The sequence below is a fragment of the Acomys russatus genome, chromosome 11 (genome assembly GCF_903995435.1).
Source record: "Acomys russatus chromosome 11, mAcoRus1.1, whole genome shotgun sequence".
Taxonomy (NCBI): Eukaryota; Metazoa; Chordata; class Mammalia; order Rodentia; family Muridae; genus Acomys; species Acomys russatus.
This window is the reverse complement of record NC_067147.1, coordinates 57,538,948-57,608,612: the sequence shown is the minus strand read 5'-3', so window position 1 is coordinate 57,608,612 and position 69,665 is coordinate 57,538,948. Positions and strand designations below refer to the sequence as shown.

Here is a 69,665-nt window from a genome sequence, read left to right as displayed (position 1 = left end):
ACAGGAATATGGGTGAGAGGTTACTTACAGAAGCAGAAATGACTCAAAGACGCTGGAAACCTGGAGCAACTACAACTTGGAGGTAGATCATCAGGTTAGTGTCCTTTCCACATATCTCAGTTGGTCTGAGCTTCTTGGGCTGTTGGGATGGTTAAAGAGTATCCCTGAGCAGTCCTTACTGATTAATAGTTAGGGAAAGGCAGGAGCTATTGAAGCTGGTGAGTTCCAGGGACTTCCTTTGAGTTGTTAACATCCTGAGCTTAAGGAACTTCCCTCAGTATGGACTGCCTCAACCTCCCCTTAGAACAGCCTGCTTCCTAACAAGTTTCCTTCCAACCGGACAGTTTTATATTGGAGGAAATTGGTACCCAACACCAGCAGGCTCAGGTCCTGTGAGGACAGGTGCTGATAGTTTCTAGGGATATCTGTACCCGTGATACCCAGGGTATTGCCCACGGTCCAGGATATTTGCCGTTCAATCCTTGATGCAGAAGCTGTGACTTCAGATCTGTTCTATTTGGTTTGAAGAACTATTCCTGCCTGGACAGCTGCCAAGCCTTTTCTTTTTCTTTCTTTGCTTTTCTCTTCTCCTCTCCTCTGCTCTCCTCTCCTCTTCTCTCTCTCTCTCTCTCTCTCTCTCTCTCTCTCTCTCTCTCTCTCTCTCTCTCAACACATCATTTTAACCCTTTTGATGATCTAATCTCTTTTTACTTAATATACTCAAAGTCCATTTCCAGTATACACAGAGCCTGGTCCAATCTTGCCCTAGTTCTGTGCACTAGGCTATTCTCTGCAACTATTTTCTTTTAGTTTGCATCTAGGACCTGCCTGTATAGCTGGCAAATGTGGACTGGTCCCAGGATTCAGGAAACAAAAAAAATATTAGTTTCTACAAAGGACACTATGAGACAACTGGTAAGGCATAAGTAAGTTTATGAATTACTGGGGTCATATTAACAATGTTAACTTGCTTGTTTTGATAATTAAGGGTAAGTAAGATTATCCTTATTTTTATGATACAAACACTTTCACGTTTTATCATAAAAAGGTGTTTTGCCCACAATCTCAAATTATTTATAATAAAAACAATGTATGCTTACATAGAAAAATGAACATAATACAAAATATTTTAAAAGATTGGCATGAATATATATAGCCAGGCATGATGGCATAACCCTTTATCCCAGCATTCAAGAGGCAGAAGCAGGTAGATCTCTGTGAGTTCAAGGCCAGCCTGGTATATATAGTGATTTCCAGGCCACCAGGGTTACATAGAGAGACCCTGTCACAGATAAACAAACAAGCAAAAACAGAAAGCAAAGGGTATGTGTGTGTAGAAGTAATTTGTATTATTCTTAGCATTTTCTTTTAACTGAAATAATTTCAAAATGAATTTTTAAATTTTATTTAGGTCTTTTTGTTTTGTCTTTTCAAGTCAGGGTTTCTCTGTGTAGCTCTGGCGGTCTAGCAGTCCTGTAGACCAGGCTGGCCTTGAACCAAAATAAAAAGGTTTAAGTGAGTTGAATCAAATGTATTTTGCCTTCCTCTTGTGTCTATTATTTGTTTGGCCTGGAATTCACTCTCCCTCTGTTGTGTGTTGTGGCTGTGCCTCTGGTCTCCCATTAAAGGTGTATACTTCTGTATGGTTTAATTTGTTTTGTGTTTTTGTGACTAGTTGTCAAGCCCTGACCTTGAACTCCCTGTGTAGATCAGGCTGGCCTTGAACTCAGAGATCTACCTTCCTCTGTCTCCTGAATGCTCAGGTTTAAGGCTTGTACCACTAAGCCTGGTGTGGATGGTTTTTGTTTTGTTCTGTTATTTATCTATTTATTTTTTTGTAACCCTAATCTTAAAAAAGATATCACTGAGAAGGAGAATGATAAAAACATGTGCTACATTGTCTCAGTTCTGTTACGACTATTAAGAGAGAAAAGCTCCTCAGCCAGGTGTGGTGACATAGCCTTTTATCCTAGCCTGATGGAGGCAGAGGTGGGCAGATTTCTGAATTCAAGGCAACCTGGTCTATCAACCTGGTCTATGTAGCAAGTTCCAGGACAGCCAGGGCTACACAGAGAAACCCATCTGGAAAAACCAAGGGGCAGGGTGGTGTGTGTGTGTGTGTAAATTAATTTTAATTGAAGTTGGATCCCAGCAAAAGTGAATATGTATGTCACATCTCCCTACCTTGAAAGGGTGTCTCAGTAAGAAGTGGGTTCTGACAGAACCGATGGCTGTTTATATAGTCAGCTCTCTCCTTTCTTGTGTGTACACTAAAGCCATCAAAGAATTCCTGTTTTGTTCATCCTTTTGTAAACTACAAAAGCATTGAACAGTTTGGAAATAATAAAAAAGATTTTTTTTTTTCCCTGCAAAATAAATTTTGGAAAGAGACCCTTGCCACTGTGCACAGATGGGACTCTGCCGTGCCTGGTATGTACCCGGCAGAGCTATTTTAATGAGGAAGTCACTTTCACATGGCACATCATCATTATGTATAATATATTTACATATATATAATATATAATTAAATGTCATCAACAAAGCAGGTTTCTGAGTCAAGCGAACACATTTAAACAGTGTTTGAAAGATCCTAGGCGAAAACATGAGTTCTTTTGTTTCATGCAAGAGTTTGCAGCCAGCGATTATGAAAATATGTCTTGCAGTGCTTTTCCAAGCCAAAGGCAGCAATATTTACTTTACTTGAAATAAAAAAAGAAGAAGAAAAGGAAAAGAAAATTCACTCCATGGACCTTATTAGAAAAGGAGTTTTATTGATGTGTCTGCTTGTCTGGAAGATTCTTTTAGCCACAGGAATGAGTGTAACCTTTCAATTCAGTGTTATGAAGTCACCATTATAGATGCATTCTCGCCAAGTGGTCGATATGGAAGGAGCTGGAGGACATGCCTTTTTATGTACAATTCTGGCATTTTCTTATAAAAGAAAATTCTAGAAATATTTGGAATACTTCAGAAATCTTTCAAGGCTGTTTCCACCTCTGTGGCTTCTAAGTTGAATCACAATCCATTTCTTTCTTACTCAAAATGACTCAGAGTTCTTAAAGATATTTATGCAACTGACGATGAATTCTTAATCTTCAGAGAAAAGAGATACAACTGGCCTACAAAGATCCTGCAGAAATACTGTATTTCTTAAGAGAGGATTATTCCAAATTTGATTAAAAAAAAACCTGCAAGCTTTAGTTCTACCTGTACAATGTTATTTTTGAATTTACCAATAAAAATGTCCCCATTTATGACAACTGAAACAAATTAAAAATGAACTGTCAGGGTTAGAGAGATGGCCCAGTAGGTAAGGACATTAGGCGTTGGGCTGCTCACAGCTACCTGTAACCCCAGCTCCATTAGGTTTGCATTTCCTTCTGGCCTTCATGATCACCTGTACCCACATGTGCACACACCCAGGCATACACATAAAAACAAAATATTTTCTTAAATACATTGCTGGACCCTGGTGGCTCACACTTTTAATCCCAGCACTTGAGAGACAGAGGCAGGTGGATGTTTGAGTTCAGGGCCAGCCTGGTCTACAGAGTGAGTGCCAGGACAGCCAAGGGTACACAGAGAGACATGAGAGAGAGAGAGAGAGAGAGAGAGAGAGAGAGAGAGAGAGAGAGAGAGAGAGAGAAATATTTTAAAAAATCTACAAAACATTCATGTCAAAATAATCTTACAATGAAAATTTCTTATTTTAAAAAATATTTATTATGTGTGTATATGTGTGTGTGTGTGTGTGTGTGTGTGTGTATGTACATGTACATGTGTCATGGTTCATATTTGTAGGCCAGAGGACAACTTAGAGAAATCAGGTCTGCCTTGCTAGTCTCCGAGACCTGGGGTGGAAGTCAGGGTTGCCAAGGCCCGGCCATCTCCAGGGTCCCAGCGGTGGCAGCAGCAGCCGGCTCACTGTTTTCATTCACAGACACGTTAAATTTTCCTCTCTGAGGGAGAGTTACAAGAGTGGAGTCGCTGGTCTTCAGAGTGAGTAAATAGTTGAGTGAGTTCTGACTGTGAGTGTACTCACGCCATCACCACGTCAATCAATGTATAAAATGTCCCCAGCTCCCAGACTTCCCCGCACTTCCCCTGGCTCAGAGCCAACCGCTGCCCGGACATCAGCAGCCGAATCCTTTCCATTGTTGCCGAGTGCTACATAAACCACACAGGCCGAACTGTCCCGTGCGCGGCTTATTTTACAGTCTTAAGTCTCTGAAGTGACAGTGGACAAAATTGAGAGCATGCATGGGGTGAACTACGCACTGACAAGCGTGCAGGCTCGCATTCCTCCCTGCTCTTGACTGTGGGTGTGATATGACAAGCTGCTTTGAGTCCCTGATGCCTCAGCTTCTCTGAGTTGAGGGGCTATAATCTTTGTGGGCTTAAGTAAGCCCTTTCTTCCCTAAGGTTCCCCCTCAACCAGGGTATTTTTTTTTTTTTTATCACAGTAACAGAAATGAAACTAAAGTATCATTTGGCCTTTAAGTTTTTATTATGGGCCCTCCCCCTAGACAGGGTTTCTCTGTGTAGCCTTGGCTGTCCTGGATGGCCTTTAAGTTTTTAAAAGGTACTTAAAAAGGAAACAAGTGTGAGTGTAGTTTTTGTTTTTTTTTTTTTTACAATGCTCTGCCTGCATTAGGCCTACAGGCCAGAAGAGGGTACCAGATCTCATTATAAATGGCTGTGAGCTACCATGTGGTTTCTGGGAATTGGATTCAGAACCTCAGGAAGAGCAGACAGTGCCCTTAATCACTGAGCCATCTTTCCAGCCCGGTTTGGTTTTTTTTGTTTGTTTGTTTTTTGTTTTTTGTTTGGTTGTTGTTTTGTTTTGATTTTTCAGTAGATACAGGATTAGTCAGTGTCTCTATTTTATCTTGGGTAAATTCAAGTAATTTGTGATTACTAAGGAATTTTGGTCCATGTCAGTTGGTGTATAGCAATTCTCAGAATGCCTTTATTAAAGTCTTAACATTTGCAGGGTCTGTATAGGTGTCCCCTATTTCATTCTGATATTGGTAATTTGTAACCTTTTGTTGTTGTTTGTTAATTTGGAAAGAAACATAGTACATTTACTGATCTTTTCAAAGAGCCAGCTTTTGTGGTTAAGCAGGGTCTCAGGTAGCCTAGGGTGGCCTGAAACTTGCCGATGTGAATTTGAATTTTTTTTGTTTTGTTTTGTTTTTTGAGACAGGGTTTCTCTGTGTAGCCTTGGCTGTCCTGGACTCGCTTTGTAGACCAGGCTGGCCTCGAACTCACAGCGATCCTCCTGCCTCTGCCTCCCGAGTGTGGGGATCACAGGTGTGTGCTCAGGATGACTGGGAAAAAAAAAAAGGTTTTCTATAAAAGTTTGGGGGATTGTAATATAGATACTTGATATAGATATTGAATTTATTTATTTTAAATTTTTTATATGTGTTGGTGTTTGCCTGCATCTATGTCTCAGTAAGGGTGTCACATCTTGGAGTTATAGACAGTTGTGAGCTGCCATGTGGGTACTGGGAATTGAACCCGGGTCCTCTGGAAGAACAATCAGTGCTCTTAACGGCTGAGACACCTCTCCAGCCCCCTTACATTGAATTTTAAAAATCAGTATCTTCTCTCTTCCAGTGGGTGTGGAGAGCTCACCTCCCTGCTCCTTCACCTTCCTCCCACCTAACAATGTTACATTTGCTTTCAACTATTAGGTATATTCTTAAGAACTTGATTGGGAGGCAGAGTCCAGGACAGCGAAGGCTACACAGGGAAGCCCTGTCTCGAAAAACCAAAAAAAAAAAAAAGTTGAAAGTATGAGGTACAATCTCCTGTATGTTTACTTATCTGAGGTGGTGATGATGATGATGGTGGTGGTGCTGGTGGTGGTAGTGGTGATTAAAGACAAGGTCTCACAAAGTAACTGTGGCTGGCACTGAATTTGATATGTAGACCAGGCTGGCCTTGAACTCACAGAGCTTCTTCTGCCTCTGCCTCCCAAGTGCTGGGATTAAAGGTGTGCGCCACTCCTCTCTTTTTAGGCAGAGTTTTATTCTGTGCCCAGGTTGGCCTGGAACTCAATATATAGTGCTGTGCTGCCTAAGACTTGAAACAACAGTCCAAGGCTACATAGCAAGACCCTGTATTAAAAAGATTTTTTTCCGCTGGGCGTGGCAGCAAATGCCTTTAATCCCAGCACCTGGGAGGCAGAGACAGGCTACACAGAGAAGCCCTGTCTCAAACAACAAACAACAAACAACAGCAACAAAAGAAATATAATGAAATCTGCTGTAGTAACCAAGGGACTGAATCTCAGCCAATCAAAGCAGCCAAATTCTCAGCCTACTGGAGGTTTCCAAACAAGCTGATGTAAAGCAACTTGTATGTGCCAATTGAGTAACTTGGTGTGACTAATTCAGCGTTCCCTGATGTTGATGGAGGCTTCCAGCCTGGAATTCTGTCTCACTGTAGAACCTTCCTCCCTCCCTCTCTTTCTTTTTTACGGTATTTTGAGATGGTCTCTTTAACGTTGGCTGTCCTGGAACTCACTCTGTAGACCAAGCTGACCTCAAATTTACAGAGATCCACCTGCCTCTGCTTCCTGAGTAGTGGAACTAAAGGCGTGCATCACTCCCGCCAGGCTAGAACTTTTTTTTTTTTTTTGGTTTTTCGAGACAGGGTTTCTCTGTGTAGCCTTGGCCATCCTGGACTCACTTTGTAGACCAGGCTGGCCTCGAACTCAGAGCGATCCACCTGCCTCTGCCTCCCGAGTGCTGGGATTAAAGGCGTGCGCCACCACGCCCGGCTTTGTTTTGATTTTTTGAGACAGGGTCTCACTGGTTGGAGTGGAATTCACTCTGTAGACCAGGCTGGCCTCGAACTCACAGAGATCCACCTGCCTCTGCCTGTTGAGTGCTGGGATTAAAGGCGTGCGCCACAACCGCCTGGCGATACACATAGTATAACAAAAGTTATATTTTATTATGTTAAGAGTCATCACACAAGGTTCACACTCTAAATTCCTAACTGTGGTCCTAAGCGTATCTCCCCAAGGCTGCTCACCTGTGTGACATACCTTAGATTGGTCCAGACCCTAACAGAAATCTCTGGATCAAAGGTCAGGATCCTGGGGTAGAGTCTCCAGGGCAGGGCAGATCAAAGTGGCACCTCTCCAGATGTGGAGAGCAGGGCATCGCTCTTGGTCCTTGCTTATACACTGTCCAATGGGGTCTGGGACTGTCTGGTTATCTTGAGTGAGTGACGTGACTGGGGGTTCTGGTTTTCAGGGGCAGCCTTCGGTGTAGTGGGGATTCTGACTAAGCTACTTTTAACATGCCTAAAAGGCTTTTTTACTATGATCATTACACTCAGACCTGAGGGTCATGGGGGGCGGTAAGTGGACATTAGCATCCTTGAGAGAAAGCAGGGAGAGGAACACTTAGAGACACTGTATTTAAGAAAGACATGACCAGGGGGTTGAGAAGAGTGAGGGGACAAGGCTGGGGGTCTTAGAGCCTCCCCCAGGGAACATTAGTGTTACCCTAAAAGCCGTGGAAAGGCACTGACAGGTTTTAATCTTGGATGGATTGCGATAGGATCACACATACTAAATGCAAAACAAAAAAAGCAAACAAAACCAACAACAACAAAAAACCCCTACAACACTTAGTTTTGAGGGAAGAGAGAGGTGTGTGTGATAGGACAGATGCTGATCGGACAAATAGAAGGGGAAGTTGAACACAAATCTCAAGTGTACTGTTGGCTTCAGGGAAATGAAGAAAAGGGAAAGCAGTCGGATCTCTGGTTGGATAAACAGTCGAGCCTAAAGCGCCAGCCACTTGGGAAAATGGCTACAGAGATGGCTCAGGGGTTAAGAGCACTCACTGCTCTTCCAGAGAACCTGGGTTCAATTCCCAGCAACCACAGCTATCTGCAACTTCAGTTCCAGGGGATCTGGCACCCTCCTCTGGCCTACACAGGCACTATATGCCTGTGGTGCACACACATAGATGCATGCAGGACACTCACACATAAAAATAAAATCCTTTTAAAAAGCAGTATTTTAGTCGGGTGGTGGTGGCGCACGCCTTTAATTCTAGCACTCTGGAGGCAGAGGCAGGAGGCAGGTCTCTGTGAGTTTGAGGCCAGCCTGGTCTACAGAGTGAGGAGTTCCAGGACAGCCAAGGCTACAAAATAAAAAAGCAACATTACGGGAGAATGCCCAACAAAGCTATATTAGTCTCAAAATGGAAAAGAGGATTTGAGATGACAGTCCATCTCTGTCCATATGGTCAAAGGCTACAGATGGCATTCTTTCTTTTTATCTGAGGCATTGGGAATCGAACCTAGGACCTGGTGTGTACCAGACAGTATTGACACTGAGCTATGCTATTGTTTTTAAAATTACATGTATTATCTGTAGGCCTGGCTAGTAATTAATCAAGACACAGACACTTGTTATATTTTAAAATAGCCTTAGTTAACCTGGGGCAGGGCAGATATCAATCCTCTAAATTGCCTCCCATAGTGGGGCAGGCATGGGATCCCTGTCTCAATCCCATGCCACCTGCTTCTAATAACTTCTATTAAGCTCCTCCCATCTATAATCTCAAAAACTTGCTCATGTTCTTCATCTGGGCCAAATTCTCCATCCACGCCGCCATGTGCTTCTCCAGCTAACCCATGGCGGCCTTCCTCTCTTCACTTCAGGTCTCCTCCTGGTGGCCGTCTTTTTTCTTCCCAGAATTCCTCTCTCTCTCTGTCTCTCTCTCTCTCTGTCTCTCTCTGTCTCTCTCTCTCAGCCCCACCTATCTCCTGCTCTACCCAGGTGGGATGGCTTTTTATTAAGCAAAAGGCAAGTCACAGAGACCCGTAAGCAGTAAGCAGTAATTAGCATCAAAATACATCAACCATCCCCCAACACTATGCCTGGTCCACTGTCCTTATTAAGTGTATCCTATGCAGTGTGAATAATGACCTTTGACCTCAGTCAGCTTACAGTATCTCTGACTTTGTTCTTTGTGTGTGTGTGTGTTTTGTTTTTGTGTTTTGTTCTTTTGAGACATGGTTTCTCTTGTGTAGCCTTGGCTGTCCTGGGCTCACTCTATAGACCAGGCTGGCCTTGACTTTGCTCTTTCTTTTTTGTTTGATTTTTGTTTTCCGAGACAGGATTTCATTATGATAGCCTTGGCTGTCCTGAAACTAGCTCTGTAGACCAGGCTAGCCTAGAATTCACAGAGATCTGCCTGCCTCTATTTCCTGAGTGCTGGGATTAAAGGCTTGCAGCTACACCACCTGCCTCTTAAGTATAGTTCATTGCTAAAAGCATCTTGGGTAAAAAGACCTTGGACCAGCCTAAAATTCCGATGGTAAACTGGGCTCTGGACCAGCCATAAATTCCTATACAATGCGACTCAGACTTAAAAGATAATTGCCTGACCGTTTCATCGCTCACTCTCTCTGCTTCTATAAGCAATGCTTGCTGTTGCAGATGTCTGTCTCTATGCATCACAGCTGCGGACCTGAGAGTGCTTCCAACTACTCTGCTTGGGACAGCCCAGCTGGTGGTACTAAAATAATAAAGACGTCATAAGATTTACCCAGCCATCTTGGGTTCATCATAACAGGTGAAGTAAACTGAGTTGAAATATTGATTGCACCTCCGTAGAGCAAGGAGAGGACACTAGGTTACCTCCCTGTCACCTCAACTCTTTCCCGGTCCACTCTTCCGCGCAGGCGCCTCGGGCCTTGACCCTGGCACGACCTAGGGGTCAAACCTAAACCCGGCGTGGGCGGGGCCGGCGGGCTCGTGACGTTATCAAGCGGCGCCGCCCGGAGGGCGGGATCCGAGCGCGACCGCGCAGCTAGGCTGCCTTGCGAGGAAACGAAAGTGAGGGAGAAGGTTGCAGTGGCCAGGCTCAGCCGCCACAGTGGAGGCCTGACCCCCTCGTCTCCGCTCGTCCGCAGCTCGCCCCATCCCCTTAGCGTGAGTGCCGGGGAGTGGGGTGGAGTGGGGTGCGAGCAGGCGGGCCAGCGGGCACAGCATCCTTCCCCTGTGGCGGCCGCTCTGCCCGCCTTCTGGTAGCTTCTCTCCGCTCCTGGCCCCATCGCTGCTGCTGGTCGCCGCGCACACAGTCTCAAACCTGACGTTTCCAAACCAGAAGCTCGGTCGGGGAGGTGGCGTTCCTTTCTCTCCCCTCTGCATTCGGGGGGCAGTGCGAACCCCAGGCCCGGGCTCGAAGGCCGCCGGGGGCTTTTGAACCCAGCAGCAGGTAGAAGCAGCTTCCCGTTCTGTGCGCTTGCAAGTGCCTGGTCACAGCGCGTCTGCCATTGTAGGCCACTCGATAGCTCCGTGGCCTTCCCCTTGCTGAGAAAATGAGAGAATTGCATTGGGCTCCCTGCAGGGCCCCGGCTCTGTGATGCCGGGGACTTTCGTATCTGCCGCCTTGCCTTCCACCGAGCAGTTTCCTTTTCTCGCACCTGCCCCCTTCGCAGTCCACCGTGAGTTCCCCTTGCTCCCAGTCTGTCCCTCACCCTCCCGGACGGCTTAAGAGTTAAGGAAGCCTCCTTTTGCGTCTTGTGGCCACAGGAAAGCTCACACGCCCCCTCCCCCGCCCCGCCCCGCCTTTTCAGGAGATCTAATGTCAAGTGAAATGTCGCTGCCTGAGGTCTTGCGTTATGTTTGCTCAGTATCCTGGGCTTTTTTGCTTTCCAGGATTGGGGGAGGGGCGCGGAGAGATCATAAACCCCCTTCAAATTCCATTACAATTTTGCTTTGGCTGCTGCTGCTCATTCTTTGCCTGCCAACAAATATTTTTAAATAAGTTGAACTGGCTCAAATTTTAATATCACAATACTGAGTAATCAGTTCACAGTGAAAGCATGATCTTAAAACCGCTAATGCCAATGACTTCTGCCCTAAAAGTCCATTCTTGTAGCCCAGTGTCCCCATTTCTCTTAAACTGTCAGTGTGCCTCTTTTCCGAATTCTCCGTATGAATACACTACTTTTCTTGAAGATCTTGTAATTACTTCATCCTGTCCTTTTTTAAAGAATATTTTGACTATTTTAAGTTTTGTGTACATGTATGTCGGTGCCTACATAGGCCAGAGATACCTGTTTCCCTGGAGCTAGAGTTGGGGCATTTGTGAGTTGTCCATTGTGGGTGCTGGGAATTGAATTCAAGACATGTCTCCAGCTCCCTGTCCTTCTAATATGTGTGCTCATAACCACTGTTATTTTTCCCTCGCAGAGCTGGGCTGGAGCCCAGGGCCTCACATGTGCAAGGCAAGGCTCCTTTGGTGTGCTACACCCTCAGGCCTCAGGCCCTCGGTGTTTGGCTGCAGATTGTCTCAGATTCCCAAGTGCTGACACAGAAGGAAATGCCAACCACACCCAGCCCTCCATTCCTTATTGTGGAGTTGTAGTCCTTTTTTTTTTTTTTTTTTTTTTTAAAGAAAGGTTTCTCTGTGTAGCCTTGGCTGTCCTGGATTTACTTTAGTAGACCACGCTGGCCTCGAACTCACAGAGATCCACCCATCTCTGCCTCCCTGAGTGCTGACAACCACTTTGCCTGGCTTGTATTCCTAGTCTTAAAGTTAGTGTCCAAAAATTTAAAAAGGAAAAAAAAATGTCTTTGTATGTCAGTGCTGTCTGTCTGTTGTCTCAAGGTCTTCTTTTATCTCCTCAGTTGTAGCCCAGCTGTTACCTCCATGCCTTACTCTACTTGTTTCATGTTTCAGAGCATGAAGTAAACCAAACCCGAGCATTTTTGTCATATATTATATACTATCTCAATTGTTCTTGAAAAAAAATCATTCCATGGGGTCCCTTGGAAATACTGGTGGCTAGTACTCAGCAGGCTCTTCATTTGTTCTAGCACACTGTCATGAAGAGCCAGTGTTACCCAAAGCATAGAAGAGTAAGTACTCGAAGGCCTGTTTTCTCCTGTGCCTTCTTGCGTTAATCTAGCTTTTTGGTATCTGACACCAGTGATCCTTGGAGTCTCTTGTCTGAGATTATCTTGTTTCCTAGTTAAACTAATCATTGCTACTGAACAGCGGAACTCGGCCGCCTCCTTCCTGGCCCTTGGCACTAGGAGGCGGCGGCGGCTCACGCTGGCACTAGGAGGTGACTACCCAGCCGGTGCTCGTTGTCTTTGGGATCCTTGCTTCATTCCCAGTCGTTCTAATCTAGATGCTGACTGACAGGATTTGTGGTTGCAGTAACAATGAAGAGGAGAACTGACCCAGAATGTACTGCCCCCCTCAAGAAACAGAAGCGAATTGGGGAGCTTGCCCGGCATTTGAGTTCCACGTCTGATGATGAACCTCTCTCTTCTGTCAGTCATGCAGCAAAAGGTATACTGGCCTATGTGATGTCAGGCCACTGGCCATCTGACCGTTTGAATGCTTAGTACTTGGATTGAGCAGAATATAGTTCATTGCCCTTGGGGCAAAGTTAGCAAATTTGACAGAAAGATGGTAGTTATATAGACTCTTCCATTCTGCCACTATTGTGGTAATGGCACACACCTTGAGTCCCACCCACCACTGGGGAGGGAGAGGCAGTGGATCTCTGAGTTTGAGGACAGCCTGGTTCACAAAGCAAGTATGGAACAGCTAGAGCTACACAGAGAAACCTTGTCTGGAAAAAAAGACAGAACAACAACAAACAAATAAACAAAAGTACTGTGTTTATAGTAACTCTGACAAGCCAACTTTGTCATTTTCCCCCCCTTTTTTTGTTTTTGTTTTTGTTTTTCAAGACAGGGTTTCTCTGTGTAGCCTTGGCTGGCCTGGACTAGTATTGTAGACCAGGCTGGCTTTGAACTCACAGAGATCCACCTGCCTCTGCCTTCTGAGTGCTGGGATTAAAGGCGTGTGTCACCACCACCCAGCCTCCTTTCTTTTTGAGATGGTTTCTCTATGTAGCCCTGGCTGTCCTGAACTTGCTTTGTAGACCAGGCTGGCTTCTGCCTTCCAAGTTCTGGGACCAAAGGTGTATGCCACCATGCCCTTCTTTCTTTCTTTCTCTCTTTCTTTGTTTCTTTCTTTCTTTCTTTTGAGATGGGTGTCACTGTGTAACTCTGGCTGTCCTAGAACTCGCTATGTAGACAAGGCTGGCCTTGAATTCAGAGATCCACCTGCCTTGGCCTCCCAAGTACTGAGATTAAACATGCACACCACTATACTCAGCTTCCATTCATTCCCCCTGCCCCCCTCTCTGCCCCCCCCAGACAGGATTTCTCTGTGTAGCCTCACAGAGATCCACCTGCCTCTGCCTCCCAAGTGCTGTGATTAGGCGTGCGCCACCACCGCCCAGGTCCATTCACTTCTAAGAGCTGCTCTAGCAAACTCTTGCTACCGTTCAGTAGAGCTCTCTTACACGTCTGGAGACTAGCAGTCTCCAACAGGTTGTCATCAGGGCTGCATGGTTCCTATGAAGGCTCTTGGGAAGGTTCCCCCGCCCCCCACCCCCCCTTACTTGCATATTGTCTAGTAGCTCACTGAATCCTTGTTACCATAAGGATCTAGTGGCAGTGTGCCTCTGGTTCTGCCTCTGCCTTCCTGTGTCTCTGTGTGCATTTCCCTATTGAGGATGTCAGTCTTGGTTTAGGACTTATGCCACTTTAGAGTTAACTTATTTTAACTTGATTACATCTGCAAAGACTATTTCAAAATAATAATCCTGTTTATAAGTGACAGGAATTTTGGAGGAGGAGAAGACTGTATTCAACACAGTACACTAGCAGGCTGGCATTTTGCATGCCCTGTGAGATAGATCCGTGGTAAAGTGGGTGTGATGCTTCTGTTGTGGGTGTTAGGAAGTGTAGTCTATTTTCCAGCTCATGGGAGGACAGTTACTCATTAGCTCTTCCAGTGAAGCTTGGCCAGAAAAAAAGCCAGGCAGGAAGCTTTGGTGCAGGTGTGGTCTGGGAAGAGACTCATGACCTTGCATGTGGAGGTATGGTACCTTCAGAGTCTCAGTGATATTGAGCACGGTCACAAATGCCTGGTTCCTGGCTATATGGGAGGCTGACACCTGAGAGACCACTTGTGCTGATGAACTTGAGACCAGCCCAGCAATGCCATGGGACCTGTTGAAAAAAATATTATAAAAAAGTCTGAGTGGATTTCAGGGTAGAAGAAAAAGTCTGCATATGACCTGGGTCACTAAATGGAAAGAAAATAAATCTGTGCTTTAGGTCCCCTTGGGAATGGAGGGGCCTATGGGGGACAAGGGCGGCTGTGTTTGGGAAATAAGTATCTAGTGCTAAGTGGGTCATTGGACATTCTCGATCAAGTAATATCTTTGACAAAAGTGAGAGGACAGCTCCTGGGTAAGGATGGTGAATACATAAAGTTGAAGCTCCTTTAAGAGAACTAGTCTGATTGACATTTTAAACTTTTTTGTTTGTTTTGATTTTTTTTCCCAAGACAGGGTTTCTCTGTGTAGCCTTGGTTGTCCTGGATTCACATTTTAGACCAGGCTGGCCTTGAACTCACAGGGATCCACCTGCCTCTGCCTCCCGAGTGCTGGGATTAAAAGCGTATACCACCACCACCTGGCTTGTTTTGATTTTTTGAGACAGGGTCTCTCTGTGTAGCCCTGGCTACCTGGAACTCACTCTGTAGACCAGGCTGGTCTCAAACTTAGAGATCCTCCTGCCTCTGCCTCCTTGAGTGCTAGGATCACAGGCATGTGCCACCTTGCCCGGCCCCAGCTGACATTTTAAACTTTAAAATGTGACTGTGAAGCCTGGCCTAATCCCTTAATTTTGCAAAATAGCTTTCACCTTTCTGGCAGTAGCTTCGTGACTCAGTAGGATTGACTATTACTGTTGTGTGTGGAGGTTTGGAGTTCTCAGTTTCTCATGTGTCTGACGACAGACCAGAAAACAAGGCAGGAGGCAAAGGCAAACCAACATAAGCCACATGTTTCCAGGCTAATTACTACAGGAAGAGGGCAACCTCACAGTGACAGAGAAACAGGGATCAGCCTGACTACTCAGTGGTTCCTGCTCCCTCTTCATGACTGGCATTGGTCAGATGCTTAGTACATAAGTACTGGATAGGATTCAAGAAAAAGTCGTGTCATCTGCCTAAGATTCTTTAAATACCTAATGTCTTTCCTTTGCCCATCTCCTCCGTCTTGCCAGCTGTGTTCTGTATCAGGCCCACTCAGGCATGTCCTGGACAGTGCACTCTGACAAGTTTGCTGTCCTTCAGAAACTTGTCTCTTGTGTTGCACATGGCAGCTTTCCTCTTGGGTGTTTCAATTTGCTCCAGCTGCTTATGCCTGCACACACTGTCCAGCTAGATGATTGAGACATGCCCTTTGGGGAAAATCAGAAGATAGGAAAATAGTAGTCACTTCCTGTCTGGACCTTGTGTTCTCTTCCTTTGTTGGATGGTGAGATGATTCATTAGCAGAACTATGTAATCAGTTTGTTTGTTTAACATTATTCACAAAGTAAGTAAGCAGTCAGCTCAGGAGCTTGACAGTTAGCCAGGGAAAAGAAGAAAGGGATGTCATCATGGGCGCCTTGGCATCACGTTCTTAGGAATGTGCAGTCAAGTAACCTTTTTGAAGTAGAAAGAGGTAGATGAGAGCATTTAGTTCTTTTTATTTCTCTCAGGAAGACTGGTGTAGACCCTACGACAATCCCCTTTTCTCTCAGGCTGTGCATGAAGTGTGGGCTCATGGCCCTCCTGTAGCAGCTTGGGTCAGACGTTGCAAAGCTCCTTCAGCAGCACCTTATTAAAAGCACCTTCCCTGGACCAGCTTTAACTCTTCCCTGCACAGGCTTTTGCCCTGAGATACAATCGCTTTCCTGTCAGTCCAGATTCATGACTTTAATCAAAAGCTCCCTTCCGGATCTGTTTCAGTTGCTCTAATAAGTTGCTATTTGTTTGGCATGAAGGAGAAATGGCATTTTAAAGCAAGAATGAGTGTATTCTCCAGAAATTGTTAGGTAGGATGTGATGTTTATTAAAACTAGTAATTTATTCTGTATCTATGTGCTGCTCACCTTTGCCAGGAGTGGTTGGAGCTGCCTCTTCTTGTGTTACCACTTTAATTTTTAACTTCAGCATGCTTCACCTACTGTTCTATTGCCACGTGGACAGTTTTGCCCATAGCTGGGAAGCCTGTCTTTTTAGGAAGTCAGTTTTCTTTAAAATGACTTAGTAATTACTTCTATCAGGTAGCAATATCCTAAGCAATGTTTGGGCTCTCTGTAGATCTTGGAAGGGATGCTCCTTGGGAGGCAGGTAGGAATGTCACCCAGCTTTGGTGAGTTCTTAATGAAACTACTGATCTTAATAGACTGACCTTATCAGTCGTGGTGACGTGTGTCATCAGCACTACATTCTCTGCCCAGTGTCTACTAAACTGTTACAGTCTTAAGGAGCAAAACCTCCCCTTCAGCTCTACTACAGCCATGGCAGTTCTCTATCTGAAAAGAGTAGCCCAAAGGCCCAGGCGATAAAAAGAAACAATGGCGCCTTTAATCCCAGCACTCGGGAGGCAGAGGCAGGTGGATCTATGTGAGTATGAGGCCAACCTGGTCAACAAAGAGAGTTCCAGGACAGCCAGGGATATTACACAGAGAGACCTTGTCTTGGAAAACCAACAAAACAAAACGAAACAAAAACGTCATCTCAAGACACGTCAGGCTAAGCATTGGCTTTATGTACATGGATAAAAGAAAAGTGAGGCTTGTTAGCTGCTTCAGCTGCCGTTGTCGTCGTCCTCCTCCTCCTCCTCCTCACTCTTTAAGAGGCTGGAGAGATGGCTCAGAGGTTAAGAGCACTTGCTGTTCTCCCAAAGGTCCTGAGTTCATTTCCCAGCAACCACATGGTGGCTCACAACCATCTATAATGAGATCTGGTGCCCTCTTCTGGCAGGCAGATGTACATGCAGGCAGAACACTATACATCATTAATAAATAAATCTTTAAAAAGTAAATAAATAAAAGAGTCTGCAAAGTACAGTGTCTGCAGTAGTCAGAGCCTTGGGAGGAGGGATGGAGTGGAAAGATCTTTGTGCTGGGGTCCCATGCTAGAGCTCTGCACCTAGTCTAGCACTGATTTGCCTGGTAAGTTTTCCACCCAAATTTGACTTTGCCTGTCATTTTCCCCCCAAAAATGTTATGAGAGAAAAAAGAAAGCACTACTTTGTCCCAGAGCAAAGGGTGAGGAGCCCTGCATGTTCCACCCTTAGGAGTAAAAGGAATAAGAGCTAACCCTGTATCACTACAGACTTCCCAGAAATGCCATGGGGCACATTTCCCATCCTGCCCTTTCAGTAGTGAGCAGTGAACGTTAAAGGGATGGAGGCAACTTAGAGCACTGTTGCCTTGGAGCACCATTCCTTAGCATGTGGCGCTCTGCTGCAGAGCTCTCATCCATGTGGGTGATGCTAGACTGCAGCCTGGGCAGGGTCTAGAATCACTTAGGAGGCCTTGCTCCTGGAACTGCTGCCTGGTGATTTGTTTGGAAAGGAACCAATCTCTTCTCAAAGCTTGGAATGGTAATTCTTTGTGGTGGTGTGGGTCTCCCCCCCCCCCTCGATTTCTGCAGGACAGTACAAAACAGAAAAGAAATATCGCCTCACCCTTCAGTTTCCATGGTTACTTATTGTTAATGTTCTGGCTCTTTCCTCCTGAGTAACACTCTCTGCCACTGTGACTTGTACTACATTGGTGGATATGAGCAAGATACTTCCTTATTAAGAACTGAGCAGCCATTTTATTAGGAAAGGGCAGATTTCATGGCTCTTAAACCAAAACTTCTCACTACGCAATTGGTATAGAAAACACAATTTTGAGTATATTTTGAATATTTTTGTCCATGCATTTACTGGCCTTTTCTTTCTTTTGAAAATTATTATATTCTTTTAAAATGCATTCATATCTTAGCAGTTAAAATCTGAAGTTCTCCAACAGTTGTTATTTCTTCATAGGAACTGTCCTGTTTGACTTAGCATGGCCTCTCATAGCCCAGGTTCTGAACCAAGAGCTGTCTGCCCTGACAAGCACTGTTTCTTTATCTCGTTTTAAAATAAGCTCTGAGGACCTGTGTGCAGTAGGCAGTGCTCCATCACTGGACTGTGTCAGCAGCCCTAGTTGGCTGACACAGTAAATGATGTCAGTGTGCTAAGCTCTGGTGTCTCGTGTGCCCTCTAGGGGATTTATTTATCTATCTATCTATCTATTTATTTATTTATTTATTTATGTTTTTCAAGACAGGGTCTCTCTCGTAGCTTTGGCTGTCCTGGATTCGCTTTGTAGACCAGGTTGGCCTGGAACTCACAGTGGTTCGCCTGTCTCTGCCTTCCGAGTGGTGGTCTTAAAGGTGTGCACCCAGCCTTTTCTCTCTCTTTTTTTTTTCTTGGTTTCCAGACAGGGTTTCTCTCTGTGGCCCTGGCTGTCCTGGAACTCACTGTGTAGACCAGGCTGGCCTGGAAAAAACTCAGAGATCTGCCTGCCTCTGCCTCCTGGGTGCTGGGATTACAGACGTGCACCTCCACCACCCAGCACTCCTTTTGCTCTTGGGCTTTGTTTTTCAGTGGTCTCTACTCCAGTTCCTGCCCTTACTCCCTTCTTGAAGGACAGTAAGCTCAAGATGAAATCAACCCTCTCCTCCTCAAGTTGATTTTTATCATGGTGTTTATCACAGCAATAGATACAGCAAACTAGAACCTGGTACCAGGTTCACAGGATATTGCTGTAACTGACCGGACCATGCTGTTTTGGATTCTGGAAAGTTTGGAACTTTGGGCAGGAAAATCCATTGAGTGCTCAGAGCTTACAGAGCTGTTGTGGGAACATGGAAGATAATGAATGCTGAGAGTAGTGCAGGTGATGGAGGCTTGGCTTGGGAGGTTTCAGAGGGAAGTCTGAGAGTTTCTTTCTTTTTTTTCTTTTTTTCGAGATAGAGATTCTTTGTGTAGCCTTGGCTGACCTGAACTCACTCTGTAGACCAGGCTGGCCTCGAACTCGCAAAGATCTGCCTGCATCTGTCTCCCGAGTGGTGGGCTTAAAGGTGTGAGCCACCACGCCTGGCTTTGAGAGTTTCTTAAAGACTATGGGGAGTTGGTTATTGCCGGGCGTGGTAGTGCACGCCTTTAATCCCAGCACTTGGGAGGCAGAGGCAGGCATATCTCTGTGAGTTCAAGGCTAGCAGCCTGGTCTACAAAGTGAGTCCAGAACAGCCAAGGCTACACAGAGAAACCCTGTCTCAAAAAACAAACAAACAAACAAAACAAAACAAAACAAAACAAAAACAAAAAAAAAAAAAAAGAAAGAAAGAAAGAAAAGAAAAGACTGTGGGGAGTTGGTTATTTGTGTGAAATCTGAATTAAGAATGTGTAGTTGTAGTTAGATATGACTGAATAATCAGTTGCAATTAAGAAGAGGTCAGCACCACCAAAGGGACGCTGCTTCCTCTGGGACAATTAATGCTGATTAGCTGGCGCTGAGCCTCGGCTGTGATTAGTGAGATCAGCAGCACGGAGGTGAGACCTTGGGGGAGTTACTCCTCTCTCAGGGTCAGCTCTAAGAGAGTTGTGCTCAAGAGGTGGCTGAGGCTGCAGTCCATTCTGGCCTTGAGAATGTGTGAACGTCTCAGACCTCTGTGGTCCTGGTGTTAGAGGCGGGAAAGGTTCATAGAGAGCAGCAGAGGCTTGGCAGAAGAAGCCATCAGAGACATGAGTACAAGGGGATGACCCCCAAGGACAGCAGCAGCTGTGAGTGGCGTGGTCGTGGGGTTCTGAGATGAGCTGCAGGCCCTGTGAATGGCAGAGCTGGAGAAGCAGAGCTGCCTAGGCCTATTGAAGCCACAGGATCATGGGTGCATCTCAGACATCAAGCGGAACTTTTTTTTTTGATTCATTAGCACATGGCAGAGTAAATGTGGGTACCCAAGTGAGTGCCCAGACTGAAGAGCATCCAGCCACCCTTTCTGGCTGCTGCTGAGCTAGAGCTTGTTTGGAGTCCTTTGACAGGTTGATGGACAGTGCAGAGGATGGCTTGGCCTGCTTAGGCTCCAGTCCCTCCGGAAGCATTTTCTTCTGCTGTCTGCTCTGTGCGTCCTGCTGGAGTTTCTGTCTTAATCCCTCATCTTCCTTTCCTCTTTTTTCTTTTGCCTTTCTGCATCTCTCCCCTTGCCCCTTTTTCTTTCCTCTTTTTCTCTTTCTGTAGCCAACTTCAGTGAAGACCTACACCTTTGCCTCTGAGTTTGAAGGACTGAATGCAAAGAAAACTAACTAACTATAAGTTAAGCAATCAGAATTTCAAAATTTAGGCTGGAAAGATGTCTCAGTAGGTAAAGGTGCTTGCTGCCAAGTCTGAAGACTTGAGTCAATCTCCAGAACCTACTGAACAGTAGCAGTGGCAGAAAAATAGCATGTTCACTATACACATTACATTTGACAGTGTGCTTCCCTATATACTATTTTATTTTATTTATTTTTTGAGACAGGGTTTCTCTTAGTCCTGGCTGTTCTGGACTCCCTTTGTAGACCAGGCTGGCCTCGAACTCACAGAGCTCTACCTTTCTTTGCCACTAGAGTGCTAGGATTTAAGGTATGTGCCACCATGCCTGGCTTACTATTTCAGGTTTTTTTGTTTTTTGTTTGTTTGTTTTTCAAGACAGGGTCTCTCTGTGTAGCCTTGGCTGTCCTAGACTTGCTTTGTAGACCAGGCTGGCCTCGAACTCACCTGCCTCTGCCTCCCGAGTGCTAGGATTAAAGGCGTGCGCCACCACGCCCAGTTTACTATTTCAGTTTTTAAGCAGCGTTATGAGGCAGGTTTTATCATCTCGGTTTGATGGTAGATCAAACTGAGAAGGTGAGGTAAGAAAATGATTATGTTTGAGTTCCTGCTGTATTATATGCCATTAGGAACGTTGGTGACAGCCAAGGCTATACAGCTGGTGAGAGTAGAGACTTGACCCTGGGCCACTGTGTGACCTCCGTTTTCTGCAGGACATGGACTAGATGTGTGTTGAAGAAGTAGAGTGTGAATGTGTGGAGGCAGTTTCATGATGCAGTCGCACATGCGTATTTCTCTTTTTTTTTCAGTGTCGGCTACGAGCCTTAGTGGATCTGACAGTGAGACTGAGGAGAAGCAGCCCGGCTCTGATGATTTCAAAGATGCCTTCAAAGCAGATTCCCTTGTGGAGGGAACATCTTCTCGCTATTCGATGTATAATAGTGTGTCCCAGAAGCTTATGGTACGTCATTCCTTAGAACGGATTTCTAAAGCTGCCACAGGAGAGAGAGAGAGAAAGAGGACAAGAGAGTATTGGTGTTGGGGGTGGGCCACAAGTTGGCACAGGCTAGGTTTTGAGTAGTTTTCCTCTTTCTGGCTGCCCCCCCCCCCTCCTCCCCGACACAGGGTTTCTCTGTGTACTCTGGCAGTCCTGGAACCCACTCTATGGGCTAGGCTGGCCTCACAGAGATCCGCCTGTCTCTGCCTCCTAACTGCTGGGATTAAAGGCGTATGCCACCACCACTCAGCATTTGGTTGTTGAAATTTAGTAGAGAAGAGCTGGGCCTTGTGGCACACGCCTTTAATCCCAGCACTCGGGAGGCAGAGGCAGGCGGATCACTGAGTTCCAGGCCAGCCTGGTCTACAAAGCAAGTCCAGGACAGCCAAGGCTACACAGAGAAACTCTGTTTCGAAAAAACCGAAAGTACAGCCTCCTATCAATAGATATGTCTGTCATATGGCATCATCTATGGAAAGTGCCAATGACTGCTGTCCTGCCCAGGAGTGGATCACAATTCAACATCCTCACTGACTGATGCTGTCCTACGCATGAGTGGACGCGCTCCATGACACGGTGTATGTCAGTAGTTGAAGAGGGTTCATGCTGTTTTTGCTCTAGTGAATGCTCCCAAAGGAAGCACTCAGTGCCCGTGATTCTGAGGTGTGGAAAATAAATGCTGGTAGCATGGTCTCGTGCATGTAAGGCCCAACTATCTATCTCAGCTTTCACAGCCACTTGCAGCTATCAAAATGAAAAGGGAAACTCACTCATTCTCCTCTTTAGAATTTAGTGGCTGTACAAAGTTTAGAGAAGCCCGTGTTTGCCTTCTGACTAGCTTCACCAACGTCACGGTTTGCTCCTGTAACTTTGTGGATTAGTTTAAGAATGAGATGCACCCTGGCTGAAGTCATAGGTCAGGGTTCTAATTTGAAGCATATAAGCTTTGGGTAAGTAGAAGATGGAAAGCTTATGATTATGGCACACGCCTTTAATCCCAGCACTTGGGAGGCAGAGGCAGGAGGATCGCTGTGAGTTTGAGGCCAGCCTGGTCTACAAAGTGAGTTCATGACAGCCAAGGCTACACAGAGAAACCCTGTCTCTGGAAAACAAAAAACAAAAAACAAAAAAACCAAAGAAAAAGAAAAATAGAAAGCTTATGACTCAGTTTCTGATCCAGAAAAAGGGCTTGTGGCTGTTGCACAGAACCCACCCAGTTCATAAGCTGCAGCAGCAGCCTCCAGGACGCAGCCTCCCCTGCTCCCCCAAATCCTCACTAGATCTCTGGGTGGAAGTTGTTTGATTTGGTAAGAATCTGTGGGGTGTGGGCCCCTGATCTTTGAGGTCTTACCCTTGTCTAGTACGCATATAGACAGGACATTTAAGAAGGCATATTTGTTCCAGAACTGTCCTCCCTCTCTTAGTTATATGATCCAGACTTTCAAGTTACTTTTCCCAACTGAATAGGTTCCTGTAAGCTCTCGTCCTCGCCGGGTAACATCACATGCCTGGGCAAAGGGTAAAAAAAAAGGTACTGCTTAAAGCTATTGTATCATAAATTAATTTCTTGTTATCAGCTCTACTCTGGATTTCTTTTTTACTTAGTCCGACAAAGTAGCTGCAAGGGGAAATTGTGCAAAAATTTCTAGTGAGATTAAGTATTCCGGGTGCTTTCAGTTATGGCTCCCAGTCCCCTCTCATTCATCTGAGTTCAGGTTGCCTTGTACCTCACCTGCAGACTAGACAGTTACTGTCCCACAGTGAGTTATTTATGCTTCTTTTCTTCATTAAGCTAAAAGGCCAACTTTAGACCTCACTCATCTATATTTTTCAAGTTTTATCACAACATATGGCCTGAGATAGGGATTAAATGTCTGTTGACTGAATTAATTGTGATTTGTTCTCTTTTCAGGCCAAGATGGGCTTCAGAGAAGGTGAAGGACTGGGTAAATACAGCCAGGGTCGGAAGGACATCGTGGAGGCCTCCAATCAGAAAGGTCGGCGTGGTTTGGGTCTGACGCTGCAGGGCTTTGATCAGGAGCTGAATGTGGATTGGCGAGATGAGCCAGAGGTAACTGATGAGGGTGCAGGAATCAGGAAAGCTATTGGTGTCTTTGTACGGGTGGCTCTCTGAAACCATATTTTAACAAATCAGTACGCTTGAGAGGCAGTTTGAGTAGGGTGGTTAGGCGGGTGCAAAATTAGCATCTTACTTGGAAGGTGTGCTGGCTACATTTATGTCAACCTGACACAAGCTAGAGCCATTTTAGAAGAGAGAATCTCAGTTGAGAGACTACCCCCCAGATTAGGCAAGCCTGTGGTGCATTATCTTGATAGATGATTGGTGTGGGGATGCCACGCCTGGGCTATATGAACACAGGCTGCTCCTGCCTCCAGGGTCTTGGCCTGCTTGAGTGCCTGCCCTGGCCTCAGTGATGGACTGTGATGTGGAAGTGAAAGCCAATACGCCTTTTCCTTCTCAAATGGCTTTTTGGTCATGGTGTTTCATCCCAGCGGTAGAAACTCTTAACTGAGACAGAATGAAAAGAACACTCCAGGCCGGGTGTGGTGGCGCACACCTTTAGTCCCAGCACTCGGGAGGCAGAGGTGTTAGATGTCTGTGAGTTCGAGGCCAGCCTGGACTGCAGAGCAAGTCCAGGACAGCCAAGGCTACACAGAGAAACCCTGTCTGCAAAAACACAAAACAAAACAAAACAAAACCCAAAAATACACTCGAGGCAGTATACAGAGATAATCAGTTTGATTCTGTGGTTTTCTAAGACAACCATTAGTAGATAGACTGTGCTAGGAGGAAGACTGATAGCTAACTGGAACATTCCTAGTGGACTGTTAAACTTCACACGCTAGGGAATTCTCTCCCTGCTAGGAGGGTCTGGCAGACAAAAGAGCACCTATTGCCCCCTTGAGCACAGGACAGATATGAACTCTAAAATTCTTTCATCTTCACAGGTTTTGCTGCCCAGGTTCTGAACAGGTGTTCGCTTGTGTGCCGCTCTCCTGCTGTTGGGCTTAGCTGTTCCTTACTTGATTGTACTTGTAAGACTAAGAAACATTTGTGCAAGGTTAAGAATCAACTTAAGGGGCTGGAGAGATGGCTCAGAGTTTAAGAGCAAGATGGCTGCTCTTCCAAAGGTCCTGAGTTCAATTCCCAGCAACCACATCGTGGCTAATAACCATCTATAATATGATCTGGTGCCCTGTCCTGGTGGGCAGGCACACATGCAGGCAGAATATTGTATACATAATAAGTAAATAAATAACTCCTTAAAAAAAAAAAAAAGAAAGAAAAAGAATCAACTTAAACATAGTACCAGGAAAGTACTCAACCACTGAGCAAAAGAGAAGCTTATTTCATTTGCATGCATAGATAGGATTGAGGTTTTATTCATTTTCCCCTTATTTCTCAAGGGTTGAAAGAGGTATAAGTTGAAGCACATGAAAACAGCAATAGTCTGAGACATCAGCGTTACAGGGTTGAGGTCAGGGGACAGCACAGTTGTCTGACAGTCTGTCTACACAATGGCTGTCCTTAAGCATGTGTGGCTCTGAATGCTGGGAAGCTGCTGGGTTCTGGTCTCTGATGTTTCAGTGAAAGAAGGCCAGCTAACTGTATGGAGAGAATGCGCTGAGACCTTCTCAGACTCTGACGGGCTCTGCTGCCTTACAGCTATGGACAAGGCAGCGTGGTGGAATTGGGTAAAGATTTATAGTTGTGGCTATATGTAGGCTGAGGCCTTAGAAAATACTGTTTTCCTCCTCCTCATTTGTGTGGAAACAAGTATGTGGTGGTTCTGATCTATTAAGGAAGCCAGGTGTGGTGGCACATGCTTTTAATCCCAGCACTTGGGAGGCAGAGGCAGGCAGATCTCTGTGAGTTCGAGGCCAGCCCAGTCTACAAAGTGACTCCAGGATAGAGAAACCCTGTCTCGGGGGTGGGGTGTGGGAGGGGAATCTCTTAAGGAGATATGCTATAAAATTTTCCTTCCTTTTGGGGGGGGGGGGGCGGAGCGTGAGCTGTTGGTTGTCAGTGACCATAATTCATTTTTCTTAGACAGAAGCTTCCTGGTAAGGAGGAAGAGTTTGGCTGCACAGTCACTTGGTAGCTGCTTCTTTAAGGTAGATAAGGCTGGGTGGGCCGCAGAGGGAAAGTGCTCAGGGGCTTCTGGAGCTCATGTTTGTAAAGTTCAGGGTTTGACATCTCAGGCAGATCATCCCCTGGTAGTTTTGCTTTTACTCAACAAGCTAATGTCCAGTGTGTGTGTGGGGTTCCTGTCATGTACAGCTTCTGTGTACATACACTTGCACTTACAGATGTGGGTATGAACAGGAGAAGAGACTGGAACTCACTGCCAGCTTCATGTACAGAGGCTTCAGGGGTTTTTCTTCCTAACTTCTCTGTCTTGATGCTGGCCGCCTTGCCTTGAAGCCCTGCGTTCTGCCAGCACTTTATGCCTTTCAGAGCATGTAATGCTGCCTTTAATCACAGTGCTTCAGTTTTACTGAGAGTCGCTTGCTTGGGAAAGCCGTCTGTTCCGCTGCCACTCAGGTTAGCCGTGAGGATCGGCTTAGAATCCTCATTTTTCTAGCCCAGTGGCACTCAGTCCTGAATCACTGTGTGGTTATTTGGAGACTCAAATATATTCAGTCCCTACCTCAGACCAACCGCAACCAAGTGCTCTAAAAGGCATCACTCTAGAAAAGCTGTGCAAGTGGCTCCAGTGCACAGCAGTGTGAAACCCCTGCTTAGGTCTGTTGAGGAAAGCACTTGAGAATTTAAGAGTAGCAGCCGCTAGAGGTGAACTTATGCTCTCCTACAGTGGGTGCTGGGAAGACAGGCTGCGGGCTCCTGGGTTATCTGTGAGCACTGTTGAAGGCATTAGGAGGTGAGGCTAAGCTTCTACTCTTTCTGTTTTGGAGAATTATATTTATATGGCACTGCTTAGTTACTTCTCTGTCCTCATTCTCTTATTAAACGCCTTAAGCCAAAGACTTGTCGTCATTCCGCAGTTCGGGTGCTTACACACAATAGCTAATCAGCAAATAATACTAGAAAAAAATGAAAGAAACATTGATGACTCAGAAATTTCCTAAAAGATTTGAAACAGCTGTCTTTCAGAAGCTGAACTTCAGAGTTGGAGCTTTCATTTCTCATGTCTGATCACGTGCATTTTGCATCACCAGCTTAGATCCTTCTTGGCCTGGTCCCTCCGAATTCTTTTGGGGAAACCCTGGTGAGTTGAGGCGGAATCCTGAAGGCCTATCATCTGACTTGTCCACCTTTTTTTTTTCTTTGTAGCCCAGTGCCTGTGAGCAGGTGTCATGGTTTCCAGAATGTACCACTGAAATTCCTGACTCTCAGGAAATGAGTGACTGGATGGTTATAGGAGAGGTAGGATTTCATTAAAATGTGCTCGTTTCTGCCTTTTCTTTCCCTTGAATCTGGTATGCTTACTGAAGTTTTAGAGAAACTTCAGTCATGGGTATGCCCCAGGAGGTGTGGCATGAAAACTGAAAAGTAGAAAAGGTTATTTCTGCCATCCATGGAGATGCCTTTGGAGTAGCTTGCTATGTGTCAGTGCATTCTCTGGTCACTGTTAGCCTCGCTCAGGTAGGTGAAAGGACACTGTTCCTGTCCTTAGACTGACAAGGACATTGTCAGCACAGATATTTATTTAATCTTACTCCAGAAAACTGGAAATGAGGTGAGTGATTACCACTGCCGTGTGGTCTCTAGAAGTAGGGTGACTTCAGGAGCTCCACAGGGTCAAAGCTTCCTTCATGGCTCTGAGCTTTTGCTCTTTTCAGTCTGATTTTTTCCATATATCTATGGGGATTTTCCAGAGGCCAGTGTATGTACTCTGACAGCCGATTAAAATGCAAAACCAAGCCAGGGAACTGAGCTCCCTTCTTCTTAACAAGCCATACACTGAAGAAATTTCCAGAAATAAACTTTGTCTTGAAAATAAGGTTATTTTTGGGAAAGCAGAGGCAGGCAGATCTCTGTGAGTTCCAGAACAGCCTGGTCTCTACAAAGCGAGTCCAGGACAGCCAAAGCTACACAGAGAAACCCTGTCTGAAAACCAAAAAAGAAAAAGAAAATTAGGGTTATTTTAAATAAAGCAATTTAACATATTTTCTTTTTTGAGGTAGTAAACATTTAGGAATCTCAGTTTTGATTTCATTTTTTTTTTTCTGTTCTTTTTTGTTGTTGCATTTGAGACAGGGTTTCTCTGTGTAGTCCCAGCTGTCTTGGAACTCATTCTGTAGACCAGGCTGGCCTCAGTCTCACAGCGATTCACCTGCCTCCATCTCCTGAGTGCTGGAAACAAAGGTGTGTGTCACCACCGCCCAGCTTGATACCTTTAATAAGTTGCTATCTAATTTGTAAAAACAATAACTCTAGGGAGGTTTATTGTTTGCTTTTAGAGTGTTAAGGATTGAACTTATGGGGCTGGAGAGATGGCTCAGTGGTTAAGAGCGCTGCCTGCTCTTCCAGAGGTCCTGAGTTCAATTCCCAGCAACCACATGGTGGCTCACAACCATCTATAATGAGATCTGATACCCTCTTCTGCAGATAAAGCACTCATATGCAATAAATAAAATAAATAAATCTTTAGAAAAAAAAAGGGGATTGAACTTATGCATATTAGACAAGCATCCTATACTGAAAGCAACTGTGACAAATATAAAATTTTTTTTTTTTTTTTTGGTTTTTCGAGACAGGGTTTCTCTGTGTAGCCTTGGCCATCATGGACTCGCTTTGTAGACCAGGCTGGCCTCGAACTCACAGCGATCCGCCTGCCTCTGCCTCCCGAGTGCTGGGGACAAATATAAAATTTGACTCCAGGCTAGTGAGATGGCTTAGTGGGTAGAGGCACTTGTATGTGGGTTTGATGAATAGAGCCTGATTCCTGTATTGGACAAGATGGGCCACAGAGAACCAACTCCTGAGATTGTCCTCTGAACATTACATGCATACCATGGTGTGGATGTGCCTGCACATACATACGCATACACACACACACCCCATGGGGAAAAAATGAAAAATCTTTGACCACAAAATTTTGGATGCTGTTTTTGAGGTAGTGACACTTCGATGGGCTGGACTGGATCTGACATCCCAGGGGGTGGGGGTAGTTAGATCCTTGTTTTCTGGAAAGTCACAAGTCAGTGCCCCAGTATCAGGCATTTCTCCTCATCTCAGTGAGCAGCTTACTGGATGACAGACAAGCTTGTCGTGTCGGGGGAGCCCTGTCCTTGTGCCTTTCTGCTCTAGGGGCAGACAGCTTGTGTGTCTCCTCCCTGTGTGCTCTTCCCAGCCTCAGCATTTGGGCGTGCTGTGACCATATGGTATTCTACCAGAGCTGCCAGCACACGGCTCCATCTCACAGCATCTGGAGCACAGCCGGAGGGGTTTGGGATCGTCTCTTCCTGCCTCCTGGGGATTGCTGTTTCTTGGCAGCAGCCTAAGCCCCTTTCTGCTCGGAGCACTCAGAGCCCTACTCTCCCCACTCTCCAGGAAATAGTCACACTTGGTCAGTATTTATGGTTCTCTTCTCCCTGCAGAGGAAGATGGTTATTGAAGATGAAACAGAGTTCTGTGGGGAAGAGCTGCTTCATAGTGTGCTCAAGTGTAAGGTAAGGCTGGGCTGGCCAGCTGCAGAGCCTGTGGCTGAGGGGGAGGGGGCTTTCTAGTTGTTTTTGTTTGTTTGGCTGGTTTGGTGGGGTGTAGCAGTGTAGCATTTAAGTTTTTTCTTGGAGATGGGAATGGAAGTAGACATGATGCATACGTCCAAGATAGTATTTTCTGATAACCATCTGGCCTTGGACTATTGTATTGTCTATGTGGTCAGCAGTCAGCAGAGACCTCACTTAACCTCTGTGTCAGATGCTGGTAATGCCCACGGGGCCTGCTGAAGTGAAGAGTTAGAATCATCTTTTAGCATCAGATCAGTATTTAAATCTCATTTCTCTAGTGTTTTTGCTGTATGACCTTGTACTAGTAGCTTGGTTGTCTCTGAGTTTGTCTTGTCTGTGAAACTGAAGAACGCACTTCTCCCGGTGGTTGTGAGCACGAGAGGAGATGGGGAGTGTGCGACAACACTTGGCCTCCCTTAACATTTATCTTCCTGCCTGATCGCAGCTCAGGAAGCACACACCTGGTACTTCCTGAGGAGGAAGTGGGTTGGAAAAGAGGGAAGGCTACTTTACAAAGCTCTTCTTTTCTTTTTTTGGGGGGTAGGGGTGGAACAGACAGAGGGTTGGAAATACATCCATAAGGTCGCCATGTCTCAAGTGACACAAGGGCGTCTGTGTCGAGAGAGGAAGTTGTAAAGCAGAGTTAGAAGGTGGGAGTGTGTGTGTGTGTGTGTGTGTGTGTGTGTGTGTGTGTGTGTGTGTGTGTGTTTTGTCAGGAAACCCTGGTCTTGATTTGTTTTTAAGTTTACTTATTTATTTATTCATTTAGTTTGGCTTTTTTGAGACAAGGTTTCTCTGTGTAGTCCTGGCTGTCCTGGAACTAACTCGGTAGAACAGGCTGTTTTTGAACTAAGAGATCTGCCTGCTTCTGCCTCCTGAGTGCTGGGATAAAAGGCTTGCTTTTAAGTTTAGAGTTCCCGGAAGGGGAACCTAACTGCTGGGACTTAGATCCCTTGGAAGGTTTGGTGGAGAAACGATTGGCTGTGCGGATTGGCTGTGCATAGAGTTGGCTTTCTGTGTAGCAGAGGGGGTTTAACCGCTAACCAGAAGCCAGGCACCTGCTTCATTGGATTCATTTTATCACTTTATAGGCAAGGTAAGTGAAGGTCAACTTGTGAGCTGAGCTGCAGCAAGGACCCAGTTCCTTAGAGGGCAACGAGTCTTACGACTCTGGTCCTACCCTAGAGGGCCTGGCATGGTCCTTGCTATAGAATCTCCTCCTTTTTTGGCAGAGTGTGTTTGACATCCTGGATGGGGAGGAGATGCGACGAGCACGCACCAGAGCTAATCCCTATGAGATGATCCGAGGCGTCTTCTTCCTTAACAGGTCTGCTGGACCCCCTCCCTTCCTGTCTGCACAGCTGCACCTTTCATTGAGCCGTAGTTTTCCATAGTTCTGGGACTGATCTGTGTTTTCCTGTCTTGCTTTGTTACAGGGCAGCAATGAAGATGGCCAACATGGATTTTGTGTTTGATCGAATGTTCACGAATCCCCTGGACTCTGATGGGGTGAGACTTTGTGGTGCTGAGTGGATTCAGCTCTGGTAGCTTAGAGGGTGCCATTTCTTCAGTGTGAGGGTGTTCCTGCTGAAAGGAAGCAATGTGTTTTGCTGTGCTTTCCCCAGATGGAGTCCTTCAGTGCTCCTGGTCCCAGGAGTGGCCCAGTGTGCCAGGCCCTAAAGATCTGTGATTTCAGCAGGGTCGTTTTCTCTTTCTGCTACTCTGAACAAGCTCTGTGTGGGATTGTAATTATGAGGCTTGGCCTTTTTCTAGATGCGGTAGAACAAAATGATTCTCTGCTCTGCTACATTCTCATTTCTCTGAACATCGGCCATCCAGAATGACAGAGAAAGCAAAAAGGGAAATTTCATTCTAGAATTCCTTTTGAGGTCAAAGCATTTTTACCCACTCCTAGAAAGTTGCTTTCTTTTACAGTGACAGGGCCAGGAGCCAGCTACCCCCAAGCCTGTCTCTACTTCATGAACCCTCATTCTACCAGCCCCCCTCCACCCCCTCCTTACCCACCAGCTAGAGGAACTTATTTCCAAGTTCTTTGATGCTTCAGTTCCACCTGCCTAACTACCTTCTCCATGCTGGTAAAAACTGGCATATAGACCCTCCAGCCTTCACTCATTTCTTTCCCAGGCCTCCGTCCCCGTGTTCCAGGGCCAGCAGGCAGCACAAAGGGCTCTCGGAATTAGCATTTTGAGAAGATTGGGTTGATACAATGTTGACTTGATTTTCTGAGCTCCCAGTGATTCCCTTTAAGGCCCTACCTAGCAGAAGAGCTCTGCTAAGCTGATGAGAAGTCACAGAGTCTGGGTTTTTGACTGTGCCTACCCTCAGTACTGGTGTCGGTTACTGTCATGAGAATGAAGTAGGTACCAATTGTAGCATTCCAATCAAGGTAGATGTTCGTCACATAGGGAAACGCAGCCTGTTTGGACCTGAACTGATTGATAGTGGCCAGGGAGAATTACCCTGTCAGAGCTGTGTCTTTGCCCTCCTGGCAAAGAGGTTTCTCTCTCACCCTGAGTTGTGTTGTTCCTTCTCATCTTCATCTCCCTGAGGATCAGGCCAAGCCCAGCAGGCCTGTGTGTTTTCAGGAGCAGTTGGCAACAGAGGTGGGAACGGTTAGAAGCATGGCCACGCTGGCGTCCCAGGGAGGTTTGGGTCAGACAGATTACTGCCTAAGCACTGGAAAACCGGAGGCTTGGGGTGGTGTAAAGAAGGAGAGAGAAGGATTATAATTGGTCTCTGGTGCTACAGCTTATGGGAAAAGGAAAAAGGACTAGGAAGAAAAAGAAACGAGCTAGAACTGGAAGAAACGAGGGAAGGAGGGGATTTAGATTCTTGGAGTATTGACTGCATCCTATGAGGGATCTTGTGCCGACGGCGTCATTCATCCAGAAGCCTGTGTGTAGTGTGATGGGCACAGTGATTGTGGGTTCTCACCTCTCTGTCGCCTTAGTGGCCATGAGAGTCGTCGACAGCACCCACTTTATGTGCAGTACTGCACTTGGCAGGTAACGGAGGAGAATATGGGAAGACTACAGTTTTGACTCCAAGAAAGCTGATCTAGTTGAATATAAAGTTATTTTGTGGCTGCTTTATAGTTTTAGAAAGGCCTTTGCCACAGGCTGCATTATTTAATCCTGTAGCAGCCCTGAGAAATGCCTACACTCGTCCCAGTTTATAGTTGAACAATTGAGCTTACTAGTTTCAGGTGTGTGCTTGTCCTTGCCTGCACAGCGAGGAAGTGGCACAGTGAAGAATCAGCCATTCCTTCTGTGAGCAGACTTCTGGACAGGCCTCTTGCCTCATGACAAGGCTTTTTTTTTTTTTTTTTTTAATGACAAGGCTTCTTGCTATGTAACTCAGACTATCCTTAAACTTACAACAACCCTCCTGCATCCACCTTCCAAGTGCTGGACCTGCTGGGTGGTATATGTATACTGCCATGCACCAACAAGCCACTAGTTTTGAAATCACAAAATGAGAGCATATTTAGGTACCTCTCATGGAGGCCCTGAGTCCTTTGAGTATCGAGGAGATACTTTGAGTCCTTAAGCTTCCTGCTTCCCTTTGACTAAAGAAGCTGTAGCCTGGGGCTAAGGCACCAGTGCTGAGAAACATGTGTTTCCTTCTGTGTAGTGGTTATAGCGCTTAAAATAGCACTGAAACTTACGACTCCTGCCTCATAGTCACTATGCTGACTGCAAAGTATTTCATGATGTTCTTGCAAATGCTGTTAGGTCTTGGGTGTATATGTGAATGAGATGTGCTTGAATAGCAAATGGGTGCTAGTGACATCTAAAGTCCAGAATTTACTTTTAATATACTGTACTAATTCTCATTTCTTGGTTTCGACAAACATACCACAGTTGTGCAAACTGTTAACAAAACTGGCAGCTAGATAAAAAGTACAGGCCCTCTGTGCTCTTCGTGACTCTTATCTAAGTCGTAACTTATTCCAAAGTAAAGGTGAAGGACAAAAGAGGAGAAGGAGCCAAGGAGGGACGGTCGAGGCAGTGGTTGTAGGAAGGGAGGGCCTTGAAGCTGAGAGCAGTTGTCTGATAGGAAGCCCCGCCCCACCCAGCTGCTGTGGACAGGCTGCTTTGTGTGTTGGTGTCTCTTCTTCTGTCTGCAGTGTTCTGCTCACCAGGGTACAAAAAAGGCACAGTGTGCTGAGGAAACAGCCCTGTGACATGAGAACCCAGCTCAGCCACAGAGCTACTCCCCTCATTAGGACTCTGGGTTGGCCTGGTTGGGGGAAGGTGCTCTTTTTGTGTAAGGAAGCTCCGGTGGGCAGTGATGACTGAAGAAAAATGCACGGGTGTTGTGGGCCTGGTGGGAGCTCTGGATTATACTTTTTTTTTTTTTTTTTTTTGGCCTCTTCTTCCTTGAGTTCTCCTTTCTTTTCCTCACTGAGTTGTCGGTTTTCCCCATCTCCTTATCTTCCACTTGTCTTTGCAGAAGCCACTACTGAAGGACTCGGGGAGTGACCTTCTGTACTTTGCTGATGTCTGCGCAGGCCCAGGTGGCTTCTCAGAGTACGTGCTGTGGAGGAAGAAGTGGCATGCAAAAGGCTTCGGGATGACGCTGAAGGGCCCTAATGACTTCAAGCTGGAGGACTTCTACGCAGCCTCCAGTGAGCTCTTCGAGCCCTATTATGGTAGGGACGATCAACAGGGTGGGCTAGGATATATGAGGGTAGCCTCTGTGTGGGAACTTCAAGGCTTTCACTACTTATGCTCTTCCAATTCTGTTAGCCAGGGCTCACAGTCTCTGCCATGAGGGACTTGGTTCCCTCTGAAGTGTCTTTAAGCCGCAGGCCTGCATTCCTCTAGGCAAAATTACATCAAAGCCATATTAATTCCTCCTTGCCAGATCGTGGTTTTTGTGTGGTGATGGGGGATAATGAAACTGCCTGATTTCTAGTGGTAACTGGCAGAGTTACTAGCAAGCAGATCATAGTTATATTAACAGTTACTAACAAACAGGTCACAGGCCTAGCTGCAGCCCTGTCTGTTGGTGTGGGCTGCACTTACTAGCAGACAGTTTGCTCTGACAAGTAGAATGTGATTTGTCTGCAAATCCTAAATATTCTTTTCTAACAGCCCTTAGTGGAGGTTGATTTTGTTTTGTTTTGTTTTTGCCATGGTTTTGTTTTGTTTTTGCCGTGGTTTTGTTTTGTTCTGTTTGTTTGTTTTTGAAACAGGGTCTTTCTACATAGCCCTGGCTAGCCTAGGCTTCACTACGTAGATCCGGCTGGCGTCAACTCACAGAGATCCACCTTCAGCCTCCTAAGTGCTAGGATTTGATATTTTGAGAAGGGATCTCACTTTGTATTCTAGGCCAATCTAAAACTCCCTGTGTAGCCCATGTTGTCCTTAAATTTATGGGCAGTCTTCCTGCTCCACCTCCAGAATACCTGTATAGGCACAAGCTTCCATGTCTGGCTAATACTGGTTTTTAAAAAAAAATTTTTTTTAATGTAGGAATGCTTCTATCTGCATGTGCATCTGCAAGCCAGAAGAGGGCATTAGATTACAGGATAGATGGTTGTGAGCCACCATGTGGTTGCTGGGAATTGAACTTAAGACCTCTGGAAGAGCAGCCAATGCTCTTATCCACTGAGCCATCTCTCCAGCCCCTAATACAGGTTTTTAAATTTTTTGTTTTTGTCTTTGTTTTTTGGTGTTTTGAGACAGGGTTTCTCTATGTAGCCTTGGCTGTCCTGGACTTGCTTTGTAGACCAGGCTGGCTTTGAACTCACAGTGATCCGCCTGCCTCTGCCTCCTGAGTGCTGGGATTAAAAGTGTGCACTACCATGCCCAGCTAATACTGTTTTTTAAACATGGAAGATCCTCTGCCTCAGCTGATGAGTTTTGGCTGGTCAGCTCCCTTTGAGCCCTGGCTTCTGAGAGCAGGAATTGTTTCTTGCCAGTCTATCACCACAGGGGGGATGGGTGCTGGTTTTGAGAGCTAGTGGCCCAGCTGCTGGAAGCAAGTAAACTCACAGGGCTCCTGTGTCCCGTCAGGTGAGGGTGGAGTTGATGGAGATGGAGATATCACCCGCCCTGAGAACATCAATGCATTTCGGAATTTTGTCCTGGACAACACAGATCGCAAGGGTGTCCACTTTCTGATGGCAGATGGGGTAGGTGACTGTCTCTTTAAGAATGTGTTGTGAATGTAGAGGTGTGTTTGCTGTGCTGGGGATCAAACCTTTGGCCTTGGGCAGATTTACTAAGTTCTCAGCTGCTGAACGTGTGCCCCTCCCCAGCCCTTGAGAAATGCTTTGGTTTTGTTCTTTAGCTGCCCCAGTAAATGATAACTCACTGTTTCATATAGTAAGGATGCACATTTTTTATTTATATATTTTTCCTACAATCTTGTAAGTATTATACTCTTGTGGACACGTTTGCTAAGCTCACTTAGCAAACAGAAAGGCTGAGGGGCTGGTGAGGCATGGGCTCCAGCTGAAGTCAACTAGGCAGAACTGAATGGGAGGCACCCTGCCGTCACTTGTTATCTTGGCTGTTGCTGTTGGAGGCTGTCTGCAGGTGGCCTCCTGAGCCTCTCAGGAACTAACAGTAACTTAAGCAGCAGCAGCAGCAACACAGAATCCATGGAGGCTCTTGGCTGGCTCAAGTGAATTTTCAGGGGCCTATCAGAGCAGCCACGTGGGATGCAGAGAGAACCGACCACTACGTTGTTTGGCAGAGGCTCTCTCATCCAGTGATCTCATGCTACAGGCGATCGCTTCTTATGTGAGCCACCACTTACTTTGGAGAGAGGACAGACAGAATGCCATGTGCTACAGGATCACACAGCTGGAGTTGAGAAGAGCCGTGGGAGTTGTCTGTGTGTGGAAGGAAGGCAGTGGTAGAGGGACCTGAGGATGCACCGGCTCCTGAAGCCTTGTACAGTAGGGATAGAAGATGGACAGGGTTGGGGCTGGCTGAGAGCAGACGTGTGGGGTCTGCAGGTTCTGCCTTTTCTACAGGTAGACAGCAGGGCTGCAAGGATTTCTGCTTTGGTAGCAGTAGAGCTGGCCTTAACTTTTGATTTATTTCTGTTACTTATTTAAATTTTTCATTGTATATGGTAATATGTTAAACAGGGATATTCTCTTTGTTTGATTTTTTATTTTTTTTTTTTTTGGTTTCTCGAGACAGGGTTTCTTTGTGTAGTCTTGGCTGTTCTGGACTCACTTTGTAGACCAGGCTGGCCTCGAACTCACAGTGATCCACCTGCCTCTGCCCCCCAGGTGCTATGGTTAAAGGCGTGCGCCACCACGCCTGGCTCTTTTGTTTTTAAGACAGGGTTTCTTTATGTAACTGCCCTGGCTGTCCTGGACTCACTTTATAGACCAGGCTAGCCTTGAACTCACAGCGATCCACCTGCCTCTGCCTCCCCAAGTTGTGGAATTACAGGTGTGTGCTACCATGCCCGGCTTCTGACTTGTGATCTTTTTTCTTTTCTTTTAAAGATTTATTTATTTATTATGTATATAGTGTTCTGCCTGCATGTACACCTCACATCGGAAGAGGGTACCAGATGGTGAACCACCATGCCATGTGGTTGCTGGGAATTGAACTCAGAACCTTTGGAAGAGCAGCCAGTACTCTTAACCTCTGAGCCACCTCTCCAGCCCCACACAGGGATGTTTTCATACAAGTATATTATACATTGAACATATTTCTACTCTCACATTTCCCCATCTCTTTACCTTTTCCTTAAAAAAAATTTTTTTTAAGGCAGTATCTCAAATAAATAGCTTAGGCTGGCTGCAGACTTTTACTATACGATGAAGTTGGCTTTGACTCCTGACCCTCCAGCCTCTACCTCCCAGTGCTCACAGGGAACAATAGGCACGTACCACCATGCCTGGTTCTGTTTTGAATTCCTAATTAGCTCTGTAACAAACATGAATTTTGAGAAGCATCTGTAAGTCTGGGAGACAGTGGTAAGCATCACTTTTATAGTAATGCATAGGTGAGATCTGGCTTATGGGGCAGCTTAACAGAAGCCAGCGGCCTTGCTCTCTACTGTAAAATGATAATGTGCAATACAGTTTGTCCTGTTAACAGCTTAGTAGTGGTTGTCTATCCACCCTGGCGTATAACTGATTTCTAGAACATTTTTGTTTTGTAAAACTGGAACTGTACCCATTAAGACCAGTCTTTTCTCCCCATGGCCTGCCCCCTTGACTTGGGTATAAGCATGGCTCGTGGCTGGCTGCTCCTTGAGGAAGGGAGATGCTCTGGGAATTGGAGCAGACCTAATCTGAGAGTGTGCCAGCTGGAGACAGGGGCTCCACAGCTAAGAGCAGTGGTGGGTACTGTAAGTAAACCCTTGCTCTGTCATTCTGCGTCAGGCCTGGGGCCGTCAGAGGGCAGTGCAGTGCAGGGCCTAGCAGATTGTCCTCCAGTCTTCATAGGAGTTGACATTTCTGTCTTGGGTTGACCAGTGATAAGCTAATACATTCTCTCCCTGGGTTCCATGTGGATATTTTTCTTCTTTTTCTTTTTCTTTTCTTTCTTTCTTTCTTTTTTTTTTTTTTCCCGAGACAGGGTTTTTTCTGTGTAGTCCTGGCTGTCCTGGACTCACTTTGTAGACCAGGCTGGCCTCGAACTCACAGAGATCCTCCTGCCTCTGCCTCCCGAGTGCTGGGATTAAAGGCATGTGCCACCACACCTGGCTCCCATGTGAATTTCAAAGTTTTTCTGGACCATTTCTTTGGAAAAGCAGACTTGGTCCTGTGGTCTAGGAGTGATAAAGCAGGAAGATGGCTCAAGTTCAGCAGTAACTGACCACATTACTTTGACAAAGAAATTGACATGCTGATCAGACAGATGGTGGCTGTCTGACACCACCAGGAGCTCCTGATGAAGATGAGGTAGGGCGTGTGGTTCTCGGCCCTTACTTCTCTCTTCTGTCCTTGTGCTCTCCTTTCAGGGCTTCTCTGTGGAGGGGCAGGAGAACCTGCAGGAGATCCTCAGCAAGCAGCTCCTGCTATGCCAGTTCCTCATGGCCCTGTCTATTGTCCGCACAGGTGATGCTTCCTCAGCTCTCTCCTCACCAAGGACTCACTGAGGCCCTGTATGACAAGAGCATGGATGGGGCTAGTTAAGGAACTTTTTAAAAAGGAAGGAGAAAGGCTCCCTGGTGTCAGGTGGCTGGTGGCTAGATGAAGAATACAGGGACGAAAAGGCAAGAGGATCCCTAAAGCATTCTCCGAGGCTGGTGACCTCATAAATGGCCTTGGACTTGTATAGGACCGCATCAGTCATCTTCACTGGTTAAGGTGACCTCCCCCACATCCTGGAGTAGCCCCTGATTGCCCTGTGCATTTTCTTTCCAATCCAGGGGGCCACTTCATCTGCAAAACCTTTGACCTCTTCACACCCTTCAGTGTGGGGCTCATCTACCTGTTATACTGCTGCTTTGAACGTGTGTGTCTCTTCAAGCCCATCACCAGCAGGCCTGCCAACTCAGAGCGGTAAGGCCCTCCTCTCTGCTAGCCAGCTGGTAGGTCAGAAGTCAGCAGAAAACCCTGTGCTTCTGGCTGGCATGAACTCTCAAACTGTTAAAACCTTGGCTTTGGAGATGTGATTCTCCAGAAGCCGGTGTCCTTGTCTGAGTGGTCATCCTCTGGTTCAGACAGCCACCTCCACACCTGGGTTGACCATGCTTCTATCTGGGATTCTCATATTGGTAGGAAGGGTGTGACTATTAATAAAGACACTGAGGGGAATACAGGCTGGGAATAGGCAGAGAGGCTGCCATACAGAGGTACTGCAGACATCCAGGTGCCCACATTTGAGGTAAAAGAAGGCTGATCAGAATTGTCAGGTAGCCTGTCAAAGGCAGATTTTTGTGGAGAGTTTGATGATCCAGTACATCTGTAATTAACAGCTCCCTGAAGGCTTGTCTGTTGGTGCAGGGCAGTTGGGAACACCCCCGTGGAGGTAGAAATAGTCTTATAAATAAGGGAAAGATTTTACATATTTTATTTTGAGACAGGATTTTACAGGATAGCCCTGGCTGGCCTGGAACTTACTACATAGAGCAGGCTAGCCTTGAGCTCAAGAGATCAAATTGCCTGTGTCTACCAAGTGGGATTAAAAGTGTATGCTATCAATCCCTATGAAACAGAAGGACTTGAAGTAACATTTTTTTAAGGCATAGTATGTTTTGCTCTTTGAGCTCAAGCTTAAGGTTGAATAGAAAGGCTGTTTAGCTTTGTGACTGCAGCAGTGGGGTAAAGGAGTGTGTAGGGAGAAGGCTCTTGCTCCTCGGAGTGACAGGGTGTCTCCTGCAGGTATGTGGTGTGCAAAGGTCTGAAGGTGGGCATAGACGATGTGCGGGAGTACCTCTTCTCTGTGAATATTAAACTCAACCAGCTTCGGAACACCGAGTCTGATGTCAACCTGGTAGTTCCCTTGATGGTGATCAAAGGAGACCATGAATTTAATGACTACATGATACGGTCTAATGAGAGGTAAGCCAACTGGCTGTGTCTGTTGGTACCACTGGGGTATTAAGGAAGCCTAGAGAATGAAGGACCAATGACCTACTGGCTCTTGGAGCATCCTAGGACTTCAGCTACCTTTTGGTTACTCTTCTTTTAGCATGTCCTGTCCCAAGGGTGGCAGATAGACCGCTGGCTCCATAGTCCTGCCCACAGGAACCTGAGACTGATGGTGAAAAGAGAGGCTGGAGTTACAGGCAGTTGTGAGCCTCCCGTATGGGTGCAGGGAGCTGAACCGCGGTTCTCTGCAAGAGCAGTATGGGTTTGTTTTTGTTTTTTGTTTTGTTTTGTTCCCCCAAGCAAGGTCTTATATAGCCCAGGTTGACCAGGCTGGCTTCTAACTCAGAGATCTGCCTGCCTCTTGCCTCCCAGGTGCTAGGATTAAGGGTGTGTGTCATGCCCAGCCACTGCAGTGTGCATTCTTTAACTGCTCAGCTATCTGCTCATTTCTCCTTTTTAAGACTTTTTTTTAAGTGTTAGTGTTTTGTTGTATTTTTTGTTTGTTTGTTTTTGTTTTTTTGAGACAGGGTTTCTCTGTGTAGCCTTGGCTGTCTTAGACTCACTTTATAGAACAGGCTGGCCTCAAACTCACAGAGATCTGCCTGCCTCTGCCTCCTCAAGTGCTGAGATTACAGGTATGCACCACTGTGCCCAACTGAAATTCTTTATTTATTTATTTTTTTGATATGGCATTAATTAATGGTTCCACCTCATTTTTTCAGATTTTCCAAGACTGTCCTTTCTCTATTAAATGGTTTTGGCACACTTTCCAAAAATCTTTTGCTATTTCATTAGCAATGCTAATAAATAGTAGTAAATGAGTATTTATTTCTAGGCTTTCCATCTTGTTCCATTGGCATGTCATCTGTGAAGTGAGATCATTTTATTTTCCTTTCCAGGTTGAATAACTCAAAAGTCTTTAAATTTTATAATGAAAATCAATTAGGCTTTTTTCTTTTTCTGGTGAATGATTTGTTTTCTCTCCAAAAGCCTTGAGTTTGCATGCTCTGTATAGCCTTGGCTGGTAAAACTTGCTATCCTCCTGCCTCAGTGATCATCTTGCATGCTAGGATCACAGTATCTTCTCCTTGGTATTTCCTGACACACTTAGTCTTCCTGGAGAAACCAAGTTTCTATTTGCAGTCATCCCATTTCAGCCTACAGACTTTATAGATAATCTCTTCAGTTTTTGTCTATTTAAAAATGCATATCTTAGTCAGGCATAGTGGTGGCACAAGCCTTTAATCTGACCACTCAGGAGGTAGAGGAAGGAAGATCTCTGATTTTCAGGACAAGCTGGGCTACATGAGACCCTGTCTCAAGAAACAACCTATAAAATAAACACAGAAAGCTGGGCGTGGTGGCACACACCAGTAATCCCAGCACTTGGGAGGCAGAGGCAGGCAGATCTCTGTGAGTTTGAGGCCAGCCTGGTCTACAAAGCGAGTCCAAGACAACCAGGACTGTTATATAGAGAAATCCTGTCTGGAAAAAAACAAAATACATACATACACACACGAAAATGTTTATTTTTAAGGAACATTTTAATTGCCTATGGAAATTTTCTTTTACTACTTTAAAGATATTATTCCATATTTCTCACCTCCCTTTCTTCTGAGGGAAAGCTATTAGGTTTTTTGTTTTTGGTTTTTTTTATATTTTTATTTAGTTTTAATTTATATGCATTGGTGTAAGGGTGTCCGATCTTGGAGTTACAGACAGTTGTGAGCTGCCCTGTGGGTGCTGGGAATTGAACCCAGGTCCTTCGGAAGAGCAGGCAGTGCACTTAACCACGGAGCCATCTCTCCAGCCCCGAAAGCTATTAGATTTTAAAAATAGTCCCTTTCGACTTGTTTCTGTGTGTCTGTGCACGTGATTGCCATTTCCCACAGAAGCCAGAGGCCCTGGGTCCCCTGAAGCTGGAGTTGTAGGTGGTTGGGAGCCATTTGATGTGGGTGCTTTAACCACGGAGCCACTGCTGGCTCCCATTATTAACCCTGTTACTATTTTCCTGTGTAGCATGTGGCTTTTCCTCTGGTTGTTTTTAAGAGGCTAGAGGTTGACATCAGGTGTCTTCCTCGGCTGCTCTTCACCTTTTGTATTGAGGTAGAGTCTCTCGCTTAAACCTAGAGCTCACCAGCTCACCTAGTCTAGCTAGCCAGCTGGCTCCAGGAATCCTGTCTACACCTCCTGAGTTTTGAGATGACAGGTGAGTTGCCAGCGCTTGCCCAGCATTTATTCAGGTACTAGGGATTTGAACTCTGATTCCAAATGCTTGCAGAGCCATCTCCCCAGCCTCCTTGATAGTTTTTTTTTAAGTGCCAGACACTGTGTATAAAGGCTAAAGTCAGTGTGGCTGGTTTTGTTAGTGCTATCTGCAGTCCAGGTGGGTATGGGCTTTGCTGTTGCTTAGTGCTTCAAGGGTGGGTGGGCTAAGAACCTTCTTTTCAGCAGGTCTGTGGTCTGAGTGTCTGATCTGAGTTTAGCTCATCTGTGTTCTGCTCTCGGTCTTTAGGCCCCATGTAACTGCTGGGTGGGTCCCACCTACCTCACAGTACGCAGGCGGCCTCTCTTCCCGCTACACTTCTCTGTTGATGTCCTTGTGTTTGTTTTCTCCTAGCTACTGCAGCCTGCAGATCAAAGCTCTGGCCAAAATCCATGCCTTTGTACAAGACTCGTGAGTATTGTCCATTTTTCACCAATTTCAAAGAAGGCCCTTGCTTTATTCTAACCACCAATTGTGTTTCTTCTCTCTCTCTCTCTCTCTCTCTCTCTCTCTCTCTCTCTCTCTCTCTCTCTCTTGAGACAGTTTCTTGTGTAGCCCTGGCTGTCCTCATACTCAAGAGATCTGTCTGCCTCTGCTGCTTGAGTGCTGGGATTAAAGGCGTGTGCCACCACTACTCAGTGGCATTCAATTCTGTTTCTTTTTTTGTTTTGTTTTGTTTTGTTTTGTTTTTGTTTTTCAAGACAGGGTTTCTCTGTGTAGCCTTAGCTGTCCTGGACTCACTTTGTAGACCAGGCTGGCCTTGAACTCACAGCGATCCGCCTGCCTCTGCCTCCCGAGTGCTGGGATTAAAGGTGTGTGCACCACCATGCCTGGCTCAATTCTGTTTCTTTAGCAGTGACTTAAAAGCCACTCTCAGGGTTCATTTTACCTTGTGGAATATCAGCATAGTGACATCTTTGAGAACAGAAGGGAAATCAGAATGTGCTGGTGGGTGGAGGGAAGACTGCACAGGAGATGTCGCAGCCACATGGTAGGGACTGCAGGTGGTGGGAAAGGAAAGCCCTGAGCTGTCTGTAAAGGTCATTCCTGTATGTGCACTCAGGTGTTCTCTCTTGCAGGTGTACCTCTAAGCAGGTAAGAGGCCATTTAGGGTCTTCATCTTGTTCTGGTCTTGTTTCCCCAGGACCTTGAGTGAGCCTAGGCAGGCAGAGATCCGGAAAGAATGCCTCCAACTGTGGGAGGTAAGCAGCCCATTGTTACTCCAGGCTTGTCACTTGTCACTTTAACTCTCCACCTTACCTCGTTGGCATGTTACAAGTTACCCTCCTTGGCCCCCTGACAGCTTGGCCTGCGGCTGGGTCAGAAGGACAGACAGGTTCTGGGTAGGCTGCATTTTGCCCTGATGGCTCTATGTAGTAATATTCGTAAAGGAAAGATTTGGCTTTGGGTTATGTCAACATAATGACTTGACAGGGAGCGAAAGTTGCACCTTCAGCTCCCTTGCAGGCCTATTTGCTTGCATGCCATCTCTTCTTCTCCATCCTGAACCCATCTCCTACACAGAACAGAGCACTTCAAAACCAAAGCCAGAGCTGGAGCTCAGTGGCTAAGAGCACTAGCTGCTCTTCCACAGGACCCAAGTTCAGTTTGCAGCATCCACATGGTAGCTCTCACCTGCCTGTAACTAGTTCCAGGAGATCTGATGCCCTCTTTTGGCTTCTGCAGGCACCAGGCACACACACATGGAGTACACAGACATACAGGCATGCAATATGCCCACATACTTAAAAAGCCCTTTGCTATCTGCTTTCAGATCCCAGACCAGGCTCGAGTTGCTCCTTCTTCTTCAGACCCCAAATTCAAGTTTTTTGAGCTAATCAAGGTAAATGTGGCAACATATTAGAGGCCTTTTTCTAGGGGCGGAAAGTGTCAATCCGGCTTTCGTAAGGATTGAGAAGACGTCAATCTTCAAACCTAAAGGAGTGGACTAGTCTCCACAAATGAGCTATATTATATGGGGTTTCCCAAGGTCACTTCAGGCCAGCAAGAATCTTGTCCTGAGATGGGCTTGGGTTAGCATTCTGACACCCAAAGGGTATGCTGGTTGCTGGCGGGGCCAGCCCCAGTGGCTGACAGGGTGGCCTGAAGTCAGTGAGGGAGGAATCAGGCACAGTGGTCAGGGGAATCTTGGAGTTCTGACTGACTAGCAGTGATTAAGCTGCTTCGTTCCTTATACAAATTCCACAGAACAAAGACCAAAGATTATCCAAGAAGTACAGATTATATCATTTTGTCTACAGACATGTGTTTTATTTTTTCATTACATGACTTGGAATACAAGTTTAGACACAATTAGAAAGTACAAATAGAACAGATTTTATTTTTATTATTGGCCCTGTAGCCCCAACTCAAAGAATCTAAAGAATGTTTCTGCCAAAGCAAACATATTTATTATATGACAGTCTGCTTTTAGGCTGGCAGTGTTTGTAGCTTTAAAGCACTCCAGACAAATAGAAAATAGCTAAATAGATCTGTTTATCAATAGCAATTACTAATACCTAGCCCCTTTTACTATATCCTTTCATCATCTACGCTACTAAGTAGGAAAAGTTATTTTAGTCTTATTTAATGCGTTCTATTCCCCTAGGAGTGTACCCTGTATGATCCTGTATCTGTGAACTACATTTTCAGAGAGCTCTAAGCATATTGTAAAAAGTGGCTTGAATCTTACCAGTTCTCCTGGCCTGGCCAGTCAGAGTTTGTCAACTATCTCTAAGTTTACCCTGTTCTATTTATACTGTTTGAGTTTGCTTGGGTCTCATAAGGAAATTCCTAGTGTTTTAGTGCTTATCTTTGCTTATCGTGTTCTCCAGGGCACAAGGAAAATTTCCAAATAGGATGAGATAAAGTTATTTCTCCAAAAGCAGGAGGGATAGAAAGTTTAGGACTTTCTTAAAAAGACTCAGACATAATTTTCTTGGGAAAAGACATAAAATGAGTCATAATGCAGAAAGTCCCCCATAATGCAACACACAGAGACAAAAACCTAAATGAGAGACAGAATGACAGGATTACAGCATTCGGCTCAGCTTTTCTGGAACTGTCAAACAACTGTGCTGGCTTCATGACTTCCACTGTTTCCAGTGAATATGGCTGTGCCAGCTGGCCATAAGGTTCTTAGAAATTCAGGGTCATAAGGGATTGTCTGCAGGGAAGAGGGAATGAGGGAGAGGAGATGAGGAATGATGGCCTTAGCCGGGGAACTGCAGAGGAGCACAGTGGTATGGCCTGAACCTCGATTCTCTATCCTGTTTTTAGTGAGCTAGTCTTTAGTTTCTCTGCCACCAACCTCCAGCTTGACCCAGGGCATCCCTTCAGTGTGGCCTCGATGTGGTCATTGTGCTGCTTTTGTGAGGGACAAAGAATGAGGCTCAAAATGCGCATTTTCTGGGGTGGGGTAAAGAGATCATTCTGTGCTCTCAGGCCAACTTCTGGGGGACCCTTGTTTTCGGGGTCACTGAATGCATAGCTGCTCTACTCTGCTGACATTCCGTGTAGCTCTGGTAAATCCGTCTGACCTTTGGATTTTGTCTTCTTTCCTTTCCTAGTTTCTCCTAACCCATCCTAAAGGAACCCTGCAAGCAATTAGAAATAGATGCTAGTGATTGGTTAGGTAGAGAAGAGGGTGTAGGGGAGCCTGCTTCTAAAAGCAAATGCCGGCTTCTCCTCCAGCCTAGCAGCATTTTCTTTGATCCATGCCACAGGACACTGACATCAGTATCTTCAGCTACAAACCCACGATGCTCACTGTGAAAACTCTGGAGAAGATCCATCCTGTGTTTGAATATCGTTGCATGGTATCTGGTAGTGAGCAGAAATTCCTCCTGGGCCTAGGGGTAAGTTGGCAGCTGGCCTCCCATTGGTTTGGGATGGTGACAGTGTACTCTGCCTATAGATGGAGACAGCTTCTGGCCACACTGTATGTGTTTATTCTGTTGGCACCCACTGAAACCTTTTTCTTGTTCTGAGCTTGTCAAGTGTGATTCATTCATTCATGCTTTCATTTCTTCACGTATTTGTTTCTTTCCCACTGCCTAACCCTGCCTTGCTGAAGGGAAGGCTGTTGCTTTTCTTGAGATGCAAAGCCAGCAGCTCATCTGGCTGATCCTGGGTACCCAGTTCTCTGCAGTCCCACCCCTGCCATTTCCTGTCTGGAAGACACTCCTCTTCTACTCTGGGCCACTGGCTGCTAGTGGGGTGGGGTGAGGGGAGCAGTTAGCTTTACATCTGATATCTTATTGGCAGCCTTTGCTTTCCCCTACCCTGCATCTTCCCATGTAGTTGACTCATCCCCAATCACTTCTTTTGTGTCCATACTTTGTATTTTTCTCCTTTTGCTTTCTCCTGTTCCTGTAATCCCAACCTCCACATGTACATCAAGCCTAGGCAAAGGTCCTTTGCAGGCTTTCCTACCAGGAAGATGCCTTTGTCTGCTTGTAGCTTGAGGACAGAGCCTTCCATTCCCTAGCCTTCATGCCTCCCATTCTCCCTGCCTGCAGAGGTCCCAGATCTACACATGGGATGGCCGCCAATCAGACCGCTGGGTGAAGCTGGACCTGAAGACAGAGCTGCCCCGGGACACACTGCTCTGTGTGGAAATTGTGCATGAGCTTAAAGGGGAGGTCAGAAGGGTTTCTGTTCCCAGATGGCTCTGAGGCGGGGTGGGGGATGGAGGTGGGGGGTGCGTGGCGGCCTGTGCATTTCACCTTCGTTTGGTTTCATGGTATAATGGATTAATTTTCTCTAAAGCAGATGCCTTGTTCTGTGGAAGGCCCTGGGAGGGAGCAGACTCTAGAAATTTATCCACAGTCCTGACGATCCTACTAGGTGTTTTTAGTAGCTAATTTAGTTTGTAACCATCAATCCTTTAGGAAAGAAGAGACCTGCCATTTTCTCGGAGCTTTGAGTTATTACAGTATAGGGATGTCATTCAGACTACTCAGTGTGAACAGGCCACACAGTGGGAAGCCAGCCCTAGCTTTATGTAAGCATGGCAGCAGCCTCACTCAGTTTGAGGCTCATGAAGGTTCCTGTCCCTAAAGCCTGCTCTCAAGCCCAAGCTAGTCTTTGCTGAAGACCAGCTGGCAGGGAGGCCAGATGCCACCTTTTCACAGCTTTGCGGTGGGTGGATAGATGCCAGTATGCCACACACCATAGGCAGAGGAGGCCAAAACCTATCACCTGCACAGTGGACAGCATGCTTGTCATTGTAGGGGAAGGCCCAGCGGAAGATCAGTGCCATCCACATCCTTGATGTCCTGGTGCTGAATGGCAGCGATGTTCGAGAGCAACACTTCATGCAACGGTGTGCCTGGGCCCTAGGGCAGGGACAGCAGCCTGGGCTGGGCTCAAAGGCAGGAGGAAAGAGGGATTGGCATTGAAGTTTGCTTAGATGTGGGCCTTGGTTGCCAGGTTTTAGTACATTCCATCTTGGCACACTTGTTTAGATTGTAGGTCATGTTGTGTAGATTGGAAAAGGGTTATCTTGTTTGAAGAGAGGTTTCTTTTAAAAATCATGGCCAGAAGCTAGGCATGGTGGCACATGCCTGTAATCCCAGGATTTAGGAGGCAGAGGCAGGCTGATCTCTGTGAGTTTGAAGCCAGCCTGGTCTACAAAACAAGTCCAGAAACCAGGACTACAATAGAAACCCTGTCTCAAAAAGCCAGGGGGTGGGAGGGCGGGGGTCGGGGAATGATGGCCAGAACGTGGGTAGTCTCAGTGTGGTGTACCTGGGCTGGGCTGACAGCACGTGTTGTACAGTAACAGCACTTGAAGTCCTAGTGGAGATGTTGGAACACAGCAGAAAGGCACGTTTTAAGAAAAGCAGCTAATACCTAGTAAAATTAGAGGCCAGACTCCAGAGGACAGCCCTGGCTATAGGGGACCAGGGTCTCTCATTTATGTGGTGGAAATGCCTCAGTTCAGGTGAGGTCCCCTGCCTTGCTTCTAAGGATTCTGTTTGGATTGTAGAATTCTGCTTGCTGAGAAATTGGTGAAAGCAGTTTCCAAGCCCAGTCGACCAGATATGAATCCTATCAGGTAAGCATGTCGTTCTCCCAGACTCCTGTGGGTAAGTGGGGCTGGAGCTAAGCCATCCTTGTCAGTGGTTTAGGGATGCAGCTCCCTATCTAGCCTGGCAGAATGGGCTACATGTTCACACTTGAGTCTCCTTAGCTGACTGCATGGCCTCTAGGTAAGGGCCTAACAAACAATGGGGATCTGATAGTGAGTGTGGTTAAGGAAGTGGAACTTACTTGAGGAAAGAGTGGGCCATGTCAGCAGTAAGCAGGAATGGCAAAATTCCCAGGCTCAGGGCAGGAGAGGGGACAGGTGAAGAGCAGTCTCCCTTCTCCAGGTCAGAGGCCGCTAAGACAGCACTGGAAGGTGGGGTGCTTATTGATACACTAGCAGTTATTGGTGATGATCATCTCAGTAAACAGAATTCAATCCAGCATTGAGGATGTAGGACAGTCTCAAAGTGAGCTTTGTCTATGCTGTGTGATGTTCTGCTTGCTGGTTTCAACAGGCAGCTTGCCCAGGAACAGTTCCCAAGGCAGGTTTGGCGCCCCCAGATGTGGAGGGCTGGACCTCAAACTAGAGCCTTACACCCTGTATAGGGTCTGTGCCTTCAAGAACAGAACTGCCAGGGCTGTTCAGAATAACTCAGCTATAGGAAGATCTAAGGTCTGTATACAGAGACCCGGGCAAGACCCTTTGGACTTCCGGCCTGCAATATTAGTGACAGTTACTTGAGGACGAGGATGTTGTTAGATTAATTTGCCTGCTTTATCTTTCCTCTTACCCCTTCTGTCTTCAAGACTCACTGAGTGCCAGCTGCTGGTGCAGGCCCAAGGGGCTGTCATAGCTCTGAAGCCTAGGCAGGCCACAGGCTCAGCGGCCTCATTTTTTGTGGGCTGCTGGTTGCAGGAAGGGTCTGAAGGCAAGGACAGGTCTGAGCCTCCCTGTCATGCCCTTCACAAATATATCCCAGGAAGCTGTCACATGCTCTGTTCACAGGGTGAAGGAAGTGTACAGGTTGGAAGAGATGGAGAAGATTTTTGTCAGGTGAGTAACTCATCCATATGCGTTAGATAGGTGGGGTGGGGTACACAGCGGAGTCAATGTAATTCTTTCTACAAGGGTGGGTTATAGAGCTGGGTCCTGACACTACCTGTGTCACTGCAAAACCTCTCGAGGAGCAACACTCTGCACACTGCCTGATGGGGAGTGCAGAGCCTGTGTCCTAATCTCAGTTCTGCTCTAGCTCTACCTGGTCTGGCTTGGAGCAGTGCTTAAGGATCTGTGCTTTGCTTTCTTCTGCCAAGCCAGCATAGAATACTAGGATCAGTGTCACTCTGAATTCTCTAGAGACTAACATTAGCATGCCCACCTCTGTCCCCCATGTGTGTGCTTCCTGGATGCTCATGTATTTGGGGAAGCTAGGTTGGAAATGAAGCTCATTAAGGGCTCTGGTGGCACTCCAAAGCTCAGCTACACAGGACGGGACGACCGGCACTTTGTGCCCACAGGCCTCTACATCGTCAGGACTGTGACTGGTAGGTACTAAACTCCCTGCCCTTCCCCCAGCAAGGGTGACTAGCCAAGACTTCCCTGTTGGGGTGGACAGCACCTCGCTGGCAACTTCTGAGGTAACTGTTGGGAACACTATACCCTCAGACTGGGCCTGTTCTGGTCTTTGGCAGGGAGAGATGAAGTTGTAGATGCCCACGGTGTTTTTGGTGGGGAAGCATGGCCTCTCTACTCTGTACCCCCATAGGTTGGAGATGTCACCCTTGAGGTGGCCAACACCAGGATAGGCCTTAAGAAAAGTTATAATCTGCCACCACCTTGAACTGTTTGGGCTTGGCTATGGAAGCTGGAAGGGACCAGCAGGAGAAAAGAGCGGCATCCTTGTTGGCAGACCCATCCCCACTAAGTGCTTGCCTGCCTTCTCCTCCCGTAGGGCCATGGACCATAGGATGGAGCAAGAGTGCTAAGAAGAAGTTCTTCTACAACAAGAAAAGTAAATCCTCCACCTTTGCCCTTCCTACAGATTCCATTGCCCCATTCCAGTAAGTAGCCCTCCACTGCCTGAAACCCATCACTGCCGTGCGGAAGCTGCCCCATGTAGGGCCTGGTTCATTCAGAACCTGGGTAGAGAGCTCACTAGCTAGGCGGTGGTGGAGAACCTGCAAGAGAGTTGGAGGAGTATGTTGCAGGCTCCCAGCCTTGCCCCTTAAACCTCAAGGTCCCAGTTGTTCCTCCTCAAAACATAGCATGTTTCTCAGATTTCTACTGGATATGGGCTCCAGCAGCAGCCCCAATAGGGCCGAAAACTAGCTGCCACTGGTTTCTGTAACCAGCTAATACTGATCTCTTAGTGGGCAGGTGAACTAGGAATACCAGTACAGCCTAGTTGGATCCATGTTGTGATTTTTTAGTTCTTGGAGGCATGGGAAGAGCTGGGGCCTTCTGGGTGTCTGTCTTTTGGATGTCAGGGGGGAACTCTGAACTTCAGTCACGGACAGAGCCCAGTTTAAAAACACCCATCCTGGAAGTCATAGTTGCCAGGGGTAGACAAGTAGTCTCTTGGTTCAGCACCAGGCAGGTACAGCACTGACTGCCCCTCCCCTGCCCCTTCACAGTACCTGTTACTATGGCCGGCTCTTCTGGGAGTGGGGAGATGGCTTCCATATGCGTGACTCCCAGAAGACCCAGGATCCAGACAAGCTGTCTAAGGAGGACGTCCTTTCTTTCATCCAGAGTCACAATCCTGGAGGCCCTTAGGATTTCCAGCTGATAGACGTCCTGTTAGCCCTGTTCTGGTTCCTTCTGCCTCTTGGAAAGGAACTGGGAATGTTCTCCCTGGTCATGAGGGAGAAGCGCTCTTCTCCATTCCCAAGGATCTTGTTCAGGGCCATTAGAGGACACATCCTTGTGGAACTCTGACACCCGCAGGAGTCAGCCTTGAAAGCAGCTGCTGGGGCAGCCAGTGCTTAGGACTTGCCAGAGTGGCAAGCTTTGCAATTTGTAGACTCAGTTTTCTGAGTTCCACTTACTGCCCTGAAGAGCAGCCAGGTCCTGGTTTTGCCCACTTTCACTAGGCCAGCCAAGTGCAGCAGCCAGGAGCAGCTGTTGTACCAATTAAAGTTTTGTTTCTTGTGGTCTTTTTCCTCTTCCCATCCTGGAGTTCGTCCTGGCATGTGGGAAGGAGTCTGTGCCCAGCCTCCTGGAGACATTAGTCTTGGGTACTGGGTAACTCCCCACTGAATTTCCACCTCCTGTGTTCTAAACACTGGGCAGCTCTAGGGGGCAGGGGCAACCGTAAGGACCTGCACTTTTCTCTCCCTAAGCGTTAGCAGAATGTACCTCTAGGTAGGAGTAGCACCAGCCCTCTGGCAGTCCAGAGTCCTGAGCTAGTGGTGGCTCTAGATGCCCCTTCCTCTTCACTAGGAGGTACATATACTGTTTTTGGTTTGTCTGGATATGGTCACTCCACTTCCTGTCTCTGTAAGAGGGAGGAAGGACCTCTTAAGAGATGTTCATGCAGGCTCCCTAGGGTCCTATGCCAGTACCATACTGGTTTCCATGGAGAGATGGGGCACTGAAGCACCTGTGACGTTGGAATTGACTCCACCATGGGAGGTCCCTTCCACCAGCCGCCAAGTCAGCAGCAACAGTGCTAGGATGCCATATTCCCACAATTCTGGGTCTATCAGTGTGTCTTGCAGAATCTTGGATCATTAAACATATTTTTACTGCTTGTGTGGCTCTGTACCAGGCTGCTCTTGTCCACAGTGACGTGGTTGGGACTGACTTTAAGAGGATGGGGTGAGGGTTTGTGGAATTCAAGCCTCTCCAGCTCCTGACGCTGCTGCCTGATAAGACTGGGAGCCCAAAGGCATCAAGTTGTGCAGTTCCTGTTTGAAGAGGGGATCGGGGAATCTTGTATAAACCATAGCTCACTACAAGGTGCCACTGTGACAATTCAGGATCAGTCTGTGACTAAAATAACAGAGGTGTCAGACCAATTAGTGTCAGAGACAAGAGACAGGATGTTTTCCTGACCCTGGCTAGCCTCCCCTCCATAAAAGGCCAGTGCTCTGCACTGAGGAGATGCTCACAGAGTCTCCAAAAGCTCCAGCTGAGGATTCCTTCACTTGACCATCACAATCTCTGGTAGGCTGCTTCCAGTGGGTTCCATCTTCACGCTCCACAGCCTCTGAATGCTTCTGCTTCACCCGCGGCAGTCATCCTTCCCCTGCTCAGGACCCTCCCCTGTGAGCGGAGTTGGGGTGGTATCTGTTAGCTGCTCTTGCTTGGCTTCCTTTTGATCAACCTCACTGTATTTACTGGCTACCGCCACCATGAGTCAGTCTGGTCATTACCATAGCTCTTGCTGCCCACTAGCTCATGGAGGCCTCCTGGGCCCCACTTGCCTCTGGAAGATGAGTTCATTCTGCATGCCCCGGGGAACCTCCACTTCAAGCCCAAGTCACCGTTTACCATGCATGCTGCATTTTCTTCAGTGGTGATCACAGCCCAGGGCACAGTGCTTACCTTCCCAGCTGTACTTCTCCCTCCCTCCTGAATTGTGAACAAACATTTTGGAACATCCCTTCAACTTTGAGACAGGAGTGCTTCCCCTTGTTAGTAGCCCTCACAGTTAGTCAGCAGGAGATAGGTATTACTAAACAGCAGAGCCTGAGGCTCTTTATTGCCCCTCTACTGAGCAATAGGAGGAGGCAGTACGGTAGCCTTTTACAGCACTAGACAACCACAGGGCAAAGGCCCCCATCTCTGTCTTGAGCTTGAAAGGCTGGCTGCTTGGTCCCTGAGTAGGGAGTGGAAGGGAACCTGCATGGCTGCGGATGCTGACTCACATAGTCCAGTGGGCATAGAGCAGGCCAAGGAGGATGAAGATGGCCACAGAGAGTAGCATGTTCTTCCGATTCTCTCGACGAAGCAGCTTTAGCTCCTTCTCTGGGAGGAAAAAGATGGGAACAAGACAACATTGAGGCCCACCTAACTGCTTCTCCTTCCCAGAATGGACACCGATATCAGTGTCTGCTTCTAGCCACTTTCATACCCCAAACCCTGGCCCTTGATCTGCCTAGGCTCTCATAATCCTTTAGCTAGATTTAGACCTAAGAGCATGCCTGACTTGCTCAACCATTTCTCTGTGAGTACAGTAGGGTATGCGAGACACCAAAAGGGCCACCCCTGAAAGCCATCGGCAGGCATGTGCCCTCACCCGTCTCAGGATGGGCTATCTGGTGCTCATCCTTCAGGAGTCTCTTCAGATCAATTGGGCCTCCTTGGGCTCACACAGTTGCTCAGTTCCTGCTGCCGGAAGGCGCACTAGAAGGCATCCTGATAGTCTTCCGCTATATTCAGACCCAGTCACCACTTGTGCACCGGTTCTGCTTTGCAAAGGCCAAACTGATGTCCTGGCCACCACCTGTACCTGTGCAATGGATTAGAACTGCCAGCCAGCTCTGGGCTGAGTAGAGAAGGAAGAGCCCTCTGCAGACCACAGTCTTAGCCTCAGGGCAGGAGGGCTGGGCTCTACTTCCAGCACCCAGAAGGTGGCAGCATTGCTCCATCCGCAAAAGCTTTTCCTGTCCTCTAACCACTCCACTTCCAGTGTGGTTGTTCTGCTGGGGTGGGGCGTGGGATGCAGTCCTGTCTTTAGACATGGTCCAGGTACACCCCAGAGAATACAGACCCCTTGCTACTGCTTCCTCCGGACAGAAAATGAACCCTTCCCTCCCAGGCAGCTGGCTCCCAGGTGCCAGGGATCAGAGAGGAACTTTCTTACCATACTTGGAGGCTTTGCTCATGAGGGTGGTTCTCTCCTTCTCCAGAGATCTCCTGTGGGGAAGGAGTTTACAGCTCAGACCATTTTTTCCTGTCTTAACTAGAGGGACAGTAGATCTTCTTGCCTGTTTGAATAAGGGTGTGTGTGTGCGTGAGTGCGTGCGTGCACGTGCGAGTGTGTCAAAAAGTAGGATCTCAGGGGACCAGAGTTGAAGCTCAAAGTTAGGGATCCTTTTCCCTTGGCTTAGAGGGGCATGATTGGACAGAGGCATTACCTGTCCTCAGGACTCAGCTCTGCCCTGTCGAGCCTGGAGGTCACAGACTCCAGGTCCTTCCGACATTGAGACAACTTCTCCTCTAGCCCATCAATCTGAAAGAGACAAAGGCAGAGAACCACAGCTTTCTTAAGACTGGCGCCTGGAGAGCTCACCTCCAGGTCCCCCACCCCATGTTTGCACTAGACAGGGCCCAGCTTTGCTGTTAACAGAGTGCTTCAAGCTTTGAAGTGACGGGCTAAGTCCTGGGAAACAAGAAGTGCGTGCTGCCTGCATCTGACCCTCTGAACCAGGCACAGGTTGGGGATAAAGAGGCAGAACCCCAGGTTAGCTATGTCTCAACAAGAACAGGTCCCTGTTGTTTCCACCAGAGCCTGGCATCCCACAGAACCTGCCCCATGGTAGACTAAAGGAATTGAACACTGCAGAGACAGGGCAAGGTCCCGAGTACTCCATGTGGGAGGGAAGGGGCTTAAATGTCAAGGGGCTTAAAAATAGGGGTGTTTTCTTGGTAGATGTGAATCATCCTAATAGTGCTATCTGTGTTGTCCCAATAGGCATTTTTCTGAGAATCAATAAAAATTGGCAAAACAATGCAACTTAAACCACCTCTATTCTTTCTGATGTGGCTCTTAGGCAGAAATGCTGCCTATCACCAAGGTCAGCATAACTTGATGGCAAAGCAGCTAAGCTCCTGAAAGGAAGGCCGCCAGATTATCTTCTTCCATTTGCTCAGTTATCTCAGAGATGTGATTTTAGAGAAAATACCCAAGTTGTGGGAAGTGGTTTGTAAAATGCTGGGCAGGACTGTCCACACCTGTGTGCCAGTGTCATGCATCTGGCATTGAATACCACAGTTCTGCCTTGACTTGCTCTCTAGGTGTCTAAGTGGCTACCTCTCTGGGTCTAGGCTGGCTGGCTAGTGCCTCACTTTTGGTGGCTAGTTGTGTTGAGGGCTCCTTGGAACCCTGTAACTGTCTCTGTTCATCTCTGACTTCACTCACCCTTACCAAATCCCCAGGAGAGACACCAAATGCAAGGACAGGGCTCCCTAGATGGAATGGCTTTTCTGAGGAGTCACAGGGGCACACGTATGTGGGTCTCAGCTCCAATCTTTATAGGAGCTACCCCTGCAAGAATCTTGCCTCTTAAACGGGCTGCTCAGAGTCTGGATGCTCCGTGTGCTAGCCTGGGGCCAGGAATCAGGAAAGTTAAGTCTGCCTCCTCTCTGGCCAACAGCCAGCCACCTTAGATATTCCTGGGTCAGCCACTTTGGTGAGTCCAAACAAAAGGCCAACCCCTCTCCTGCAGCCGAGTCAGGAGGGCTCCACGGGAAGGAGTAACCTACAGAGTCTCAAGGTCACTGCATGGTTAACTGTACCATTTCTCTGCTGATGAGTACCAGCTGCAGCCAGCAGACTGGGCAGTCCCCAGAGAAGCCACAAGCCGCCTTGGAATTGCACTGTAGGGAGGTGCACACTGGAGAGTCAGGCTTGGGGACAACAGTCTGATATGGGTACTTCTGGCCACATGTCGTGTGCCCTTCACAGACTGCCTGAGGCTGTGTGTCCTCATATGGCACAGGAACCACCATTTAGACCATGATGGGGCCTAAAACTTACTCCTGCAGCTGAGCCTCCTGCCCTGGTAGATCGCATTCTGTTTCACCTAGCAAAGCCAGCCCTTTCTACACTACCCCTCCTGTTAGATTTTATCTGCCCAGGCTAGAAGCCCACAGAATGGCAAATTCTACTTGTGCCTGTGACCTGGCCTGCAGCTCCTTAGGCCACCTGCCACCTCTCTGCCCAAAAGGCCTAGTCTCCCACAGTCTTCCTATTTGTGGTTGGAGTGAGCGGCAGCTCAGCCTGAGTGGATTGAGGGGCTGGAGACAAACGGTTAGGAGTTTGTACAGCTGACTTCTTAAACCCTTGTGCACACTAAAACAAGAAAACAGCTGTGCTTCCATACTGCTAATGCAGCTTGCCCCAGATGTCCAGTCCAGGTTCAGTTCTACCTGCTGTTTTTGGGCAGGGCCCTGGTTTGCGGGCCATTCTCAGGAGGGATCAGGTTAAGGATTTCCATCCCTGAATGCCTCTGGAAGGTGACCAGGTGCCCAAACAAGTGGTAATTGCCCCGGAGCAAGGCCAGGAGCTCTCGCTGAGCAGTCTTACAGCTGAGGCTGTGGCCAAGTCGCTCTGCCATCATGCTCTGGACAGGGCCTGAGGGGCAGGCAGTCGGGGGCCTTTCTCTGAACAAGCCCAATTTATTTGCAGTTAAACTGAATATCCCTACTTTCATTTGCCACTTTTTAATGAGGCTTAAATGGGCGAACACAAATCAAGGTTTTAGGGACTTGGTTCTAACCTCTCTCTATGAATATGTATGTCCTGCTGACAGTTCTGATTCCCTTCTAAATAGCAAGTTCTCTTTACAACTGCCTGGTGGTGGCTGGGGTGGGTGGTGGGGGCTGAACCTGAAGGGGGCTCTTCAGGAGGCTGCAGACACATCCTTAGAAGGAGACTAGACACCAGCAGCACTTGAAGCAGAGACCATTGTCAGAAACGGTTATAATGGGGCAGAGACTCCTCGACCAGGCTGTGGAAGAGGCAGGGAGGGGTGGTCATAGTGCTGCTTTTAGATGTGACCAGGGGCCACAGAGGTGGCTGCACCTTGGAGAAAGCCCTCAGTTGGAGTTTTCAGTGAGCTCTCATGTACATGGGTTATGAACTTTACAGCTGTGGGTTCAAATCCAAAGTCCTCAGTTCACTCCCTCCCTGCCCTCAGGACAAAGGCAAGCCGGCAGGAAGCTAGGCCCAGCGGCTATGAGCTTTAGGATCAGAATAAGAGGACGGATCTCAGATTCTACAGGAGTAGGGTCAGGGCTGAGCAAGTAGTTGGACTAAAAGCTTAAAGGTGGGGAGGGTGCACCGTGTGAAGCGCAGTATAAAGCTCTAGCTGTAACTGGCCACGAGTCACTTGTGAATGAATGGCAGGCTGCTTAGTCTGCCTGTGCCCCAGGTGACAGACATCTGTGCTGTGAGGGTAATGAGGTGCTTGGAACAGCACTGCACACAGGTGGAGTTTAGTGCCAGCTGCTGTTAAGAGAATGGAACTCACTGGGTCTCTGCGGCTAGAGTGGGAGAGCATGAGCTGGGGTTAAGGGTGGCAGGAAAGCCCTGCTGCCACCGGCAGGCAGCAGTGGGAGGGAGCCCCTCTGGCAGGATCTGGCTAGTCCTTTGTGGAGGGGTCCACAGGCAGGCAGTGGGGACAGCAGGGCCTCCACCATGAGTCAACCCACTAGCTGGCACAGAGCACGGCACATGAGTAAGCTCTGTAATCTTTTTGAGGGATGGTGTTGGGGTAGGTTCACGTGGCAGAGGCCAGGTGTGGGGGAATCCAAGGTGAGAAAGTGAGATCAGCAGAGCTCTAGACAGAAAACCCAACTGAGGCCCAGGGAAGCAGTGGCCCTCTGAGGAAACAAGGGCAGCACAGGGAGCCTGGCAGTCAGATTTGGCAAAGCTCTAGGGGCCTGGCAACCAGTAAGGCTAGGAGCAGGCATGGGTATCCTGGGGACTGTGGCAGAAAGAGGTTCAGTCAAAGAGATGGGACCTTTTCCGGTGGAAAGGAGAGGTCACAGAGCCACCCAGAGCACCTGCCTGGCAGAAGAGCGGCAGCTGGCTACAAGTAGTTTAGGTGTTGAGACTGGCCATGGTAGAATGGGTGTCCCTGGTAGATTAAGAAACATCCACGTGCTGGGCGTGGTGGCGCACACCTTTAATCCCAGCACTTGGGAGGCAGAGGCAGGTGGATTGCTGTGAGTTCGAGGCCAGCCTGGTCTGCAAAGTGAGTACAGGACAGCCAAAGCTACACAGAGAAACCCTGTCTCGAAAAACAAAAACAAAGAAACATCCATGTGCTATGCTTACACCCACAAAGAAAGTGGTGTCTGAGGGAAGAGGAACTAATGGCTGAAGCAGGCTTGCAGTCTTCTGGGAGGAGCAGGGACCTGAGACACGGGGGGTGGGGGCTAGGGGGGTGGTGCTGGAGTTTTTGAGCTAGCAAACTTCTGGCACCTTGTATTGAGAAGCTAAAAGGTACCACATAAATCCCTGGGGAACAGTCTGGTCTTGTTGAGACAAGCCTGGAGCCAGCAGTGACTGGGCAGTAGCTAAACCTGTCTGTGGAGGCAGGGGAGAAGCAGAGGCGGGAGGAGCGGGAGGTAAGGTGTGGAGAGGAAGGAGCGGCCCTGAAGACAGGGAGTAGGCGCAGGCATTGCACTTAGAGAGGCCTGAATGTGAGGCCTGCACTGCAGTCAGGGCGTGCTGGGATGGCAGGAGAACTGCTGCAGGTGGCAGTCAGGGACTCCTCAGAGCTTCCCTCTCCAGCCCCAGGCCAGACTAAGAGCCCCTCCCTGACTCAGGAATACAGCCTTACTCCAGAGCTTTAGGCAAGTCTCCCTGGGGGTCCTATGCACCATAAAACCACCGTGTTAAGAGAAACTGTAAAATTTGTCTGAAATCCCCAGGAGGCATCTTTTCAGAGGATGGAGCCTTCAGGAATCAAAGCCCCAAATAGGCTCCTCAGAGGCAGGGAACTCGTGCCACTTGCACAGACAGCTGCCCCTGCATGGGTCAGGTCAGGCCCCACAGGGTGCCAGCTCTAGGGCTGCTGAAGGAGCTTGGGCAGCTTTTATTCCTCTGACAAGCAAGAGCCAGCAGGAGCACAGGCTCTTCAGGAGAGTAGAACAATTAAACAGCATTCAATAGAGCACAGGGCAGCTGGGAGGCAGCTGCTCCTGGCCCAGTGTCAGCCACTGCAGCTCCCAAGGGCCAGGCTCTCTCCCTGGAGCGGCCAGGGGTTCCCCTGGGGCTTGGTTCAAGGCCACACAACCCACTCTGTTTTCTAGGTTGGGAAGAGGTTCCTCTCTGTCTAAGGCCTTGCTCCTGGGAGCTTCTGGCCGGCACATGACAGTATGCTGGACAAGGGCTTGCCTTGGGGGATCAGGCAGTGGTCATGGGGCATGCCCCACACCTCCCTGGTACGGAGGACTCAGATGGTGTCATGTGTCTGGATGAGGGCAGATCAGGAGCAGAAAGCACTGGGAAACAAGAGTCCATAAAGTGGATGCAACAGCTGGAACACATCTGCAGCACTCTCAGGCTCTGTTCTAGACACTCCACATGGGAGGATGGACAACCAGAGTCCACATCTTACAGACAGGCAGACTTATAGGAAGGAAACAGCTTGTCCAGGTGTGTGTCCTAATCCCGTCACCCCACAGTTGAAAGCTGTAACTCAGCCCAGGAGGCAACTTCCACCCCACCACCACCTCCTCATGCCCTAGGATGGGCAGCGTATGGGCAGTGACAGCTGCAGGCATTTAGTCTGACTTTGTATCCACCTTACAAAGGGGCTGTCACTACTGGCAGAGAGCAAAACTCTCAGCAGAGGTGGTTAGCAACTTGGCAGAGACGGCTAGAAGATGAGGGACTGGGCCCAGGTACATGTGCTTTCCTCAACACCAGTCTTTTATCCAGTACCCTTCATGAAAATATCCACAACCAACATGGACTACTGACATTAAGAAGCAAAGTCAAGCATCGCCTGGCTGAGCCTGCAGAACTCTGCTGGTCTGGCTTCAACAGATCCTCTACCCTGAATGACCTTGTGCCTGCCTGTGCTTGGTCTCTTTTCACACAACAGATGCACTGCCTGGAAGGGCCTGCCTAGAATCTGTGTGCTAGGAGATACAGGCGCCAGGAGCCCGGTGTCTGTCTTCATACTCAGCTGACTGTCTTTTTTGCAAACACCCTCCCCCACATTGCCATACTGTCACAGTACCCTCCCAAATGTGCACAAAACACATCCAGTTTAGAGAAGGAAATGTGTGGGCTAGCTAGCTGTGCCTGGTAAAGCCTCTCCCTCCCCTCCCCAAAGGGCATCAAAGTTTCCTTCTCTAATTCAGTGCCTGGGAGGCTGGTCGAGGAAAGCCAGTGTCATCACACATCAGGAGCCCTGGGATGTTTACTGTAACGGGGAAAGGCGCTAGACCGCCTGCCTGCACAGATGGTCCTAGCAAGAGCACTGAAGCTTTCCATCTAGGGCCGCCAGGCCATCCAGCCAAGTCACAGGGGACCATGTGCCTCATCTTCCAGGTGACTAGCCTCAGACTTAAATGGCTGATCCCCATGACACTGCTTAGGTGGTATTTTTCTGCAGAGGAGGCTCACAGTACTCTGTGGGGGCAGAAAACATACGAGGGTCCCCCAAGTCAATATGCCTAGTGCAAAGTTTCTCTTCCTGGCAGAGCAGCCTTCCAGTTTTTCGTCAGTGACTAGTGATAGCCAAGGGGACCACCACACCTGAACACTAACCCCACCCCAGCTCATGAGGTTGCTGTAGTCCAGGTGAGCTGCCCAGGTCCGCAGAGAGGAGCTGTGTGTGCAGCTTTGGAAGTCACCCTGCAGGTCAGACTTTGCTCTAAGTCTTTATCTGCCCCCAGCCAAAATGGCGTCTGGGGTTTGGTTTTTCTTCTTTCTCCCCAAAACTATTTTTTGATAAACTGGCAAAAGCATCTCCATCGCTGAAAGGCTCAAAGCATTTTTCAAGAGCTGGCATCCGCCCCATGCCTTATGAATTCATTAATTAAGACGCTGGCAAACAGCCACTCCACACAAGCTGACATCCAGCAGCGTTAGGTAATGAGGTTTTAGTCTCCTGACCCCCGTTAAGTGGAGTGGTGCCAGATGGAGGCTGCCAAGAGAGTCACCTGCCCGATGACGACCTGTCGCTTCCACCTGTGCAGGTGAGGCTCGTTTAAGGGTCAGCTCTGAACGGCCCTCAGCAAGGCAGCTGCGTGTTAGTGCCCGACCTCAGCCCCACCTGTACACCCCACCTGGAACCAGCCCTGCCTCCTGGCACTTATGCCAACTTGGTAGGTCACAGGAGACTGGGGGCTTCCTCTAGGCTCGTGTTCATCCTAGGACTCCTAGACTGGCTAACTGTGGTCACAGTTGATGCTGGCCAAACCATTTCTTTCCCGAAGCCTCCACCCAGCCTGAGTCCCCTTCAGCCGGTCTGCTGAGAACCAGGAGATGCTAACTGCTTCCCACTTATCCCTTTCTGAAGACACTGTTAGTTGGCCAATCCCCTTAACTTGCCCCACTGCAGATGTTAGAAAACAGTCTGATGACAGCCAGGGTCGCACACAACTGAGCTTTGGGCAATGAGATGTTCCAGATTATCATCTGAGCGACTCCTGGAAGTTTATGCTTGGCTAGTAAGAGTCTTGATTTACGGCTGACCGTGATCACTGGAGCTGTGGCAGCTATCCTGTGACTACGGACACAGATGAGGGTATGCAGAAACCCTAGCCCTGATACTAAGTACTAGCTGCTGAACAGAGCTAAGCTGCTTGAACCAATGTAGGTGCTTTCTTACCATTTCCCATGGGGAGAACAGTATTCCCATGTGCATAAGAAACTTGGAAACTTGGTACATAGAAACTTCCCAAATGGACAAATTTGTGTACTCAGCACCAAATTTAGCCAAGTTATCCCCTCCAAGGTGTCAGTTGGGGACATGGCTCAGCAGCAGAGCACCTTCCAAGCGTGCAGGGGCACTGGGCTCAAACTCTAGTGCTGCAACAGGCTGGGGCCAGCTAAGACCCATGCTCAGTAACTTACGGCAACTGACCAAAGGCCAGCTACTACAGAGGCAGAGTTGGGGAATGACTAAGGGGCCTGGCTACCTTACAGGTAATCACCTGGCACAGCTGGCCCATGGCTACCCTGGGGTGAGGGCCACCTGCTTGGTAATTGTTTCATTATGACAAGTAACCGAGGACTGTCTGCAGGGGCTGAGATCTCACTTGTGGGTCTTTCACTGTACTTGTCAGATTAACAAACTTTTTTTTATTAAATCACCACTTCACTAGCTCTGAGCGCACGACTTTTAATAAGAGAACAATATCTACCGCTAGTGAGCATCCAGTGCACATTCAATACTCAGACCCGCTGGGGACGACAGAAAAGGAAGCGGAGGAACAGCCAGATGCCAGCAAGGCCCAGGGTTACAGGTTTCAAATCCTTGAATATCCCAGCAAACAGTAACCTTAGAGACGAACCCAAGGATACCTACGGGCTCATACATTTTTACACATCTACCTATTTACCGATATTTTAAATATCCGTGCAAACATCTATAGAAGCGCAGTGTTACTGAGGAGGTAGAATGTGCTGGAGATAAAGCTCAGTGCTAGAGGGTCTGCCTACTGTGCTGGTCTCTCATTATGTCACAGCTGGCTCTTGAGTCCCAGCTGACCAGAGGCACAGATTCTCAACACAAAACAGTACACAATCAGCCCCGGTCAAGTCTTGTCTTTGCTCTGAAACGCCACAAGCCAGACCCTCCACGATCTGCTCTTATTTATTTCCCAGCTCCTAGAACAGCCCACTAAGCTTGCTCACTAATGGTATTTCCAGCCCAGGGTTGCAAATGCCTCCACAATCCTCCCCAAACAACATGGTCAGGTGTGCCACAGCAATTACCCAGGAACCTGGTACCAAGTTCTGTTTTAATTTGCTCTTCTATTGTTGTGATAAACAACACGACCAAAAGCAACTGGAGGAGGAAAGGGTTAACTTCAACCTACAGTTTACTCAAGGAACTCAAGGCAGGAACCTGGAGACAGGAGCTAAGCAGAGGCCATGGAGGAAGCTGCTTACTGGCTAGCTCCTCATGGCTTGCTCCGCCCGCTTTCTTAAACAACTCTGGACCATCTGCCCGAGGACGGCACTGCTCCCAGTGGGCTAAGCCCTCTCATGTAAAATCATTCATCAAGAAGATGCCCCACAGACCTGCCCACAGGTCGTTGTGATGGAGATAATTTCTTGAAGTTCCTTCTTACTAGATGGCCCTAGTTTGTGTCAACTTGACCAAAACAAAACCAAAAAAACCTAAGCAGCACCCTATCATTCGTAAGGCTGCAGAACGGGCGGAGCTGCTCCCATATAAAGCACTAAGAGAGCTAGGCGTGGTGGTGCAAGCCTGTAATCCCAGCACTGGGGAGGCAGAGGCGGGAGGGTCAATGTGAATTGGAGGCCAGGCTGGTCTACAAAGCGAATACAGGACAGCCAAGGCTACACAGAGAAACCCTGCCTCGAACCCCCCCCCCCAATAAATAAAGGGTACTAAGAGATTACATGTTGAGTTGAATTCAAATACTTAAAATTCGGGTAGAGCACTTGCCTAGCAGGCAGGCAGGCCTGCCTCTAGATCCAGCATAGACAGGTAGATAGACAGACAGACGGGTAGACAGACACTGTGTCTGCCTGACAAGACAGTTTATTCCTCAGTGTTACTAATGAGGGAACCAAAGCAGGAAGAAGGAGATGGACTCAGATCTGCACAGGCCGTGAAGCAGGAACAGCCTTTGCTGGTGGCCACCTTACGCCAGGCATACTCTGAGCACCTGACAGCCGCACGGGGAGAAAAGGTGTGATGTGCAGGAGACCTGGTCCCTATGACATGCCAACCCCTTCTCACCAGGCCATCAGGCTGCAGCTGAGCATGTGGGCTCTTGGCTAAGGAGCCCATTTCCCAGCTGCCCTGGTAGGTAGTGGGGCCATGCACCTTGGCTCTTACAAAAGGAAAGCGGGCAGTCTGGGCTCAGGGTCCTTAATACAGTGGGCATTTCTACTCTCTCCTGACCAAGGTCATACCCGTGAGGTATGTCCTACCTTGTTGATAAGGTGGCAGGACCCCAGGTGCACTAGACTAGAGGCTGGCAAGTGAGGGCCTGGGAAGCAAACATCCACGACTTTCTCTTTTTACAAAGAAGGGCATTTTGGTTGTTGAGATGTTTCTCACTATTGTCGTCGATGGTGACCTTAAACTCATGTGTTTTTTTCTCAGTCACCTAAGCACACAATTAGCTTTAAACAAGGCCTGACCTCAGTGAGGATCACATGTAGCATGGGCTGGGCTCTGTAGTAAGGGTGGTCTTGAACTCCTGATCTTCCCTTCTGTTTCCTAAATGCTGGGATGACAGGCATATGCTATCATTACTGGCTATGATAGTTAACCTTTTTTCAAGACTTATTTATATTTTATGAATGCTCTGCTTACATGTTTGTGTACCACATACGTGTTTGGTGTCCAAAGAGGCCGAAAAAGGCATCAGATCCCCTGGAACTGGAGGTAGAGAGACTGCGAGCTGCCATGTGGAGGGTGGGGACCAATCCTGGTCCTCTGCAAGAACAGCCAATGCTCTTAACCACTGAGCCATTTTCTCCAGCCCCAGCACTTAAAGTCTTTAAAATTGACCCAATATTGAATTAGCAAACCCTGAAGTGGGTTGGGCTTCTGCAAGCTCTGGTCAGCATTTCCATCAACTGATCCATTTACAACGTTCTCAGATGTGTGTTTCCGTTAAAGAGATCTTATTTAATAAACGGACGATTCTCGTTAGCACTGAACTCATTGCCCAGGGCATCATGTAGTGTCGAGTTGTTTCAGGCCTGAAAAGCGGTTTATCTAACAAACCGATTGTCCCTACCAGCCCCATCGCAGCCCTGGAACACTAGACAGTACTTTAGCGCTGTGCTTAGGGATCCCTTGAAGTAGCAAAATCACCAATTAAGAGCAGAAAAATGCAAAAATCATGGCACTAGAAAGCCCATAAAAGGGACATTTGTTATGGCACAACAGCCCAAATAGGGCAGGGCCGTTCTTGCTCAGTCGCAGCTGGAAACGCGGCTCTCAGGTGACTCCCATGAGCTGCCGGTTTGTTTTTGCAAATATGCTGGCACTGATCTGAGGCCACCAGACATAGGACAGTGAATAAGGCTGAAGAGAGCTGCAACAGAGGCATCCTACACAGAGGCTGAAGTAGGTACTGTTTGACTCTACACAAGGTCTCCTGACCTCTGCTCCAGGCTGTTAGAGATAATGACATTTTCATCAGTCTTGAAGCTTCTGAGTTTTGGGGTTTCTGTTACAGCATCTCACCGTGCTCTAATACAGGCTGTCAGGTCTCCGCCCTCGCACTGCATACTGTCAGCTTCTCTCAGCATGCACGCTTTAGTCTTTTAGAAGGACAGTCACATTTCCAACAACTTTTTTTTTAAGCCTATCAAGCAGGCCAATACCTGGCTGGAGAGGTGCTACTACAGTCATCTGCTGTTGCTAAAATTCATTCCCAGGAGGAGACATAAGCAACGTCTACCCCTCCTCCAAAACTCCAACGGCAAACAAGATTCACTCTTGGGTTTACTGGGCTTTCTTGAGAGTGGGTGAGAGGTTACTTACAGGGGTGTCAATACCCCTTCCCCAACAGCCCACACTTGGAAGGCTTTTCCTTATCTGACAGGGATGAGGGCTTCCCCATAGCCACTGGGATGGAGCTCCCCCGCTCCTTGGCTATATACTGTGGCCCCGCCCTGAGCCCATGTGCAATTAAAGCAGAGTTGCATACAACAGGTGATGGACATAGGGAGAGGCTGGGGACTCAGGTGAGGATCTTTGACCCTCCCTTAAACCTCCATGTGGCAAGTAAACAGTCAACATGAACTTCCTCTGGTGGCCATGGCTTGGCTCCCAGGACAGTCATACATACCACCAGCCTTAGCGTGGATACGCATAGCTTATGTAAAACACACAGTCAGGTCTTCCTGAGTTACCTGCGATGTAAGAAACGGTCCCGCCTCCACTTCTGCAAGCTCTATAGCGGAGACTCTTGAGAGTCACTGAATCAGCAGGAGGCCTCTGGGAGGGTGACCCCAGCGGTGTCCAAAACTTCTGACATGGAAACCCCTGATACTGCCATCTATAAACATGTTGGGTCACAGCCCTATGGGACCCAGGCTGCCTATGCTTTCTATGGCAACCGAAAGGAACTGAGTCCTCACTTCTGGAAAGCCCACTTGAGGCTCGTTCTCTGCTCTGTCACCTTCACCACTTCCACCTGGCTTCCACTTTTTCATTTCCTCTCCCTCTTTGGGGCACGGTCTTGCTCTGTATCCCAGGCTGGCTTTGAACTCACAATCTTACAGCCTTAGCTCTCCAAGTCCTGGGACTGTAAACATGCACTACCACGCCCAGCTCCTGCGTTTTACTTAGAACCTCAGTTCCCTCGTCTATATGAACATGACAGGAATGCAAGCGAAGAGTAGCTTCTTTTCATGTGTGACAAACTATTATTTTATTTTATTTTTGGTTTTTCGAGACGGGGTTTCTCTGTGTAGCCCTGGCTGTCCTGGACTCGCTTTGTAGACCAACTGGCCTCCAACTCACACGCCTGCCTCTGTCTCCCAAGTGCTGGGATTAAAGGTGTGCGCCCACCACGTCTCGCATATGACAAAATATTTTAAAGGCCTTCCCTAACGCCAATTCTAGAATTCTTTCCAGATTCCCAAAGATCCTCGAAGTAATTTCCAAGCTACAAGCTTTAACATCCCACAGGAAAAAACTGGTCGCTTCTGGAGGCGGTTAAGCCACTAGCAACACGGATAACAGAAGCACACTCACCTTTGAGTCTTAGCTCCATGATGGTCCCCTCACCTACAGGTCCCCAACACCTTTGGTAGTCATTGTCCCTTTTGGCTACTCCTAAATTATAAAGTCTCGCCTCAGTTTTCGAGTCTCTGCCCTTAGAATACCCACTATGGGGCCCCGTTCCATACCTCTTCCTCCGGGGATCCCCTGGCTTCTGGACCCTCGTCCCTGCCCTCTCCTCATCGTGACCCCCTCACCTCTGGGTCATGCCCCTTCACCTCGGGGGGGCTCTCGAGAGCCCTGTCCTGTCCAGGCCTCTCCCACAGCCACGTCTCCCTCGCTTCCTCCCGCTGGCCCCTCGACCTCGCAGCCGCCGGGCTGACCGACGCCCCTGCGACGGAACACAGCGACTAACCACGTGTCCCCAACCCGACTTCTCCCCTCACCTCCTGAGCGACGCCAAGATTCTCCCGCTTCTTTTTAGTCATATTGCTTGCTGTGTCCCGGTACTGGAACGGCCCACTAAGCCGCACTGCGCACGCGCAAATCCTCGTGCTTCTTTTTCATTGGCCCGCGCTGCGGAAAAAGGCGGGGCTACAGCAATCGCCATCTTGTTGAGGGCACGTCTACCCGCAGCGGCCATGTTTGTGAGGGACGTCCTCTAGCTGAAAGTCTCAGGGCATAAGATCTGCCTAGAAATAGTAACTGGTCTTTCAGTGTGTAGAGACCTCTTTACACACTGAGAACTTTTTTCTTTCCTTTTTCCTTTTCTTTCCTTCTTTCTTTTTGTTTTTGGGGTTGTTTGTTTGTTTTTGTTTTTTCTGTGAAGCCTTGGTTGTCCTGGACTCCCTTTGTAAATCAGGTTAGCCTCGAATGCACAGCGATCCGCCTGCCTCTGCCTCCTGAGTGCTGGGATTAAAGGCGTGCGCCTCCACGATCGGCTTCCTTCTTTCTTTTTAAAACATCTTCAATTTTGCATCGTTCAGGAGCATACCTGCACAGTTTGTTTCTTTGTTTTGTTTTCGAGACAGGGTTTTCTCTATGCAGCCCTGGCTGTCCTGGAACTCACTCTGTACACCAGGCTGGCCTCGAACTCACAGAGATCCTCCTGGCTCTGCCTCCTGAGTGCTGGGATCAAAGGCGCGCGCCACCATGCCCGGTTTCTGCACAGTTTCTGTCAGTCCTATGACAAACATGGCCCTCACAAACACGGCCGTGCCCTCAACAAGATGCTCAGCCTGCAAGCCCTGCTCCTTCAGGCCCAACTTGACCCACTCTGCTCTTTGGGTTCTAGTATGGCCTTGTGCTGTTAAGCCTTTCCGTCTTGCCGTGTCTTCTGGAGAGAACACTACAGGCGACACAGAGAGGGCAAGCAGCATGCGCTGTCCAGCCTGGGATTTGCTGGCTTTCACCTTGTTCTGTGCGTTCCTTTACAGGCTTGCTCATGCTTAGTATTGTACCGGGCTTAGACCTGTGGTCTCTGAGATGTTTCCACTATAACCCTATCACAGAACATAGAACCGCAACCAAAGTTTTACAAGTCAGTACCTTCAACATCTGTGCAGTACTGCGGTTTTTGTTTTACTGTAGAGCATGATGGGCCACACGCGTGGTCTCCGTTACTTAGGATAGTGAGGTAGAAGCATCATTTAGAGCCCACACATCTGAAATCAGCCTGGACAATAGTGACACCTCAACAATTAAAGAAAGCTTTTAATTAAAAAAAAAAAAAAAAAACCAGAGAGAGAGAGAGAGTGAGTGTGAGTGTATGTGTGTGTGTGTGTGTGTGTGTGTGTGTGTGTGTGTGTTTGAGTGTGTGGCAAAAAACCTACCAAGTAGGTAGATGTGGTCTAAAGGAGTGGGGTATGGTTAAAAAAACAGTCATAAATGCTATCAGGTAAACACACTCCATTCTTTTGGAAGGGGCGGGGTTGAGACAGGGTTTCTCTGTGTAGCCTTTGGCTCTCCTATACTCACTTTGTAGACCAGGCTGGCCTCAAACTTACATCGATCCACCTGCCTCTGCCTCCTGAGTGCTGGGATTAAAGGTGTGCGCCATCATGCCTGGCTACACTCCATTCTTTTAGTTTGTTTGTTCGATGTTTTAAAAAGATTTATTTATTTATAATTAACATACACAGGGCTTTGCCTGCATGTACACCCACAGGCCAGAAGAGGGCATTAGATCACATTATAGGTGATTGTGAAACACTATGTGGTTGCTGGGAATTGAACTGAGAACCTCTGGAAGAGCAGTCAGTACCCTTAACCTCTGAGCCATCTCTCCAGCCCCTGTTTGTTTGATTTTTGAGACAGGGTCTCTCTGGGTAGCCCTGGCTGTCCTGGACTCACTTTGTAGACCAGGCTGGCCTCAAACTCACAGCGATCTGCCTGCCTCTGCCTCCCTGAGTGCTGGGATTAAAGGCATGCGCCACTACCCCTGACTCATACATTCAATTTGTTTGTTTGTTTTGTTTTTTTCAAGACAGGGTTTCTCTGTGTAGCCTTGGCGGTCCTGGTCTCGCTTTGTAGACCAGGCTGGCCTCGATACATTCCATTCTTGTGCTGGACATTAACCATAGGGCGGAACATCTCTGTGCTCAGCGAACAGAGCAAACATCTCTGCAAGCGCAGTTCTGTCCTTCTGTGTTCCTTTCGAAAGATAGATTTGCCTGGGTGGAATTACCAGGTCAAAGATGACGAGCCCAGAATCGAAGCTCCTTGTCTTGGAGTCAGTTATCCCTGTACTACCGGAGCTTGTTTCTCCGTGTGAATAATAACCCCACTCAGTGTTTGGAGGGGGAAAAAATGTTTTCAGATCTGTGTTTGCTTCTTGATAGAGTCCTTGAGTGATGGGGCTGGAAGGGACCTGAGATACCATCTCACTTGGCCGCCTGACTGCGACCCACGGAGAGAGAACATGCAGTAAATTCTACCTGAGCAGGACGCAGGCTGTTGAAGTTGTTTAGTGCAGTTCTCAGCTTAACACCCAGCACAGGAAAACCTTCCTCAAGAACATTGTCTATCAGCTGTCAATCAACAACCCCTATTGTCAAAACACTCTTCCAGCACTGGGTCCAGTCCCAGAAAAAGCAGACTCTGCTCCCCAATTATCACAGGCACTGGCCCAGGGGAGGTGAGAAGAGGAGGAAAAACACTGTGTTCTTTTACAAGTGGCTCCTTCTGCATTTCTTTGGCACCAAGAAAAAGCCACAGAGCTCTGGGCGTGCCTCATGCCAGTCACATTTCCTCCTCCTAGCCCCGT

General features: G+C 47.7%; 2 protein-coding genes across 3 annotated transcripts; one reads left to right on the top strand and one right to left on the bottom strand.

Annotated features, from left to right (window-relative positions):
* The first annotated feature begins 9,859 nt into the window (after positions 1-9,859).
* Cmtr1 (cap methyltransferase 1) lies at positions 9,860-50,604 on the top strand. 2 transcript variants are annotated; one of them, XM_051153396.1, is made up of 24 exons: positions 9,860-9,970; positions 12,210-12,344; positions 21,073-21,224; positions 23,173-23,331; positions 26,578-26,670; positions 28,848-28,919; positions 30,212-30,306; positions 30,416-30,488; positions 33,456-33,654; positions 35,024-35,142; positions 37,947-38,043; positions 38,358-38,490; positions 39,313-39,492; positions 42,143-42,199; positions 42,933-42,990; positions 43,563-43,631; positions 45,514-45,645; positions 46,309-46,431; positions 47,023-47,114; positions 47,781-47,849; positions 48,828-48,875; positions 49,254-49,366; positions 49,774-49,882; positions 50,456-50,604. In XM_051153396.1, exons 2-24 carry the CDS (start codon positions 12,215-12,217, stop codon positions 50,595-50,597), a joined length of 2,514 nt encoding a protein of 837 aa, XP_051009353.1. In that variant the 5' UTR covers positions 9,860-9,970; positions 12,210-12,214; the 3' UTR covers positions 50,598-50,604. The 2 variants fall into 2 exon arrangements, with proteins under 2 accessions (XP_051009353.1, XP_051009354.1); XM_051153397.1 differs by having other exon boundaries at positions 9,880-9,970; positions 12,195-12,344.
* Positions 50,605-51,997: 1,393 nt separating this feature from the next.
* Positions 51,998-66,927, bottom strand: Ccdc167 (coiled-coil domain containing 167). The gene is made up of 5 exons (XM_051153395.1): positions 66,847-66,927; positions 53,906-54,000; positions 53,632-53,684; positions 52,694-52,793; positions 51,998-52,088 (listed from the first exon to the last, which is right to left on the bottom strand). The coding sequence occupies exons 1-5, from the start codon at positions 66,886-66,888 to the stop codon at positions 52,076-52,078; spliced, it is 303 nt and encodes a 100-aa protein (XP_051009352.1). The 5' UTR covers positions 66,889-66,927; the 3' UTR covers positions 51,998-52,075.
* Positions 66,928-69,665: the final 2,738 nt, after the last annotated feature.

Excerpts from the sequence above, each read along its gene's own strand:
- Cmtr1 (XM_051153396.1), top strand. The coding sequence starts at position 12,215 with ATGAAGAGGAGAACTGACCCAGAATGTACTGCCCCCCTCAAGAAACAG. Across the intron at positions 38,044-38,357 it reads CCTGTCTATTGTCCGCACAG|GGGGCCACTTCATCTGCAAA; the intron begins GTGATGCTTCCT and ends TTTCCAATCCAG. Across the intron at positions 38,491-39,312 it reads AGGCCTGCCAACTCAGAGCG|GTATGTGGTGTGCAAAGGTC; the intron begins GTAAGGCCCTCC and ends TGTCTCCTGCAG.
- Ccdc167 (XM_051153395.1), bottom strand. The coding sequence starts at position 66,888 with ATGACTAAAAAGAAGCGGGAGAATCTTGGCGTCGCTCAGGAG. Across the intron at positions 54,001-66,846 it reads ATCTTGGCGTCGCTCAGGAG|ATTGATGGGCTAGAGGAGAA; the intron begins GTGAGGGGAGAA and ends TGTCTCTTTCAG. Across the intron at positions 53,685-53,905 it reads GAGCTGAGTCCTGAGGACAG|GAGATCTCTGGAGAAGGAGA; the intron begins GTAATGCCTCTG and ends CCTTCCCCACAG.